The sequence below is a fragment of the Ambystoma mexicanum genome, chromosome 5q (genome assembly GCF_040938575.1).
Source record: "Ambystoma mexicanum isolate Mex_15411 chromosome 5q, UKY_AmexF1_1, whole genome shotgun sequence".
In the NCBI taxonomy this organism is placed as follows: domain Eukaryota; kingdom Metazoa; phylum Chordata; class Amphibia; order Caudata; family Ambystomatidae; genus Ambystoma; species Ambystoma mexicanum.
Genome location: NC_090933.1, coordinates 123,685,148 through 123,757,236, shown reverse-complemented (window position 1 = coordinate 123,757,236; position 72,089 = coordinate 123,685,148). Strand labels below are relative to the sequence as shown.

Genomic DNA, 72,089 nt, shown 5'->3' with positions numbered 1-72,089 from the left:
ACGAACAATGGGAAAGGCGGCTGCTAAAAGGGCCCTCTATTCTCCAGAACCTTTTTTCCTTTTTTCAATTATATCCCTTAACACTGTATTGTTCACTCTTACTGATGCTTGGTTTCTCGGTACTTCTGGTGGTTATAACTCCTTCACTGGAATGCAGCATCCTTCCGAAAAACCCTCCACCAGTAGTAGTGCTTCCTTTTGCCTCAGGTAACTATTTGCCCATATCCAAAGCACCTCCACCCTGATGGTTGTAGGCAACTGGTGCTCCCCTGTTTGGCCCCTACTTGCTCTTTTTGTATTCCCTATCCCTCGGCCTTTTGTTGCACCTCTGTTCTGGATGGATGCCCAGGCAACCCGCAGCCGGAGCATGTGTGTTTGTTCTCGTGCAGGATTTTGTGTTAAATGCCCAACATGCACCTATGCCCCCTTCTGGGGGAGGGGTATAAAAGAATGCCCCTGTCTGTGCCCATGCCCCTTGCGACCTGGGACCATGTGACCTCCCACTTTGTTGCTGAGCCATGGTGCAGCTGGCCCATAAATCTTTCGCCCTGGTTCCCCCAATCCAGCTGTATACTCCCTGCTTTGGAAGCCCTGAACCTCTCATCATAATTCAGCCATGCGCTAAATGTGCACTCACGATACATGGACATTATTAAGTGTAGATATGACCATAGTTTCTGTTGCAGCTCTGGATATTGTCCTGCCATTATGGATGCAAAAATTGCAATCCCCATTGTCCAATTCACGATTGACCTCTCCACCTGTACCCTTTTCTCTTTACTTTCCCCTTTTGCTTCCTTCACTTCCTCCGAAGCAGTGTGACTTAGTAACACAAATATATCAACAAACTTGTCTTACCTTATTTCCATTGGTACGTGCCATGTGAGCATACCTGTGGGGTTAATGATGGGGGCTGCTGATGCCCGCACACCTCCCGATGTCCCTGCTGCCGTATATATTCCCTCGCCCCAACCTAGCGAGCTAAGTTTGGCACCGCTCCAATGCTACGTCCTGCCCCTTAATTATTTCCGCCAATCCAACTTCCAGGCCTGTGTTTGCTGATCCTACGTGCGGGCCCTGCCCCATGTGTAACCAGGCAAAAGTAGCCCCTGCCGCGCCTAGCTGACCCGTTGCCTGGCTCCCTCCTAGTCCGGATCTTCCTGAACCCGAAGCCCATTGTCCTGCTAGTGTGCCCATATTCCCAGCCTCTCTAGCCCACTGCACCCTGTTGCCCTCCTGTTTGGCGCCCACCTGGCCTGTGATTTGCGCCCGACTACATGTGCCCACCTCTGCTCTTGTTACGGGCTCCATTATGTTGTTGGGACTTGTCATAGGACCCTGGTATCAGGGCCCTCCCCTGATAGCTGCAGGCTGTCTGGGTGCCCTCCCCTCGGTAATGCAAGGCCCTCTTTCCGCCTGGGCGATTCTCCCTCCTTGCAGTTCCCCCCTGCCGTCCTGCTGAGTTACTGCTATCTTATTCCGTAGCCCACTCCTTTCTTCCCGTCCTCCTGGTTGGTGAATTGCCACATCCCTCACCCGCACTGGCCCTGTGCCCCCTGCCTGTTCCTAAACCACCGCAGCTTTTGCTGCATTTTTATGTTTCTTCGCAGGTGGGAAGGCCGCTCTCAGGCCCACCTTAGTCCTACAGGGTCTTGTCTCTGCTCTTACTTCTTCCCCTTCCTCCGGTGGTTGCTCCCGTGGTCCTCCCATATTAACCCCTATCAATTGGGCCATCACCGAGTCTATCCCCTTGTCCTGCAAAAGCGTGAATAGTGCCTCTACCTTGACTGGATCCATGCTTACTGTCTGTCCTTGTGTGCTGTTTTGCCAGTAATCTGCTGCCTGATTTTATCCCTATTGGCTCCCTCTCTTGCTATGCTCCCCTGTGTTCCCCTCCTGTTTCCATGAGGCGTTGTTTATAGCCATACTACCAAAATCCCTCAAGGTGTTTTTTATCCAAGCCCTACAAAATTCCCTCCTGACCGTTTTCTCCCTTGCTTAGGTGCCTGCTTCCCCCACTGTGTTCCCACTTTTGCCATATGCGTCTCACCGCACCCACTGCTACTGTAAGCGACACCCCTCATGTTGCAGCCTTTGCCGCTTGTACATTAATTCTTACAATGTATTACAAACTACACAAAGCACTTCCACATATTTAATTAAACTCCCAATTTTCGCCAACAGCTCCCGCCACCCCACAATGCTCAGTTTCCAACAGTACCTCCATCCCCTCTCCCCCTGCGGCATCGCACACGACCCCTGCACCCCTCCTACCCCGCACTCTCCCCAGAAACCTTGTAATGCTGCGCCGCCCCACCCCAACCGTCTCCCCACCCCACCCGAGCCCAAGATTGCTACACACCTGGAGAGAGAGAATGACTACTGCCTCACTCTCCCCTCCGCCCACTTCCTCAATGCCGCTCGCCTTAGCCTGCCCCTCCTCCCCGACCACCATCCACAGTATTTCCAGCCCTTCTCCTGCTTATAAATGGTTGTGGGTAATGTTAATACAAAACTAGCTTTTACTCTGTTTGATATTACAGGCCCTGCTGTTTTATTGTTTCCCAGCTGGTGTCTGTTGCACAGTGAGTTAATGCTTGTGGATGTTATGCGAACGGTTGGCGGTTCGAGCCATCCTGCGTTGCAAATTTGTGAAAGTATAATGTTTATTTATATGATTGTTGTTTATAAAATGTAGTTGTTGTGGGGCCACGCGGCCGGCCTTATTGGTGCTGTGGGGCCCAGCACCATGCTGTTATGTCGGGGTCACCCAGACTACTGGTTGCTGCAGGGCAGGGCCCTGGGAGGCTGTGCGTCACAGCCTGGGTGCCGGAGCACTGTGGATGCCTGGAGCATCCCGGATGGTGGGCGCCTGGGCTGGACCCAGGGCACCAGGCTGGTCTGAGGGGCCCAGACCAGCCAGGACCAGCAGGGCTGTGGTCAACCGGCGTGGGGCCCGCAGGCCAGGGCCGCAGGACCGTGGTCACACGGTGTAGGCTTGCAGGTCCACAATCAGAGACGGACACAGGAGTTCCATAGTTGGAGTCTGCTGCCGTTCTACTGCACGTGCCTGCAGGAGCTCCTTTTATTAGCTTGAGCCATGACACAGTCATGCCCCATCTTAAAAGGGCAATACACGTGGGAGGGACACATCCTCTGAAAGGGGTAATACACAATGGGGGGGTCACACATTACAGTTGTCACCCTTCATTTCCCCCAAACCACGACAGAGTTTTTAAATTAATAAAACTCTTTTGAAGGGGGGGACAGAGAGCCCAACCCAGGGACATTCCCAGCAAAACCAGGATGTCTGGTCACCCTATCCTCTCCAAACTCCCCAGACTGCTCATCGTGTAGCGCATTGAATGCTTTGGCCCCTGAGTCGCCCCCATTCTGGCAGCCGGAGCTGTGCATAGGATGTCATCACAGTATGCTTACCCTTGAACCGGGCTGAAAATAAATATATGCATATATAGCTCAGGGGCAACGTGGGGAAGCAAGACAACGCAAGACAACGCATAGCAACACAGGTTTCGAACACCGGGCTCGTGCTTAGAAACTGGTCTCAGGTATAACGCGTGTTATAAAAGAAAAATTATGATATAATCCATGAAATAAATATGCTGGGGCATGGTCTATACATTCATGTATTTGTTCAAGTATTAAACACTAGACGGCACCTCTGCATTCCCCAGGCACCATCACTCCCCAATTCTGTTTCAGAAAGACCTCTAGTTTTAAATAAAGTCTCCAAAACGTAACTGCTGCTTGTATCCGGGCAGAGCTGATCAGTTTCCTAAAGTGAAGACAAAAGCAACGTCTGCAGGCGGCTTCTTGAGTAATTGGCTGTATTTTTGTTAAAATCTAAAATGTTATGTTGTACAATGTTCACAATCCTATGTCTTGCTTTAAATCTAGGCCATCGTATGTAGTCAATGTTAGACCATAACAGGCTGCCCACCTTGCCACATGGGCACTGCTGTTTGCATCTAGTGCCACAAGGATGAGGGAGGCGAGAGGTGCAGTTAGTTTTCTTTTACGTGTATCGACAAACGGGGGAAAGAGAGGTCTATGCTTGGGAGGGGGACTGTACTGCACTATACGGTAAACTGTGATGGGCAATTTGGAAAATGTTGATGACAAATGCAGTATTCATTCACACTATATAGAGAATGCGATAAGCCAATGCTGTTCCATACTCTGAGGTATCAGGCTACTCATTCATATTGTTTAAGGATTTATCAGATTAATAATAGGGTGTGGTGGACTCTAATATTGCCTCTGGCTCTCACAATCCTCAGGCCTCACTGGGCTGAACCAGCACTGTTGATTCCATTTCAGGAAGAAAGTGAGAAACTGAGCACAAGCACTTGATTTATTTCACATGATTATCTTGTGAAGCAGCACTCTCAAAGTTGTGAGAAAAGATGAAATGAGGGATTTCAGCCAGTGAAAATTAGAGCAGCAGGGGAAGGTAGAGGAAGAAAATGGTCGTTCTAATTAAAACAGGGAAAACATCCCTTGGTACAGCTTGCATCTAACCATTTTTCCTCTTCATTTCCTCTGCAGCAAACTCTGACCCCATCAGAGGATTCACTGCCGGCTACAGCCACTGCCAGAGTACCGTCTCCAGCTTCTTCCGCCCGGGCGAGATGTCGGATTCAAAGCTAAAATCCCAACTCCTCCTGAACCTCGAGTTCCAAGGCAATTCTGCTAAAAAAAGTACACATCCTCTGCAGAGCTCGGAGCTGTCGGCAGCTCCACCCCTGCCTTGGAACGCTCAAGCTGCCTGCTCTTCTCGCCAGAGAGTAGCCCCACTTGGTCCAATGAACATGGACCGTGACCGGTTTCTGTCAGAAGAAAGCATTCATTCCTCTCGCTTGCAGGCTGACCACACACTCTTTTTCCTGAGGGCTCCATCTTGTCACAGTTTTTCGGACATCACTCCAGGTCTCCCTTCTGCCAATCACAAGAAGACACATGAGCTTCTACCAGGACTTGCATCTCACCGCACCTTCCCTGCTTCTGAGGGTTGCGTGAGACAGTGTACTTGTGATAGCAGAGTGCCACCTCTCTCGGATCCCGCACCACAACAAAGCCTCCCAGCATGCACAGTCGCTGACTCTGAGAGTACCCTAAGGTGTCAAATGGAGTCACACATTACCCAGGACAGTCAGAATGGTCCCCGCTTTCTGCCCGGAACTGAGATGAGCGCCCCCCTATCACAGCATCTCCCTTCTGCCCCCAGTCGGGTGTGGAGGCCGTGGTAGGAGATGGGCATGAACATATGTCTTCTGAACTATTTTTGCTTCAAAATATGAGAAGGACTTCCATATTGGAAAACCACATTTTGCAAATGTGTTTCTTTGAAGAGAAAAAATACTTCTTACTTGTGGATGTTTGTTGGAGAGTTTGAAACCTGGCATCTGGACAGTCCTCGGGCACAGAGACTCCTTGCATTGAGATGGAGCAATTAAGAGTGTCAGCTGTCTTTCTTACAGGTGATCCCACTGTACTGTCTATAAGCATCGCTTTATGAACTTATTTATTTAGGATACAAATAAAATGAGGATGTAAAGATCTGAATTTGTGTGAGGTTGTGGCAGATGACAGGTCAAGCCTTTCCCCCATCTCCATGCAAAGACAATGGAAAAGATCAATCTTTGCCCTCTTTCTATCACTCGATGAGGGCTGGTAGTTAGTATCGTAAACGTGCAGTTTCCTAGGAAACGGCATATGGTATAATATATTGCTTCAATTTGAAGGATGTAAATGATTATATCAATGAAATCTAAATCTACGCTAGTCTATTTAGTTATTTATGGAAGTGTAAACTGTCACATGTGCATAATCCCACTTTGATGACTATACATGAAAATGATTTGTGTGCATGCTTGTATCCACATGGTTCTGGTGACGTGAAGAGAATGCATGCATTGCATGCTATTACATGTATAGGCTGCAGCATCAGACATCTATGGGCATGGAATACACAACTGAGTATTTATTACATAAGGCACCTCCATTGACATACGAAGGACACTTTATAAATATTCCTCGGATCTCTGCATAACCCAATGATCTCGAACTCTAAATCCCTTACAATTGTAAAAATATAACAGAAATAAATGTTGGCTTTGATGAACTGTAAAATGAGTCGGTCTTTTATGATATTATGAATGGAGATAAAACCGTGTTTCAAATCTATCTAGGAATACTGACTTTCTGATTAGTCGTTGAGTCCCATCCCATGTGTACATCTGAACTTTCTCTCATATCACCAGCCAGGTCTCAACAACGCCTTCATTGAACATTTGTTCTTGTTCATTTCTGCAAAGGGAGTTATTTTTCCATGAATATGAGGTGGTTTTCTTGAATATTCTTTCACAGGGTTCCACTTGAATTCGAGGATGCCAAGGCCACATGTCAGGGTGGACTAGTTTTATTCTGGGATTGTTACGAGATTGGACAATTTAAAAGTAAAGGCAGGATGTTTCCAAACACAAAGAATAGGTTGGTTCTCTCCTCAGTGTGGATTAACTTCCTTGGCCTTCAAAATCCCCTTCCCAAATGTCTCTTACATAGATGTGGATACCTTGGGCTTCATGGTGTACAAAAACTAATTGACAGCTTCTACAGGTCCAGAATGGTTGCCTCACCCCAGGGACCTTGATTCAACAAAATGCTAGGGGTAGCGGAAGTAGCAACACACACCTGATGACATCACATGACGTGATGTCCTATGTCCTTTGTACTCGGAGGACATCAGTTCCTCGTTAACCATGGTCACAAATTGGCAACTTAACAAGTGCTCTTGGATGCAGCCGCAACAAGGCCTAATCAAAAATGGCAGAGACACTAAAACAACATGGAACCATCACGTAAAGAGTATTCTTGCAGCCTCTATTTCCCTTTATGTTTAGGACCTTGCATTTGCATAATAGCTGGCCTTCCAAGATGGATTGGAGCCAGAGATTTGCTAGGTTCCTCACTGCGTCGCTCTGGGTCAGGGTACTGTTTTTCCAACTACCTACTCCAATCTCGCTCTCCTGCCCAAGCCTTGCTACCATAAAGATTCTCACCTGGTTACAACTCCTCCAAGGCATGCCCCTCTTGCTCTTGGGTCTGCCACGTTCTCTTGAATATAATTCCACTCCACATCGTTCTGCACTACCTTCTCCCCCAGCCCTTTCCTGATAATTGTTCTTGCCTCCTCAGTTCTGTATAGTGCCCCCTAGCAGTTACCCAATGTTGCTCCTCACTCCTTTCTATCACCTCCTCTTTCACCATCCTGTAGTTTCCCCAATCCTTGACCTCTTTAGACACGTTGTATACCCACTCTGTGTCACTTTCACTTTCCTAGATCTCCTGTTCATTCCTTATCCACCTCTCATCATTATTTTCTTGCACCAGGTGTCTATTCTCCCCTTTTCAATTTCTTCACCCGTTCAGACACCCCTTTGGGCACCTCCCTTAGAATAAGTCAGGCTTTTCAATTCCCTGCTATTTCTCTCTCTCCTTCACTACTTAAGGTGCTTCCTTTAGAGTAATTCAGGTTCTCCACTTCCACTTCTTCACCCGTTATCCTACATCCTGCATCTCTTTGGGCAGTTCTATGATGTATATTTTGTGAACTTTATTTGTAACAAGTTCACGTTCACAGCAAGTTACATTGAGTACACATTGATCAGAATGTGAAGTAGTGCATTGTTAGTTAACATGCAATCATTCACAACAGTCACATGATATCTACCAATCCTCTGCACTCTTATGCCCTAGGGCTAGCAGGGCGTCAGACAGTTCCCAATGCCGCTACCCCGTCACAGAGTGGACCCCTGATCTGCCGCCTTCACCCCTGCTCCCATTACCTCTGTAGTTGTGTCCCTTGAGAGCAACAGGGCTCGCACCGGATCCCATATATCCCCAGGTCTGGAACAGACCAGTTGTAGTCTGCGATATTCCTGTTCATCCTGGCAGCACCGCGCTAGATCTGTTAGCCAATTTGTTACTGTTGGAGCCACAGGGCATGACCAGAGGATTAGAATACACCGTTTCGCTAGTAACATGCACATGGACAATAGTTTCTTTCCCCCTGTTTGAATCCCTTATAGTGTTCTGACTTGAGTGTCGTGTAGACCGTTGAAACCTCCGTCCTCAAGTGACGCACAGGGGAACTAAAAGAAACCCGCTGTGTGACCTTTGGGGCCACAGGTGGGAGATGTTACTTCCCTGATCCACGGAACCTCTGGAACACCAATGCTGCTGTCAAAAAGAGTGAGGTTAAGTACAAGGCAATTACAGTATATAATCACAATAACCAAAGAATCTGAATAGCCTTACCTATCCGGTGTTTGTAAAACCCAGGAAACCTAGGAGGGAGGTTCGAGACCCAGATGAGGCGGTCCCTAGAACATGAGGACCGCAGACAAGTGTGGATGCAGGATAAACCACCTGTAAAACTGAAGGCGTGACTTGAATCCCCAAAAAGGAAATGGCGTAGAAGTCCAACAAGGTACCAAGGGATGATCCGAAGGCAAGTCAGGTTCGTGTCCGAAATTCAGCAACAGGTAAACAGTTCCAAGCAAAGGTACAAAGGGGTAATCCGAAGGAGTCCAAGAGAGAGTTCCAAGATCAAGGTAAACCAGAAAAGCAAACCAAAACGTAGCGCCAAACAGGGTCTGAAGACAGCTGAGAAGCAATGAGTGTTCCGTGTCTCAAGCCTTATATACTGTGCGTTTCGGGGTCATGTGACGTACACCAAGGTCACGTGAGGAACGCCACTCTGGATCACGTGAGCAGGTGACCGATCGGCGTGGAGATGTAACGCCGCCCCTTCTGCTGTATGTTCTCCATGGCAACTGCCAGTGCAGGAAGGGTTGCAATCGAGCCCGTAAATCATACCTGGTACGGAGCTTTCGGTCCTTTGGGTAAACCGAATCACATGAGCCTCGAACCCTGGAGGGAGGTGTTGGGGAAATGTGAGCAGTATTCTGGTGTGCAGTGGATCGGTGTGCAGAGGATCGCCTAACAGGTAGCCACCAAAACAAACAGCAAAGAATATCTAGCAGGATTTTCAATTATCATGCTCCCTGTCACCTCTGCCACCAGTCGCCAAAAAGTCACCAGGAGTGGACAACTCCACAAGACGTGTATAAAATTGGCACTTTCGCATTTGCACCTAGGCAACGGCCATCACAGGATCGATCAAATCTCTGCTGGAGACACGCTTCCAGGTGAAGGATTTAAATTGTATGAGTTTAAACCGAGAGTTGATTGTTACCTTTCTAGTAAATAAGCACATACACCTCCATCTTGCGTCTCCTAAAGTCTCACCAATATCTACCTCCCAACTTGACCTGCTAGCTGGTACCCCATAGGGGCAGAGCCTATTGCCAGATGATAAATTGTGGAGACCACTCCCTTAGCAGAGTTAACAAGGAACTTCAAAAGAGGGACAATCTGAGGTTCCTCCGGTAATGTCGCTGACCACGCACAAAATGCTTCATCTTCAAACCAATTGAAATGCCCCAAGTAACAAACTGTCCATCAGAGTAAAAAAGCCGCCTTCTTCCGACCCCACAGCGAGACTACTCCTCCCCGATCAAACCATTGCATGTTTGGGCAAACCCTGAGTGTCCCAGATCACGGGTTCAGGGGTATAGGGGAACTCTGGCAGCGTTCGGCACGATCTCTGCCATCTGTGGACCGTGTATGCTGCCGGATAAGACAGACACTTGTCTTTAATTTGTCGAGAAAGCAAGTAACCCTGCAACGGGCATGGGGAAGCAGATCACCATTCAATCCTAACCTGCAGGAACCGCTGGGAGCCCGGCATCCAATATCACGCATATGACACCTGTGCCGCCAGGTAGTACAGTTCAAAATCTGGTAAAATACCACCCTGTTCCCACGTGCAGTAAGCGTTTCCCACTTGATTCTGGGTGTTTTTGGGCTGCACACCAGCCTAACCATTGACAATTTCAATGTCGCGAAAAACTGAGCACCTGGACATAGAGAAACAGATGCAACAATTTAGGGAGGACGATCACTTTTATAATCACAACCTTCCCCAAAAACGAGAATGGGAGCGACACCCACCTGTCAATTTTACCCCGTAATGTCTCTAGGTAAGCCCCATGGTTTTCTCTAAGAAGCTGGTAGCGATTCCTGTTCACATGAATACCTAAATACTTTGTAGAAACTTGCTCCCAGCAAATCCTCTCCATACCTGGGGGTTGCAAGTAGCCAGGATTGATTTAGACCAGTAAACCTGTAAGCATGATACCTTTCCAAATGTTTCTATTTCTATTTCCTGTGAGAGAGGCAACAGATTACTACCTGGTTCCTTGACATATAAAATAATATCATCTGTATATAGCAAGATTAGTTCCCGGGCCTCCCCACCACCAATGCAAGCCCCCGATGTTCACGGAGCAGTCTCAATGGCACATCCAAGGGCTCCATCGCAAATAAGAGTGGAGATAGCAGACACGCCTGTTGCGATTCCCGCCCACGGTCGAATGCTGCTGAGTGCTTACCAAAAAGGCCGATCTTCGCATTCACCCCCGGAGTATAATACCTTAACGCATGCCAGGAAATATGGTGGCACTCAGATCTTCTCTAATACAGCAAACAAATATCCCAGGCAACCGAGTCAAACGACTTCTCCATATCTAACAGTCCTCCAAATGCCTGAACACAGTGATCACTTTGTGCCAGCAACCAAACATCCGCCTCAAGTTAAGAGCTGTTGATCGACCTGGAATACAACCCACCTGATCAACATGCACACTAGAAGAAAGAAAGGGAATTCATCTTTCGGCTAATATTTTGGAGAATATTTTCGTATCCATTTTGATGAGGGAAATCTGCCTGTAAGAGGCACAATCTAATAGGTCTTTTTCTGGCTTCAGCATCAAAGATATTATTCCTTCTCGCATCCCACTTCAAGGCTCTCACACCATACCTGAAGCAAGCAGTCCATCACATTCGGGCCAAACTCCTTCAAAAACTCAGAGGTGATCCCATCTGACCCTGATGCTTTAGCTGTCGGGAGGTCCTTAATAGCCTGCATAATAGCCTCAACAGTTATTTGTACACCCAGCACTCCTCACGCTTGATCACTTAGCCCTTTCAGCTCAGCCCCCTCGACAAAGTGCCTCATAATATACGGGTCTGCTTTATCTCTAGTCGCATATAGGTTCTAGTAGAAATTGCAACATTCTGCCAATATTAACTTAGAGTGCCGTTTCCACGTCTTACTGCGGGTATCTCTATCTGGCCCCTGGCACCCTTCACTAATCTGGCCAGATACCTACCTGGCTTCCCTTCTTACCCATACCTACATGCCAACTGCGGGGCTGCAAGAAAGTGCACTTCCCTAGTCACATCCTCTCTAAAGCGATCCAATGCAGTACGGGCAGCCGCTAAAGATCTCACATTCTTATTCCCAGCCTCCAGGATTCTAAGCTCACCCAGTTTCCTATGAGTCACCTTGAGTAGCCCACTTTCAATCGAGATGCACCTTGAATGCCTCCCAGAGGGTCTCTTAGCTGAAGCCACCAATCCCACATTACATGTGAAAAAAGACAGCATAATCTCCTGTACTTCACTTCGATACACCACATGTAGTATTGTTTGGCTCTTAAAGGGCCTTTGCGGGCGAGCAACCGCCAAGTTAGCCAGCTGAAATTGTCACACAACCGGGGAATGATTTGAAAGTGTCCTCGGGACAATGTCACAATGTACCGAATAACAAACCAAATGCTGTCCCACCAGTATGTAATCAATAAGGGAACTCATCATGCACTGAGGAGTAAAATGAAAACCCACTCTGATTGGGGTGTAACGTTCTCCACAGATCTACCAATCCGAGGTCTGCCATCCCCCCTAGAATTGCACTGTTCGTCAAGGAAAGTGGTCGTGCACAAACAGTAGATCTATCTCGCCCCGCTTGTAGTATCGAATTAAAGTCCCCAGCCACTACCAATTGTGTATGTGAATACGCCATGCAATTAACCCAAAGGGCATCATAAAACCCAGGATCATCCACATTCAGTCCATATACGTTGACCAGTGTAATGGGGCTCTGGGCAGTGTCCCTGACACTATAACAAATGTCACCTCTGCATCCCTCTCCTGTTGTACTAACCTGAGTCCCAATGGCTTGTGAATAATAATTGATACTCTGCATGAGTAGGAGGAGTAAGATCTCCCCAGGACTTTGCTAGCGTGTCATTCAGCTTCCCCATCAGGTGCGTTTCCTGAAGGAAAAGTATCCTAGCACCATGGTGCTCCCCTTAAGCCACAATTTTACGCATTTTGGCATGGTTGTTCAGACCCCTCACATTCCAGCTAAGGAGAGTGCAGCGCCCAGGCAACGGGGTCTTAGCCATTATCCCGCTGTTCCCCTTTGGAAGCGCTCTTAAGTTTAGCAGGACCTTAAAGTAATCTTGTGCACTCTGCACAGTTTCTGCAAAACACATGAACCAATTTTAATTGAACTCTATGAACCACAACAGTCCCTCGACCACCGAAATACCCTCCACCCACTCCTCCCCCTCAGCCCATATTTTAGAACACACCCACCACCACAGCGTGGCACCAACTAGCAGTGATGCCTCTCGCCCCTAATTATACAACCTCAATAAACCCCACAATCCAGGGCACCTACCCGAGGGCACCGGCTCAGCGACTTCTTTTGACCAACCACCCTGAACCCCTCCCAAGGAGGAGGAGGCCCACGTTTATCAGGATAAACAGCCACTGACCCATCACTTTACATAACAACATGTTCACTGCAGCCAGCCTAGGAGCTGCACCAAATACCCTGCATCTGACAGCTTACCCTCCACCGACCCACATTTGTTAAGCAAGTATAAACACAAAACATCACTGAATACTCATTAGAAGACACTCTCATGTAGTGATTCGCCCATGTATACTCACACCCCCTTAGACCTCAGGCAAGGATTCAATGTAACCATTGCTTCGGCCGGGTCTGAAAAAAAGAGAGTTCTGTTTTCATGGAAGACTCGTAGCTTAGATGGGTACAGCATCGCATATTGTAGCCCTCTTTCCCTCAGTACATGCTTCACAGCCAAGAATGAGAATTGGGCCCATTCCACAAACTGGGCACGGACTTGGAAAAATGACACCCTGGCTTCTTTAGAGTGGAGATCTCCTAATTCACGAGCCCTGCTCAAGATGGTGTCCCGATCATGATAGTTCAGCAGTCTTGCAATAACCGGGCACAGATTCTGAGATTCAGTACACTATCTCCACCAGGAATTGAGGGAATAACAGGGCATCTCTTTAATGAAGGTCTCCATGAACAGCTCCATATTTTGTACCACTAGAGACTCCGGAATCCCAACTACTCTAATGTTGTCGCAACGGGATCTTGCCTCCAAAACCTGTCTCTTGTCTCTGATTTCTTTCACTTCCTTCTGTAGTCCACAAATTGCCACGGTCACTTTGCTGCTCGTGTCCTCTAGCACCCCCACTCTTGAGTTCCGCCTTGCGTAAGTGACAGCTCTCTTTCTCTATCTTTTCCTGCATGATATGATATTTTATTTGTATCACGCTCATACACAAGTGTTTCAGAGCGCGATGAGGCAAGGGAGGGAACGAGGGAAGACAAAACAACGATCTTACTAGGCCCATTGACATTGAGAACGCACAAGTGCAGGGGCGAGGGAAGAGGAAAGTGCAAGGGAGAGGGGGGAAGTGGAAAGTGCTGATCAAGGGATAAAAAACAAGTGGAAGTGCAGCCAGCAAGGTGGCAAGTGCAGGGATTAAGGCACATGCAAAGGGTATCTGATAAGTGCAGGTTGGGGGACTGTAGGGTTACAGATAGAGACCCAAGTTCAAGGGTCACCAGGAGGCAGTGCGGGTGTGTGGCTGGTTGGGCAGGGACCTGGACCCGAAATCAAAGGGTAACCAGGTTCACGGTGCCGAAGCAGATAGATCAGCAGGTGAGAGGAAGAGCAAAGGCAGAAGCAAAGAGGAAGGTCTTGAGGTGCTTCCAGAACCGGAGATGGTGCTCCTCATGTTTCAGAGTGGCCCCCCGCATTATAAATGCCCCCGGTGCCCAGCCGGATGTGGCTGGGCACAGGGACGCTCTTTCCTCCCAAGGAGGAGGCAAGGTGGGAACTGGCCCCGAAGTGGGTGGCTAGAAGGGCAGCCCGCTATGCAGGCTGTCCATCTAGCACCCCCTGCGGGGGCTGGATATCCCCTGAGTTTGAAATTGTCCATAGGCTCAGGACTGCCCTAGGGAGGCTGGATGGCACGTTATTTCATGACCATCATGGCGTTGTCTTAGTTGGGGACGTGTGAATGTGGGGGACAGAGGTCGGACACAATTTCTATAACTATTGTTGTGGTGAATATTGAAGGTTTTTTTGGTGAAAGTTGCTTTCATTTTTAGATTTCAGAATTTGTTTGATGTGTATGTTGCTATATTTTTGTTTCATTTGTGCTCCTCTTTCTATGACATTCAAGTATACATGTAGGTGTGAATCAGTGGTGGGCAACCTGCAGTCTCCCAGGTGCCCTTGCCTACCACTCTGCAGACCTTTACCACTGGCTACACTGACCAGAGTTGATGGGGAAAAATGTGGCCAGTGGCCTTTCAACCTATAAGCTCTTTTTACTGTGAGAATATGATGCCCAGAGAGTGGACCTTTGCCACACCAGTGTGTATCCAGACATGTCAACATTGCCCTCTCAGTCCTTGGGGATGTCTCTCCATGCCCCCCTGGGCTCTTTCACACCAGCACCCCTGCTCACCCCACACCCCCTGACTGCAGTACAAGCCCAGGGCCGTTCTTCCTTAATCTTTCACGCATAGAAGGCTTTGATGTGTAATTTGCGGGTCGCCTGCCAGAAGCGTGTCGGCCTTTTGTCCCGCTGAGGACGGGGCCAGGAAGTGTGGCGTGATCTGCCTTTCAAAGAGGCCGCGGTAGGCGCGAGGGGAGGCTTCTGGAGAAAGCTCATGAGGGGTCGCGTGCTACTGATGGCACCTCATCCGGTGCCTTTGCTCGACGCGCTTATGCAAATGTACGTGCCTTATGTTGGGCCCTGGCTCTATGAAATTACAAATGGCGCTCAGCAAGGCATCTCCCAGGTGGGAGATGATGAGGAGCGTGGGAGAAAGGGAGCGGGGCTTTGAACTGGCAGGAAGTATCGAGTTGGGGGCAGGGGGGGGGGCAGACCAGCTCGCCCTGGTTCTCAAATACACAAGTATCAAACCCAAGCAGGGCCAATCTAGTCTAACTCCTACGTCCTGTTTTAGCAACGTGCTCAGGCTACAGCCTACACCTCTGTATTGGCTTGCACTTTCGTCCCGCCATTAGCCACCCCCCAATGAAGGCCATATCGTTTGGCATTTTGCACGTTCTTTTATGGGCGGCAGCTGGGCCGCAGGTACAGGGGAGCTGGGGCGCCATGGTGTTGGGCCCACCAGCAGTGCCGAAAATCACGCCACGTGGCCTGCGCCATTCCTGCGCCCATCCCCCAAGTACCCTTCACTTCAGATTGAAAACAAAACGGTGATTTGGGGGCACGGGACGTGCGCGGATGTGACAGAGGAACGTGTGTATGGGGGGGAAGGCGCGGGGCGGGGGGGGGGGGTGTAGCTGCCTGTGTGCGAATAACCAATGCAATGTCGCAAATACACCCTGACCCTGACAGAGGCGGGCGAGACGTGTCAAGCGTTACATTTATTAAGAGTGATGTTATGTCCGTTCTTAAAATGCAGACCCTCTCACCTTCCCCCACACAGACTCGGGGGTTTTATTATTCTCTGTCACCAAGGCCTAGGCCCGTATGACCAAATGGTCTCCGAGGCTGATGGGCCGAGAGGTGAAGAAAGCGCCACCTCCGTAGGGCACGTGCTCTTCACGACTCCCACAGCTGCCTCGTACCCGGCGGCGACAGTTCTCGCACGTTTAGCTCTAGCCCCCCCCCCCCCCTACCCCCATGTCCATCCTGACCCAGGGTCGGACTGGGCCATGCAATTGTCTCGGGCATCAATGGAAAAGTGGCCCACCATTGCAAATGACAATTAATTCCGTTGGTGACACTGTTTGAATAGTACCCAAGGGAGACTTTTTTTTTGATAAAGTGGGATGCACATTGTGCATTTTAAAGAATATGTATTCAGCAACACTGGTGAAAACAACTGGCCGGGAAGTAACTCATCAAACTGGCCCACAAAGTAGCCCAATCTTACCCAAAAAAAACTGGTCCACACTAGCGTTTTGCCTTTTTGGTTCGGGCCTTGTCCTATAGGCCAGTCCGAGCCTGTCTTGACTTCTCAGCATTCCCGGCCCTATATATGCACGATGGGGAAGGGGGCATTTCTGGTGTAGATGGGCCGAGGAAAGGATTGGGCAGCGTTCTGCTAAGCCTTGCTAGGCCCCAAACCTTTCCTCTCAGAGGAGAGCTCATCCCGTTTCCACAGAGCTGAAAACATCCCTTCTACTGACAAAGACCGGGCACCTATTATCCTCAACACTCAAACCAACGCCCCTTCCCGCCACAGAGACCCTCCCCGCCTCAGCGCATGCTTCCGAAGTAAACAATCACAACAACATATTATCGGCCATTTCACTATGGAGGAGGAGTATAAAATGTCCGCAGCGGCTGGCATGTTTATATGTACCAAATGGGCAGACACCTAAGGTGTGAGTGTGACCAAGACTGGCGGGGGCGGGGCGCAGCACCCCTCAGCTCCAGGAGCTAAAAGAGGGAGGCGCTTGAGCGACAGACATTAGCATCCGGCCTGTGGCTTGAGTGGGAGGAGAGAGCACAGGTCACGCGAGGGAGGGAGAGAGAGAGAGAGAGAGAGAGAGAGACTGGCCATATGCGACCTGGAAACCGTGTGGCCCACAGCAGAAGCCAGGCGACGAGAGGGCGACCATTCGGGAAGCATTTCCCCCGCTTTTTTGGGATTCCCTTGAACATTCGACAACATTACCAGGCATTATCAGCATCACGCATGTTTTATGTTTGCCAGTTTCTGGCTGCAGGGTACTTTTCATCTTTTGAAGCATTCTTATCAGCGAAGGCGTTTTGTGGAAGTAGCCCGTTAAGGGCAGGAAGAGGCGCAGAGAAGTCTTCCGGTTCCACTTCTATCCGGGGCCATGAAGGGTCCTTTGCTGCCCGAAAGCGCGCACCTGGACCCGTCCTCTGGGTCTGCCAAGGCCACGCCTGGCCTTTATAGAAAGGTATGTGGAGAAATTCAAGCAGAGGGCACCCGCCACTCTCAAAATGTTAAAGTAACCATCTTGTCCATGATAAATGCATACGGTCAATGCCAGCATGTATAAGTATCCTCCGCCTGCCGGCTATATTTCTGTGCGTATTTATCTTAGCCAGAGTTACACAGAACGAAGTCTCGTTTTTAGGGTGTTTGTTTGGTTTTCTGTTTTTGTTTTGTTCTGTCTTTGCTCTTTTCGCGGTGTAATTTGTATTATCTGTATTTGTTGTCCGAGTCTAGGTGGTTTATTGTGTGTTTGCCGGGTGCGTGCGTGGGGCAGACTTGCTGTCCCTTATTTGCAAGTTTGCTTCTGCGCCTTGTTTTTTGTTTGGGGCTGGGGGTGAACTTGCACCAAATGCATACCGTGCACTGCTGCCCACATGGTTTAATGCCCAGTATTGCTGAAGGCTTCTGCTCTGTGGGCAGTGGCGTGTCCAAACTCTTATGATTGGGGTGGGATGGCCCAAGTGGGGCAGGGGTGGCATGAAGTACGCGCACATACACACATAATGATCATAGTTTAGGATAATGGTGTGGCCAATCAGATTCCAGGGGTAGCGCGTGCCACTTCCTGGACACGCCCCTGTCTATGTGGTGTTAGAACAGACGATTCCTCAACATTACTCTTGACTACCCATTGCCGTAGATGCAACCAACATAAAGCGCTAATTACAAAGTAAAAAAAAAACGCTGTATTCCAGGCACACGACACGGACGTGTTTTATAGCCACGCGCTTTACCTCCTTTGCAAAGGAAAGCTTGGAAAAGCGATCAAACGGACGCTTCTGGAGGGGAAAACTATTTGCGCTCAAGGGACCGATGCAGGATTGAAGGTTACAATTTATTTCACAAAATATTTACGTTCGCGAAATGGTCAACTGTTTGCAAAGACGACCCATACGCTAGACCAGGGGCCTGAACCCTGCGGCTCTCCAGGTGTTTTGGACTCCAAGTCCCATGATGCCACACCACTGACTATGGCGGGTAGCACTGTTGGGAGTTGGAGTCCAAAACATCTGGAGAACCAATCGTTGCAGTCACACCCCTGGGCATAACCGGAGGCGAGCCCAAGTAGTTGAAAACTGTTCACTGGATCTTGCTACTTGGAAGAATGGTAGACGTGTCCTCTTGAACTAATAAAACGACCCAGTGATTATAAGCCGTGCGTGCTCCCCTCCTACTACAGGTAGGCTCCCCACAGAATGTTCATTTTCCAGTGCTAACCAAAATCCCCGCTGCGAGGCGCACACAGCCTTTTATTGCAAACTATAACATCTCACGCAAGCCCACGTCGCGAGGGCCGTCTTGTAATTATCCCTATAGTAACAGCGCAAAAAGTGCGCTGCAGCAGGTGGACCTCTGTCGTACACCAGCATCTGGGAGGAGGCAGGTGGCCCGACCGAATGACAAGCGTCCAATAAAAGGGGTTTCACAGTTTCAAACGTGGGTAAAATACCCTGTCCGAATAGACCAGAGAATGTTATCTTGCTAGGTCTTCCATTTTGGAGGCTGCTGTTAGTAAGGTTTCTGGGGCACGCGGGATGGGGTGCAAAAGGGCGGTTTATAGAACGTCGACGTGACTATTCCCTCGCTCTTGACCCGTGATACTGATGTAGGGACGGCGTTAGGATGACGAGATTTAAAAATAAAAACCGGGACAAGGCATTGACATAAATAACCATCAGTAGTGGGATAATGAGGGGCGGGGGAATGGCTTGGGGTCCAGTCCCTCCCCAGGAAATCAACTTTAAAGATGTGGTTGTGACTACAAGCATGCTGAAAACAAAGCAACTTTTACTCTGATTGCTATTTTCGGTCTTGCCAGTGAAGCCCTTACATACACAGTAGTAGTTCAATGGGGTGGGTTCTCCCACCCTTGTGTTACCGCGTGACGGGCCGATTTATTTACTCATGTGAACATAGTATGGACAAGGGTTTAACAGCAGTCGTACAGGCAAACTCTGAACGAAGTCAGGCTTGTCAAACCTACCACATTCTCAACACAATCTTTTTTTCCCCCCAATAGTCAATCAAGACCTTGATAGAGAAGAAGAGGAGGACCCGGATCAATGCCAGTCTGGACCAACTGAAGGAACTCCTTCAGAGCAACGAGGGTTCAAAGGTGAGTGGTCATGGCACTGTAAAAGCAAACAAAGGGCAATGTCGAAGAGCAGGAGATTACACTCTTGTACATGATTTTTTTTAAAGCATTGCAGTGTATTGTGCCCCAATTTTACGGTAACAAATATCAGGTCAGTTGTGACTCGCGGGCCATCCCTGATCCTGCTATGAATAGTACAATCGATTGAATGAACAAGGATGATGATGCCAGTGCAGTCTAATACTATAGGCTGGAAGTACTTTTTTGTTCAATGGCACCCTTTAAGAGTAGAAGCTGGCATTCTTCTAAGATACATTTCACCATATCTTGGTCGAAGGAAAGTAAAACAGGGAGTGAGCACCAAATGAAGAAGGCATCTTTAATGTCATAGGGAATGACCAAATATTCCATCACATATCCACAGGAGACAAGGCCTTAGGAGACAGACAGGACCATCAATGGAAGAGATCCGCCCAGATTCATGTACATTTGCCTAGATTCAGGCTTATGTCCACAGGATCTGTGGATCAAAGTTAAAGTTCAACCTCGCATATCTAGGTTCAGACTTTTTGGCCCAGATTAATCTGCGCCGTTCTGAGTACTGCTGTGGGCTGGCTGTTCTCCCTGCTGGCAATTTATGAATCACTAGTGCTACTTCAGCTAAAATAGTACAAATTGGGTCATTGAACCTGCACTGGCAATTGTCCCAGCAAAATAACCAAATATGGTTTGTTACAGCCCTGGTGAAAAGACACCATTTGCACCCGTGTTAACACTTGAAATACACCCGTGTTAGCACCAGGTCAATTAAAACTAGGCCAACAGTGGTTATTGTACCAAGCCTAAGAGTCCCAAAAATCCTTTGAATGTGTCAATGCTAAGATCCACTTAAATCTATTTTTCAGTTGGCTTTCCTGCTATAAAAATAGCAAACCTAACAACCGTCTGCGCCCTGAGGTTTGGACATGAAATGTCACAATATAGCCTGATATGACATGGTATGCCACGAGCACCAAGAGAACACGCAGGTGGCAACAGTGTGTGGTGTAAGAATCTTTAACATAACATGTCATGTTGTGATATGCCATAGATTGGCGTGTTGGTTTAAATCATATGCCATGTCATAATAGGTCATGTCCTCAGTGACATGATGTGAAGTGTCATATCCTAAACTGTCATATGGCAACATGACATTACACCATGACATGGCATTTTAGGACATAACTTAATGACATGTCGTATCAGCAGAGCATGACAAAGTGTAATAGAACAACCCCTTTAAGATCCCAGTTTAATTATTATTATTATTATTATTATTATTATTATTATTATTATAAGCACCGTTTATGGTTAGATGATTGCATTGTGTATATAGTGTGCACACTTCGAATGAAGGTTTAATCTACGCAATGTTAGTCTACCCCCAGTTTGACATTCCTAGTTTTTTCAATTCAAGAATCCTTCCAGTTTGATTAACCCAAGAAATTGCCATTTTGTCCAGTCCAGTTTCTACCTCTTCGACAACTCAGCCATACCCCCACTTTGACATCTCCAATATTGCCTGTTTGCACAATATCCTTTTATTCCCCACTTAGCAATATCAGCCTGCTCCAGGTTTGATTAATCGTGAATACTTCCAGTTAAATCACATTTTGAAAGTACCTCGGTGCTCCTTTGATGAACCATGTATAATCCCAGTTTGACAAACCAACGGATGACATGCCTGTGCAATCCCATTATACTTCCAGGTTGCAAAATCCCAGTAAACTCCCAGTTTGACAACACAGTTTGGCCACATTTTGCAGTGTGTCGGTTTCTGTGCTGGCTGTGGAATCCCAATGTACTCTCAGATTGCCAATCCCAGCACACCCCCAGTGCAATGTTCCCAAGAAGCCGACTCTAGAGTATTCAGAACATGACATCAAGCACTCGATCATGACCTTGTGTTGAAATCTTGCCTCTGTTTCCTTTTCTAGACTGAAAAAGCCTCCCGACTGGAGAAGGCCGACATATTAGAGCTGGCAGTCAAACACCTGCAGCGGCTGAAAAGAGCAGGTAAAGGGAGCGGAATGGCGTGCTCTGACTGTACTTTTATGCCATACAGGTGATATGATTGTGATCGTGGTGTTCTGATGAGGAGATGGGTCTCACAAAGATCATTGTCGCTATATAGGTGACACTGGGAGGGTAAAGCAGGTACAATTGTTGTTCTGATTAAACAGGGAAAGCAACTGGGTTCAGTCCCATGTACACTGCTCAGAGGAGTTGAATACACTCAGGCTGGTTGTACAAATTCTTCAAGAGCTGTGGTGAGGTCAGGTTTTTCTTCACAGTGTAGCACCTGTATTTTGGTCATGCCTATCTTTTTTTTGAGCATTTCTGGACTCAAAGTTCCTCAGAGCCTTCACAAACACATACCTCTCAGGAAAATTGTCACAGGACGATAGCTTAGCGGCAACATGCTCGCCTTGGAAACATGAGGACACGAAGCAACACAGGTTCAATCCCGGGGTCTGCGCTTAGAAAACTCCGGTAAACAGGGCAAGTTGTAACAAAGCAGACAGAAACCTTGGGAAGCACGCTTCTGAAAAGGTAGACCCACATTCCCTGGTCACCTGTGGGCCCAGCTGCTTTTTCAGTTCAGTAAAAACACTCTCAGCTCAGTGTTCCAGACAGGCAGAAAAAGGCCCGAAGTTTCACCCCCAAAAAAGTAAAAGATGACTTCTAGAGTCAAAGATTTGCTGGTGGCTGGTACACTTGAGAATCTTTGGTCTCCACCACTGTGCAACCCCACCAACCCTATCATGAACTAACTTCCCTTGGTGATCTCCATGGGCTTCACAGCGACAAGAGACTTTATAAATGTAGCCGCTTTCCACTGGATAGTAATGGGTCTTAATGAGCGCCAGCAGGATATGACATGTAGCCTTCCGCTTCTGGATTACACTGCCTAATGCTCACTGACGGGTGTTCCCTATTGACAACGTCCCTTGGCTGTGGCTGGGCACGTAAACTCTGCTCCCTAATCTAAGGATTCCAGCATGGCTACTGCACCTGCAGCCAAAGATCCCCCTGAAGACTCTTAGGCCCCTTTTCAAGATTGTGCTGTTTTGCCATACACTGTTAAACCACCCTACCAATCCAATATACCAGCGCCTGAAGTCAAGTGCAAATGGAAACTGGCATTTCTTTTCCACAGTTCAGGCATGACATTTCTTGGTAAAAAAAAAAGAGTGACCATTTTGAGCCTTCCAGCACTGCCTCCTGTGATTCGCAGCCCTTGTTCAGCACCAAACAACACACGCCACACCTGTAAACGGGCAAAAGAAAACACAGAATATTTTATGCTGTACCAAAGTAGGCAGAAAATACTCGAAGCTTCATTTATTGAAATGCCCAACAACTCTTAAGAAATAGAAAAAAGAACGAAAAAAATGAATAAATCTTGCCAAAAAAATTGCACTAAAAAGGCGGGATCCCAGATCAGAAATTGTCGTGCATTTCTTCATATATGTTCACATTCTATGATCATCTGGGAAGGTCACTGGGATTCAAATACCAGGAAAGCGCTAGATTAACATCCATGCAAGACTAATGCATGTTGAAAAACAATAGGCCAGGTCACCTTTAGTTATACTAAGGTAGATTTAGTTATACCAAAGTAGGTGCCTCGGGATGGTGATCATTTAGCAAGCGGATTGATATTTCTGTCCCCAATATTGTTTGTTTGTTTTTTTATTTATTTGTAGGGTGCACCAAACCCTTAGGTAGCTGGGCGCTCAACATCACAAGAATACTTATAGCTTAGTTACAGGTATAGTCAGTAGCAGAGAATACAGATGTCAATACAAGTAGGTAGAGGTAAAAAGCATACATTGAAACATACAGCAGCATTCATTAGACTAGAGGTCGTTAAGGTGTAACCAGGAACGGGTTTTGCGTCAAAAGCTGAGGTAAGACTGATCCCTTCTGAGCTCAACTGGGGGGGGGGGGCACTCCATTGCTGGGCTGCTTTTACTGGGAAACTGTTACCTCCTGTTTTGTTTAGTCTAAATCTTGGTATTTGGAGGCAGTAGGAGTTGGGAGTCCTAGAAGGCCACTCAGAAGTGTTTCTGCTTATTCTTTCCTTCAGATAAGGAGGGGCAGCATCGTTAAGACATTTGAAAGTTAATGACACAGTTTTAAAGAGGATCCTATCACTAATTTTCAGCCAATGATAGTTTCTCCTAGCATTGGATATGTGCTCTCTAGTAGGGAGGTGCAGGGCCGTTCTGAGTGCATTTTTTTGCAACGTCTGTAGTTTGTTGATAATGTATTTGTTGGCTCCTAGATACAGTGCGTTACAATAGTCCAATTTTGATGAGATGAGGGCATTAGCTAAGATGATGCAGCTTGCTAGTGAGAGGAATGGTCTACATGCTCTAATTAATTTGCCAGTGTAAGCTATGGAAGAGGCCAGGGAGTTTACCTGTTTTTTTAGGTTTAGTGCAGCATCCAGATAGAATCCAAGTGTCTTCACTTCTTTAGCAACTTTAATAGTGTTGCCAACAATTTCAAAGGCACTATAGTTAGTGTCCAGTTTTTTTAGGTTATTAGGCGAGCCGAGGATCAGGATCTCCATTTTGTCATCATTCAGGCAAAGGCCATGGGTTCTCATCTATGCCTGAATGAGGATGTATATTTCATTTACTAATGCTGTATCAGAGGTAAAATTGCCCGAAAGGGGAATGAGGATCTGGGTGTCGTCTGCGTAATTAGTGTAGGTGACACCCAGTCTTTCGAATTTGTCAAATAAAGTCTTTGTAAAGATATTATACATGGTTGGTGAGACACATGAGCCCTGAGGTACGCCACATGTTGTTTGGATTGGGTCTGCTGAAGCAGAGGTGGAGAAAACTTGCATACTTCTGTTATCTAGAAAGGAACAGACCCAGGCTATAGCTTCACTTGAGAAGTAGGCAGCTGAAGCTAGGTGTTTGCATAATACTGCATGGTCCACCAAGTCGAATGCTGCCGACAGATCAAGGAGGAGTAGCATAGCTATGTTTCCTTTGTCATTGAGCTTGTCGATTTGAGCTTTAATGTCTATTAATGGTGTCTCCGTGCCGTACTGGGGTCTAAAACCCGATTGGCGGGAGCCTAGAAGTGATTGGATTTGAGATACTTCTGAATTTGAAGATAGGCCACTCTATCTATTATTTTGAGAAGGAATGGGACCGTTGTGATAGGCCTGTATTTTGTGGGGATGGAGGGGTCTAATGTTTATTTTTTAAGAAGGGGTAAAACCCAGGATTATTTTAAGCTATTTGGTACAGTGTTGGAAGAGAAGGAGGCATTGATGCGTTTGTATATAAAAGGGGCTAGATCTCTGGCCGCATCCTTAATTATTTGGGCTGGACAGTTGTCACCTTTACAGTTTGATGGTTTTAGGGAGGAAATGACTTTTTCAGTTTCCAGAATGGATACTTTGGAGAATTTGACTGGAGCTAAATCAAACTTGTCATTTGGAGTGGTGGTAGTTACTGTTTCAGCGAGAGGGAGCAAGGCTTTTTTGGCTGTAATTTTAGTTTGTAGTGTTTTTATTTTATTAGGTAGTGCATTTTGAATGATGGTACACCATTGTTTGTCTTTGGTTACGTTATCTGGTGGAGGTATGGGTGATTCTAGTTCCAGAAGGAACGTGAATAGTTCCGAAGTATTGGAATCTGCTTTGGATATTCTTTCATTGTAGACTTCTTTTTGGTTTGAATAATTTCTTTCTTGTAGATTTTGGCACAGAGTTTTAGTTTCAGTTTATTTTCCTCCATTGGGGAATGTTGCCATGTAGTTTCTAAGTTCCTTTTTTCCAATCTAAGTTCTTTAAGGTGAGGGGAGAACCAGGTATTAAGATGAGTTTGCTGTTTACTTTTGAGTACCTTAAGCAGGGCAATAGTATCTAGGGCCTTAGCCATAATGTCATTGTAGGTGTCCACCAGAGTATCTGGGTCAGAGTTGCTTGGCAGGGCATTAATCACAGGAAGGATGATAGGTAGGAGGTTGTCAGGTGAGATGTTATTCTTAGATCTAGTGGGGAGAGAGGGTGCCATAATTTTGTCTTTATCTATTTGTTTGTTGAGTGTTAAGTTGAAGTAGATTAAGTAGTGGTCAGTCCAAAGTTGGGGTGTGATTTTAGTGATGGTGGTTGGCCAATTTAGGGTGGCTACCCAATCTAGGGTCCTGCCTTTATCATGGGTAGGGGAGAGAACTTTTTGAGTGAGGCCATGTTCTTCAAGCATGGTGGCTATCACTTGGGCTTGTTTGTCATCCGGATCATTAAATCCTAAATTGAGGTCCCCTAAGATTATTATCTGGGATGAGTCTTTAGTGTTGTTAGCTAAGAGGCTAGATATGTCCTCTTCAAATGAGCCTATGGGTCCTGACGGCCTATATATAAGGTAGATGGTTAGAGTACGGCATGGGGAAATAGGCAATTTTGCTGCAATAAATTTGCAGGATTTTAGCGAGGGTAACGTAGATAGCCTTAGGTCTAGGTTAGCTTTGGCAATGATGGCTAGGCCACCTCCTCTAGAATTGGGTCTGTCCATTCTTAAGAGTTGATAATCTTCTGGTATCGCTAATGTGAGCGCTGGGCCTGCTGCCTCGTGCAACCAGGTTTCTGTGACCGCTAAGAGGTCAAGGTAGTCTGGCTAGTTCTATGGCGTGAGCCACGACAGATCTGACATTAATCAATGCTCCAGCTATCGTCGTTGTATTAGGTGATCTCTGGGGTTTCAAAGTTATAGGTGTGTGTTCTTTCGTTTTGACACCTGAATTATTTTGCATGTGTGCATGCGCCGTATGTGGAATGGTATATTTAGGGTTGGTACGGCAGTTTGAATAAATGTTACTAGTCATTTTAGGTTTGTTGAAGGACGGGAGTCGTGCTCGGAGCCTGGTGTTTCTGTTCAATGTGAGAACGGGTGCATATTTAATTTGATCCATGGTTAGCAAGAGTATTTGTGTGATCAGCAATAGTGCAGATAGCAACCAGGTTCTGCTGATGTACACTGTACTACAGTTGTTATTGGCTTGAATGGATTGGATTGGGAGGGCTGTAACTAGTGGCAAGTTGGCTAGCGCTAGGTCAGGCAAGAGTCGGGGTAGGTGTAGTAGGTTTACAGCAGTTTATATGTGAAATACTTGGGTCAGTGGTTCACCTAGGCGAGGTTCAGCTGGGCCATGTAGGTAGAAGAGGTTCCATATAGTCGGAATTGGCGAGGTTCAGTATGGTCACAATAGACTAAAGTTAGGATGGTTACCGTAGGCTAAGTTAAGCATTTGCACTGTGTGCTAGATTTCAAGGTCACATCGAGTCTAGGTAGGCTAAAAACAGGATATTGTCAATAGGCTAAATTAAGCATAGGCACTGTGTGCTGGCTTTCAAAATCAGACCAAAACAGGATATTCTCAATAGACTAAAATAAGCATAGGCACTGTGTACTAGATTTCAAAATCGGGCTAAAAACAGGATATTTTCAATAGGCTAAATTAAGCATAGGCACTGTGTGCTGGCTTTCAAAATCAGGCTAAAACATGATATTCTCAATAGACTAAAATAAGCATAGGCACTGTGTGCTAGATTTTAAAATTAGGCTAAAAACAGGATATTCATAGTAGGCTAAATTAGGCAAAGGCACTGTAATCACATCAAGTTTAAGTAGGATGAAATCAATGTACTCGTAATGGACTAAAATCAAGATAGACACAGTGGTGTGCAATACAGGCACTATTCATTGCTCCTGTATATATTCTAATAGGTTTCTAAGAACAGAAGCACTAAGTGCAAAGGAAAAAGGTACAGTTTCCGTAGTGTGGAAAATAAAAGAAGTGGATTTTTACCAGAGGAAAAGCTTGGTGAAACAGGGATCTAAAACACGCAAACAGGCAGTTCTGCAAATAACAAAAAGTGTACTTGATGAAACTTCATTTGCACCGTCAGTAGGGGCGGTATTCTAATATTCCCATTGACACATCTCACCTTCTTTAATCGTTGGGCTTGATTCACAAACCTATTTCGCAAATGCAAGTTCAGTTGCAGTTGAAACAAGCATTGGCAGTGCCAACAGTTTGGGCTTTTGAGTAGGCATGGCAAAAGCCCTTGCCAGGCACAGCATAGTAGTATTAACTGGCCATTAATGGTAGCAGGTGCCAATGGTGCGAGTACCTCGGCATCTAATAGCAGTGCCTGGCTATGCCTAATACTTGTACACAAGTCAAAACTGTTGGCTTTGGCAATGCTTGTTTTTAACAGGACTTCAGGGGAGCACACGCAAAGTGCTTACAAATCGAGTGGATGAAAACAGACCTGGTTTAACTTTATTACACCAGTAGCAGGTTTACAAATTGCACTCTACTGCAAAGTTTGATTGTAAGTCTTGATTAAAGCGAGCTGAAAGATTTCCTATGAGGTGGTGTTTTAGGTTGGGAGGGACAGGAACTCGGTGGGAATGGTCATAGGGATTAGCATGGACGTGGGCAGTCAGTGGGTGGGCAAAAAACCAAACACCTACAGGCTGTGTGTCACTCCTCCTTTGCCATTTCTCCCTATCTGTACTCCACTGCAATAGTTTCAGCAAGGCGACACCTATTAGCCCAAACAAAAAAAAACTGCAATTTGCAGACGAGCAAAGTGCAAGTGATTCAGAGAAAAACAGAAAGGTGATGGCTGGAAGGTTTTGAATTAATCATAACCACGGGCAAATCTCTGGGCAATCCTCCAGACCATCTCGTTTTTCATCCTGCCAAGCCATTACAGAGGGGGAAAGCTCATATGCAAATCAGTCGTGGACCCACCCCAAAAGGGGCAGTCGACCCCAAACTGCTAAGTCACATCCCTTCTGCATGAGATCACAAACATCCCCAGACTTGTTTCGGTTTTATTGGGCATATCAGTGAGGAGGATCTTGGGTCTCACGGGACCCATGTCTGGGCATACTAGTCCCACTCGGGATGACAAAGCAAAAACGAAGAGGTGATGGCTGGACGGTTTAGAAGGAATTTTAACCTCTGGCATTGCTCGGGGCAACCCTCCAGACCATTGTTCTTCGCCTGCCAAGCCAAGGCAGAAGGGGAAAGACCATATGCAAATCAGGCTTGGTTCCATCCGAAAACCGTCTAGCCATCACCTCTTTTGTTTTGCATGAGTGCACCTTTGACACATTTTCTTTGAGGAATTGCATTCAAAATGTTTAGGCCGAGGGTTCGTGGAAAAGGGGAAAGGAATGGATGAAAACATTGAGAAATAAAAGGGTGGGTATAGTAGGCAATGGTTGGGTATTTGTGTGGAATCACTCCCAGCTCAATGAAAAGAAGCAATGCAATTCACTAGAAAGAAATTGTCAACAAAGACATTTTTTTCAAATTGCTGAAAATTAGAAATCCATCCTTCTGACACACCCCTGATTTTGGCTTCTTATTCTATTCTTGCAAGGAACAACTTTGCATCAGGGCGTTAATGTTTATTGTCTCATTTCCCCATTTCAACTGGATGACACATCTTATGTGGCAGGTTCAACAAATAATCGAACCTTCAATCATAACGCGGGCATTGACAATTATTAAATATGCAAAAAGCCTAAATTCATTCAAAGCATTTGTGGTGGACCAATTTGCATGTTATTATGATTGATTTAAAAAAGGAGTGGAACGTGGCAAGGGGGGTAGGGAATGGTTCTGCTTCCCTGAGTTGGGCTCAGAAGGGAGGCAGTACCAGTCTGGCCGGAGAAAATACACAGACCCATGGCCATGTTTAATCCGTTTAACATAACTAAGCAGCATCAAGACATTTTTATACGTGACACCAAAAACATCCACCATTTCATTATCACCACAGGTATATTTCATATTTACATCTCAAATGGTTTTTCCTTGTGACAGGCTGTCCCAGGTGGAACCGTTCGCTCCGCTCCCTTATGGCAGTGGACATCCGTGAGGTCCCCCCTATGCTGTCGCAGACCTCCGCTACATACCTTATGTTGGGGGGTGATCTCAGGAGGCACCAATCTCTTGTTCGAGACCTTCCACCTCCTGGCCCACCACCTCCCTTCTCTGTCCTCCTTCCCGCCTGACCCTGCTGCCGGGCTGAAGCCATCCCAGTGAGGGGCAGACCGTGCACTCATCACTGCACCTAACCAGCCTCAGGGTCCCCCCGGGAGGGGCAAATCACTGACCATATGGTCCACCCCCGCCTGACACACGACCTACGACCAACCGGTCGGGGGTACTCCCCCCAGCTCAAGATATGTCCATCATTGCTAAGATGTTTCCAAAGAGCAAGCCTGTTCCTTTGTCCGACAGATGTACTCCGTTGTGGTGCATATTGTCCATGCCCCTCACCAGTCCGTTGGCCACCACCCGGAGCCTTCCCCCTGCCAACCGGGCTAACTCGTTGTTTAGTATCCTTGCCAAAACGTTGATTGGTCTTGCTGACTCCGGCACGCCCCATCTTGTTCTTAAATGATTTGTGACCATGCAATTATTGCTTTTGGCCCACCCAGCCGAAGGGGGAGATCAATTCCAGCCACAGAACCTTCTGCCCCATTGGCACCAGGTCGTCAGCGCCCCCAACCCCAATGTGCAGATCACCAGATCTGGATCGGGTATGTTCTACTTTATCTTATGCTCGGCCATGATGTTGCGCACTTGCCCAATCCTCAAGCCCTCCTTTCCGATCCAATGCACTCCCTCGTCCGAGCACCCAAACGGCCCTTGCCCCATCCTTGCTCGTCTCTCTATGCGCTTTACAAAAGAGTGCCGATCACCAACACCACCTGACATCCTCTATGAAATAACGGAAGAAAAATAGCGTGTTAAACACTCTTAATTTCTATTGCTCATTTCTTGCCTTGCTTTTTGTACTCCCCTTCCTTCTTACTCTGTTCCTCCCTCACGCCTCCCCCACATTAACCGGTCAGGTGGGGCCTTATGCAGCCCTTGAATGCTCTACATGTCCATCGCCCCAAGCTCATGATTTCGCCCACTGGCAGTCCGTCTCCTGTTGCGGTCTCTGAAATGTCATTCTCAACTAGAATTTAGAAGCACTGGACCCGTCCTGGTGTTTGAACAATGGGCCACTCGAGATCCCCCGGATCGCAATGAAATCCCTAAGAGCTGCCACCGGACAGATCACTCTATTCCCATTACTAGCCAATCCACTACTGCCCCTTTCAGCCCCTGATCTGTTTTTTACCGCCTCACTGAAATCTGCACCCAGTCAACCCCTTTAAAAAGGATATCTGGAAAATCAAGCCCCCCCACGTGACGTCTGTTTTAGTGGACCCAATCAATTCCCCTAGCCTGAAGGCCCCAAAAAAGGCTGTCACAAAAATGTCCCTAAAGAGAGTCCTCTTGTAATTATCTCTGCATACCCTTTCCAGTGATGGAACCCTCTTCTCTAGCTTCCGTGGGTCCAGTGGGCACCTGGGTCCGTTGTCCTGCCTCCCCATCCTTGTCCATCCTGTCAATGCCTTAATTACTGCAAAATGGTGTGAAGGACTCGCTACCCCTTGCCATCCTGCCATGAACCTGATAGCCGCCGCTCTCCCTTTTACTGCCCCTGCGGACACCCGCGAGTCATACAACTGTCCCAGGATGGCAATCAAGGGGTCCCTGTGGAATAGCTCTGATCTCCCCATCCTCTCGCAAAACTCCAAATACTCCTCAAATGCATTTTCATATGCCCTCTTGGTCTTCTTGGCCAATGATCCCTCGATCAGTGGTGCTAAACCGGGGCACCGAAACTACATAGTATGTTGGGAAAAGGGGTCATCGTAGTATCTGACTATGGCAGCCATCTGTGAATTTCCTGCATCTTAAGACGAGACAATGCATCCGTAGCGTTATTGCACACCCCTGGAACGTATTTAGACCGAAAATGCACCCCTCACTTCAAGCACAGCAATACCAAATACTTCAACACTCTAAGGACCATGGGGCACGATGCCCTCTGGTTGTTAATCACCATTACTTCTGACATACTGTCCAAGCAAAACACCACATGCTTGCCCCTCAGTCCCTCCCCCCAAATTGTCAATGCAACAATAATAGGGAATTGTTCCAAAAATGTGATGTTCCGGGTTAATCCCCAGTTGTCCCATTCCTCTGGCAATCTCTGCCCACACCGCTTGTTTCCCCAAATGGCCCAAAACCCCACACTTCCTGCTGCATCAGTGTATGTCCAATCTCCTGGTTGGACCGTGCCTTTTTGGACCATACCTGAATCCCATTGAAGTCTGCCAGGAAACTGTCCCAAACCCTGAGATCCGCCTTTAGTGAAGCGGATAATCTAGTATGGTGTTGCTTCTCGGTGAGCCCAGACATTGCCCCCCGCTATGGCCAGTGCAAAATTGAGCTGCCTCACTAGGCGCTGCAGTTGTGCCAGGGTCACCTTTTTGCACTGCCGGCACATGTATATTGACTCCCGGAATTCTGCTTCTTTCCCAGCCGGAATGCTGCAAATCCCCCGCTCTGTCAACTTCAAATTTGAAAAATACGATCTTGGTCACCAGCCCCACTGTTTTTGTCCTGCGCTAGTGGCACACCTGATTCTTCTGCTATGGCCTGAAACCCTTCCAGTGCCTCTGGTCACTGCCCTGAATCCGGGGGCCCCAAAACCAAAAAGTCATCGAGTTAGTGCACCATTTTCCCTCCTCTTATTCCACGCTTTGTCACCCATTCCAAAAGGCGGTGAATACCTCAAAGTAACTGCAAGAAATGGTGCAACCCATGGGACTGCATTTGTCAAAATAGAGCCATCCCTCCATCTGGAGCCCCAGTAGTCTGTAATCCGCTGGGTGCACTGGCAATAAGCGAAATGCAGATTTGATATCCGCCTTTGCCAGCAATGCCCCTACTCCGAGCCCCTTCAGCCGACTCAATGCATCATCAAAGGCTGCGTACCTCACCGAGCATACCTCCCCATCGATTGCGTCATTTACTGAAGCCCCTTTTGGAAAGGACAAGTTATGGATCATCCTGAACTTCCCTTCCTCCTTTTTTGGGGCAATGCCTACTGGTGAGCACACTAACAATGGGAAAGGCGGCTGCTAAAAGGGCCCTCTATTCTCCAGAGCCCTTTTTCCTTCTCAATTATTTCCCTTAACACTGTATTGTTCACTCTTACTGATGCTTGGTTTCTCGGTACTTCTGGTGGTTATAACCCCATTCACTGGAATGCAGAATCCTTCCGAAAAACCCTCCACCAGTAGTAGTGCTTCCTTTTGCCTCAGGTAACTATTTGCCCATATCCAAAGCACCTCCACCCTGATGGGTGTAGGCAACTGGTGCTCCCCTGTTTGGCCCCTACTTGCTCTTTTTGTATTCCCTATCCTCGGCCTTTTGTTGCACCTCTGTTCTGGATGGATGCCCAGGCAACGCGCAGCCGGAGCATGTGTGTTTGTTCTCGTGCAGGATTTTGTGTTAAATGCCCAACATGCACCTATGCCCCCTTCTGGGGGAGGGGTATAAAAGGACTGCCCCTGTCTGTGCCCATGCCTCTTGCGACCTGGGACCATGTGACCTCCCACTTTGTTGCCGAGCCATGGTGCAGCTGGCCCATAAATCTATCGCCCTGGTTCCCCCAATCCAGCTGTATACTCCCTGCTTTGGAAGCCCTGAACCTCTCATCATAATTCAGCCATGCGCTAAATGTGCACTCACGATACATGGACATTATTAAGTGTAGATATTACCATAGTTTCTGTTGCAGCTCTGGATATTGTCCTGCCATTATGGATGCAAAAATTGCAATCCCCATTGTCCAATTCACGATTGACCTCTCCACCTGTACCCTTTTCTCTTTACTTTCCCCTTTTGCTTCCTTCACTTCCTCCGAAGCAGTGTAACTTAGTAACACAAATATATCAACAAACTTGTCTTACCTTATTTCCATTGGTACGTGCCATGTGAGCATACCTGTGGGGTTAATGATGGGGGCTGCTGATGCCCGCACACCTCCCGATGTCCCTGCTGCCGTATATATTCCCTCGCCCCAACCTAGCGAGCTAAGTTTGGTACCGCTCCAATGCTACGTCCTGCCCCTTAATTATTTCCGCCAATCCAACTTCCAGGCCTGTGTTTGCTGATCCTACGTGCGGGCCCTGCCCCATGTGTAACCAGGCAAAGGTAGCCCCTGCCCCGCCTAGCTGACCCGTTGCCTGGCTCCCTCCTAGTCCGGATCTTCCTAAACCCGAAGCCCATTGTCCTGCTAGTGTGCCCATATTCCCAACCTCTCTAGCCCACTGCACCCTGTTGCCCTCCTGTTCGGTGCCCACCTGGCCTGTGATTTGCGCCCGACTACATGTGCCCACCTCTGCTCTTGTTACGGGCTCCATTATGTTGTTGGGACTTGTCATAGGACCCTGGTATCAGGGCCCTCCCCTGATAGCTGCAGGCTGTCTGGGTGCCCTCCCCTCGGTAATGCAAGGCCCTCTTTCCGCCTGGGCGATTCTCCCTCCTTACAGTTCCCCCCTGCCGTCCTGCTGAGTTACTGCTATCTTATTCCATAGCCCACTCCTTTCTTCCCGTCCTCCTGGTTGGAGAATTGCCACATCCCTCACCCGCACTGGCCCTGTGCCCCCTGCCTGTTCCTAAACCACCGTAGCTTTTGCTGCATTTTTATGTTTCTTCGCAGGTGGGAAGGACGCTCTCAGGCCCACCTTAGTCCTACAGGGCCTTGTCTCTGCTCTTACTTCTTCCCCTTCCTCCGGTGGTTGCTCCCGTGGTCCTCCCATATTAACCCCTATCAATTGGGCCATCACCGAGTCTATCCCCTTGTCCTGCAAAAGCGTGAATAGTGCCGCTACCTTGACTGGATCCATGCTTACTGTCTGTCCTTGTGTGCTGTTTTGCCAGTAATCTGCTGCCTGATTTTATCCCTATTGGCTCCCTCTCTTGCTATGCTCCCCTGTGTTCCCCTCCTGTTTCCATGAGGCGTTGTTTATCGCCATACTAACAAAATCCCTCAAGGTGTTTTTTATCCAAGCCCTACAAAATTCCCTCCTGACCATTTTCTCCCTTGCTTCGGTGCCTGCTTCCCCCACTGTGTTCCCACTTTTGCCGTATGCGTCTCACCGCACCCACTGCTACTGTAAGCGACACCCCCCATGTTGCAGCCTTTGCCGCTTGTACATTAATTCTTACAATGTATTACAAACTACACAAAGCACTTCCACATATTCAATTAAACTCCCAATTTTCGCCAACAGCTCCCGCCACCCCACAATGCTCAGTTTCCAACAGTACCTCCATCCCCTCTCCCCCTGCGGCATCGCACACTGACCCCTGCACCCCTCCTACCCCGCACTCTCCCCAGAAACCTTGTAATGCTGCACCGCCCCACCCCAACCGTCTCCCCACCCCACCCGAGCCCAAGATTGCTACACACCTGGAGAGAGAGAATGACTACTGCCTCATTCTCCCCTCCGCCCACTTCCTCAATGCCGCTCGCCTTAGCCTGCCCCTCCTCCCTGACCACCATCCACAGTATTTCCAGCCCTTCTCCTGCTTATAAAGGGTTGTGGGTAATGTTAATACAAAACTAGCTTTTACTCTGTTTGATATTACAGGCCCTGCTGTTTTATTGTTTCCCAGATGGTGTCTATTGCACATTGAGTTAATGCTTGTGGATGTTATGCGAACGGTTGGCGGTTCGAGCCATCCTGCGTTGCAAATTTGTGAAAGTATAATGTTTATTTATATGATTGTTGTTTATAAAATGTAGTTGTTGTGGGGCCGGCTACGGTCACGCAGCCGGCCTTATTGGTGCTGTGGGGCCCAGCACCATGCTGTTATGTCAGGGTCACCCAGACTACTGGTTGCTGCAGGGCAGGGCCCTGGGAGGCTGTGCGTCACAGCCTGGGTGCCGGAGCACTGTGGATGCCTGGAGCATCCCGGATGGTGGGTGCCTGGGCTGGACCTAGGGCACCAGGCTGGTCTGGGGGGCCCAGACCAGCCAGGACCAGCAGGGCTGTGGTCAACCGGCGTGGGGCCTGCAGGCCAGGGCCGCAGGACCGTGGTCACACGGTGTAGGCTTGCAGGTCCACAATCAGAGACGGACACAGGAGTTCCATAGTTGGAGTCTGCTGCCGTTCTACTGCACGTGCCTGCAGGAGCTCCTTTTATTAGCTTGAGCCATGACACAGTCATGCCCCATTTTAAAAGGGCAATACACGTGGGAGGGACACATCCTCTGAAAGGGGTAATACACAATCGGGGGGTCACACCTTACAGTTGTCACCCTTCCTTTCCCCCAAACCACGACAGAGTTTTTAAATTAATAAAACTCTTTTGAAGGGGGGGACAGAGAGTCCAACCCAGGGACATTCCCAGCAAAACCAGGATGTCTGGTCACCCTATCCTCTCCAAACTCCCCAGACTGCTCATCGTGTAGCGCATTGAATGCTTTGGCCCCTGAGTCGCCCCCATTCTGGCAGCCGGAGCTGTGCATAGGATGTCATCACAGTATGCTTACCCTTGAACCGGGCTGAAAATAAATATATGCATATATAGCTCAGGGGCAACGTGGGGAAGCAAGACAACACAAGACAACGCATAGCAACACAGGTTTCGAACACCGGGCTCGTGCTGAGAAACTGGTCTCAGGTATAACGCGTGTTATAAAAGAAAAATTATGATATAATCCATGAAATAAATATGCTGGGGCATGGTCTATACATTCATGTATTTGTTCAAGTATTAAACACTAGACGGTACCTCTGCATTCCCCAGGCACCATCACAACCCCAATTCTGTTTCAGAAAGACCTCTAGTTTTAAATAAAGTCTCCAAAACGTAACTGCTGCTTGTATCCGGGCAGAGCTGATCAGTTTCCTAAAGTGAAGACAAAAGCAACGTCTGCAGGCGGCTTCTTGTGTAATTGGCTGTATTTTTGTTAAAATCTAAAATGTTATGTTGTACAATGTTCACAATCCTATGTCTTGCTTTAAATCTAGGCCATCGTATGTAGTCAATGTTAGACCATAACAGGCTGCCTACCTTGCCACATGGGCACTGCTGTTTGCATCTAGTGCCACAAGGATGAGGGAGGCGAGAGGTGCAGTTAGTTTTCTTTTACTTGTATCGACAAACGAGGGAAAGAGAGGTCTATGCTTGGGAGGGGGACTGTATTGCAGTATACGGTAAACTGTGATGGGCAATTTGAAAAATGTTGATGACAATTGCAGTATTCATTCACACTATATAGAGAATGCGATAAGCCAATGCTGTTCCATACTCTATGAGGTATCAGGCTACTCATTCATATTGTTTAAGGATTTATCAGATTAATAATAGGGTGTGGTGGACTCTAATATTGCCTCTGGCTCTCACAATCCTCAGGCCTCACTGGGCTGAACCAGCACTGTTGATTCCATTTCAGGAAGAAAGTGAGAAACTGAGCAAAAGCACTTGATTTATTTCACATGATTATCTTGTGAAGCAGCACTCTCAAAGTTGTGAGAAAAGATTCAATGAGGGATTTCAGCCAGTGAAAATTAGAGCAGCTCGGGAAGGTACACGAAGGAAATGATAGTTCTAATTAAAACAGGGAAAATATCCCTTGGTACAGCTTGCATCTAACCATTTTTTCCTCTTCGTTTCTTCTGCAGCAAACTCTGACCCCATCAGAGGATTCACTGCCGGCTACAGCCACTGCCAGAGTACCGTCTCCAGCTTCTTCCGCCCGGGCGAGATGTCGGATTCAAAGCTAAAATCCCAACTCCTCCTGAACCTCGAGTTCCAAGGCAATTCTGCTAAAAAATGTACACATCCTCTGCAGAGCTCGGAGCTGTCGGCAGCTTCACCCCTGCCTTGGAACGCTCAAGCTGCCTGCTCTTCTCGCCAGAGGGAAGCCCCACTTGGTCCAATGAACATGGACCGTGACCGGTTTCTGTCAGAAGAAAGCATTCATTCCTCTCGCTTGCAGGCTGACCACACACACTTTTTCCTGAGGGCTCCATCTTGTCACAGTTTTTCGGACATCACTCCAGGTCTCCCTTCTGCCAATCACAAGAAGACACATGAGCTTCTACCAGGACTTGCATCTCACCGCACCTTCCCTGCTTCTGAGGGTTGCGTGAGACAGTGTACTTGTGATAGCAGAGTGCCACCTCTCTCGGATCCTGCACCACAACAAAGCCTCCCAGCCTGCACAGTCGCTGACTCTGACAGTACCCTAAGGTGTCAAATGGAGTCACACATTACCCAGGACAGTCAGAATGGTCCCCGCTTTCTGCCCGGAGCTGAGATGAGCGCCCCCCTATCACAGCATCTCCCTTCTGCCCCCAGTCGGGTGTGGAGGCCCTGGTAGGAGATTGGCATGAACATATTTCTTCTGAACTATTTTTGCTTCAAAATATGAGAAGGACTTCCATATTGGAAAACCACATTTTGCAAATGTGTTTCTTTGAAGAGAAAAAAGACTTCTTACTTGTGGATGTTTGTTGGAGAGTTTGAAACCTGGCATCTGGACAGTCCTCGGGCACAGAGACTCCTTGCATTGAGATGGAGCAATTAAGAGTGTCAGCTGTCTTTCTTACAGGTGACCCCGCTGTACTGTCTATAAGCATCGCTTTATGAACTTATTTATTTAGGATACAAATAAAATGAGGATGTAAAGATCTGAATTTGGGCAGGGAATACACACATGATTGTATATTACATAAGCCACCTCTGTTGACATATGAAGGACACTTTATAAATAGTCAACTGATCTCTACATGATCCAGTGATCTCAAACTCTAAATCGCATACAATTGTAAAAATATAACAGAAATAAATGTTGGCTTTGTTGAACTGTATAATTAGTCTGCCTTTTATGATTTGATGAACGGAGGATACCAAAGGGGCAACACGCTGGTCTTGGAAGCAAGACCACGCAGAGGAACAGAGGTTCAAATCCTGGATCCGTGCTTAGAACCCGAACTCGGGTACGGTATTAGGCACGTTATTAAAAAAAACAGTTAAATTGGTGTTTATTTTGAAATGCCAGAGATTCATATATGTTTACAATGTGAATGTTTCTGCTTCTTTAGGACTGTGAAACTGTAGGAAAGAGTTAGGTATTGCTCATTTTAATTGATTGAGTCAGTTCTGGAATGTCATTCCAGAAGTGAATCAGGTGCTTCTGGGACATCATGCGGAGGCATTGAAGAGCCTTATACGTCTGCTGATGCTTATCGTGTACACCTACAAATCTTTGCACAACGAGGGGTGGGACATGCACTTTCACTTATGCGTCTCTATAGCAAAATGGAGAGCAGGCTACTTCTATTTTATTTCCATCTACTTAGTGGCAGAGGAGCGTAATTTACCCAGACGTGCTGCGCACAAGGCATATTACAGATCGAACGATCCAATTGATGAGTGCTTTACATAGGATCAATGCAAATTGATTGTTACGTAAACCGGCGTGTGAAAGGGAGGGAGCAGGAAATAGAAAATGGGGACCTCACAGAACGGAGCAATTCAACACATCTTCATTGGGTACAAAAAATAGTTATATACAGCGATACGGTGCACGATTTCAATCGGTGGCTCTGCACGTTTTCCTAACTTTGATGCCAAGTCAAGCATTAAGCAAGCTGGTCGGAGTACAGCAGGAGCACAATAATCACCTGTAAACTTGTACAGAGCACCACCAATCAAAGAGGTAGGTCCCATCCCCCTGTTTGTTTGTTTGTTTATTTATTGTGCGCGCCGGACCCGGAGGTATCAGTGCGCAAGAGAAAAGAGAACTTACAGCTTAGTTCCATAAATTACGGAGCAAAGGTAGAGACAGGTTTCCTCGGCGTTACAGGATGAGGGTAAAAAGCATAGAACATGTATAACGGCATATAAATGTAGACAACATGGCGTAATTTACAGATATTTACATATTAGCAAAACTATATCAAAAATACATTGCATGCAGGCAGGGCTAAGTTAGTACGGTAGGGGAGTGAGGGTTACATATCTTTCTCCATTAACCATTTGATTGTACTCTCTCTGAATTTGATAAATGTTTGGCCAGATCTGAGTGTGTGTGGCAGGGAGTTCCACAATTGTGCTGCCCTAACTGGGAAACTGGACCCTCCAATGGTGGACAGTTTGAATCTTGGCACTTGAAGACAGTTGGGGTTGGCTATTCTTGACGGTCTGATGGAGTTTTTTCTGATAAATCGTTCTGTTAGGTAGCAAGGGGCTTTGTTGTTTAAACATTTGTGGATGAGGGAGGCCGATTTGAGATTGATTTTTTTTCCTTGGGTGGAGAGCCATTTGTGTTCCCTTCTTATTTCAGAGATGTGTGCTCTTCTAGGGATGCTTAGGCCAGCCCTAAGAGCATTATTTTGAAGCACTTGTATTCTGTTAATTATTTGTTTGCCCCTATGTAGAGAGCATTACAGTAATCAAGTTTTGGTAGGATGAGGGCTCTAGAAAGGATTAAGCAACTGTCAACTGACAGGAATTGTTTTCCTGCTCTTATTAGTTTACAGGTGCAGGCCGTAGATGAAGCAAATGAGTTTACCTGTTTAGTGAGGGATAAGGTAGAGTCAAGGTAAAAGCCTAAGGTTTTTACTTCGCTGGCAACCTTAATAGTATTCCCATCAATAATGAATGCCGAGTAGTTAAGGTTGAGTTTTGAAATGCGAGCTGCGGTGCCCAGGATGATGAGCTCTGTTTTGTCATCGTTCAGACATAGGCCATGGTTAGCCATCCATGCCTGAACGATGCTATAGACTCTGTTCCCCAAAGCCAGATCTTCCCCATAATCCCCAGTAAGTGGTAGGAGAATCTGGGTATTGTCTGCGTAGTTGGTATAGTTGATACCCAGATTGTCAAGATCGTCAAAGAGTGGCTTGGTGAAGATATTATAAAGTGTTGGCGAGACGCATGATCCCTGGGGCACTCCACAAATAATGGGTATTGGGTCTGCTGCAGCCGATAGTGAGAAGACCATCATAGTCCTGTCACTAAGGAAAGACTGTATCCAAACTATAGCTTCCTTTGAGAAGTGGGCCGCTGAGTCCAAGTGACTACACAGGACTTTATGGTCCACCAAGTCAAAGGCAGCTGAGAGGTCTAGAAGGAGGAGAAGTGCTAGTTTCCCCTCATCTCTTAGTGAGTCTATTTGGGCCTTCAAATCAATAAGGGCTGTCTCTGTGCCATGTTGTGGTTGGAAACTGGATTGGCGGGCGCCTAGGAGTAGGTTCACCTCAAGGAAGTTCTGAATTTGGGTATATGCTACCTTATCTAAGATTTTTTGTAGAAATGTGCCGCAGCACACTGAGCAAGGTGGTAGTTGACTGTGGAGCCGCTTGAACACTTCCCGCATACCACACACAGCTTGCTTTGGCAGCTGTGGGAACCAGAGGAGACAAGGGACTGTACTCCGCTGGGTTTTTTTTCTGGATTGTATTGAGATCTCGTAAATGTATACTAACATGGTCCCTTAGCAAGGTAATTTCCTGCAAGCTCTTCCTCTTAGGCTGCCGATGGACAGAAAATGCATCACTCTGGGCACCCACAGACCTGAAAGATTTATGCTGCAACAAACTCTGTTTCAAATCAATTTAGCAATACTGACATCCTTATTAGTTGCTGAGTCCCATCCCACGTGTACACCTGAACGTTCTCTCATAGTAGCAGCCAGGTCTCAACAAAACTTTAATTGATAATTTGTTCTTGTTCATTTCTGCAAAGGGCGTTCCTTTTCCATGAATATGAGGTGGTTTCCTTGAATATGCTTTCACAGGGTTCCACTTGAATTCGAGGATGCCAAGGCCACATGTCAGGGTTTACTATTTTTATTCTGGGATTGTTACGAGATTGGCCAATTTAAAGTAAAGGCAGGATGTTTCCAAATAAACAAATAGGTTGGTTCCCTCCTCAGTGTGGATTAAGTTCCTTGGCCTCCAAAACCCCCTTCTCAAATTTCTCCTCCATAGATGTGGATACCTTGGGCTTCATGGTCTACAAAACAAATTGCCAGCCTCTACAGGTCCAGAGGGGTAGCCTCACCCCAGGGACCTTGATTCAACAAAATGTAATGGGTAGCGGAAGTAGCAGCAGACACACCTGATGACATCACAGGAAGTAATGTCCTTTGTAATCAGAGGACATCAGTTCCTCTTTAACCATGGGCACAAGTTGGCAACTTAACGAGCTCTCTTGGATGCAGCAGCAACAAGGCCTAATCAAAAATGGCGGAGACACTAAAATAACATGGAACCATCACGTTTTCAGTATTCTTGCAACCTATATTTCCCTTTATGTTTAGGACGTTGCATTTGCATATTAACTGGCCTTCCAAGATGGACTGGAGCCAGAGATTTGCTAGGTTCCTCACTGCGTCGCTCTGTGTCAGGGTTTTGCTTTTCCAGCTACCTACTCCAATCTTGCTCTCCTCCCCAAGCCTTGCTACCATCAAGATTCTCACTCTTCCAAGGCATGCCCCTCTTGCTCTTGGGTCTGCCACCTTCTCTGCAATATAATTCCACTCCACATCTCTCTGCACTACCTCCTCCCCCAGCCCTTTCCTGATATTTGTTCTTGCCTCCTAAGTTCTGCATAGTGCCCCCTAGCAGTTACCCAATGTTGCTCCTCACTTCTTTCTATCACCTCCTCTTTCACCATCCTGTAGTTTCCCCAATCCTTGACCTCTTTAGACACGTTCTTTACGCACTCTGTGTCACTTTCACTTTTCTATAGCTCCTGTTAATTCCTTATCCACCTCTCATCACTATTTTCTTGCACCAGATGTCGATTCTCCCCTTTTCAACTTCTTCACCCATTCAGACACCCCTTTGGGCACCTTCCTTAGAACAAGTCAGGCTTTTCAATTCCCAGCTATTTCTCTCTCTCCTTCTTCACTACTTTAGGCGCTTCCTTTAGAGTAATTCAGGTTCTCCACTTCTTCACCCGTTATCCTACATCCTGCATCTCTTTGGGCAGTTCTATGATCTATATTTAGTGAACTTTATTTGTAACCAAGTTCACGTTCACAGCAAGTTATACTGAGTACACATTGATCAGAAAGTGAAGTAGTGCATTGTCAGTCAACATGCAATCATTCACACCAGTCACATGATATCAACCAATCCTCCGCAATCTTATGCCCTAGGGCTAGCACGGAGTCAGACAGTTCCCATGCCGCTACCCCCTCACAGAGTGGACCCCTGATCTGCCGCCTTCACCCCTGCTCCCATTACGTCTCTTGTTGCGTCCCTTGAGAGCAACAGGGCTCGCACCGGGTCCCACATATCCTCATGTCTGGAACAGACCGGTTGTAGTCTGCGATATTCCTGTTCATCATCGCAGCACCACGCTAGGTCTTTTAGCCACTTTGTTACTGTTGGGGGCACAGGGCATGACCAGAGCATTAGAATACACTGTTTCGCTAGTAACATGCAGATGGACAGTAGTTTCTTTCCCCCTTTTGGGATCCCTGGTATCCACCCAAACAGCCAGCAAATAATTATCTAGCATGACTTTGCAATTGATCATGCTCCCTGTCACCTCCGCCACCTGTCGCCAAAATGTCACCAGGAGTGGACAACTCCACAAGGCGTGTATAAAATTGGCACTTTCGCATTTGCACCTAGGCAACAGCCATCACAGGATCAATCAAATCTATGCTGGAGAGATTTTGCCCGATGAAGGATTTAAATTGTATGAGTTTAAACCGAGAGTTGATCACTACCTTTCTAGTAAATAAGCACCTACACCTCCATCTTGCATCTCCTAAAGTCTCACCAATATCTACCTCCCATCTCGACCTGCTAGCTGGTACCCCCTAGGGGCAGAGCCTATTGCCAGATGATAAATTTATGGAGACCACTCCTTAGCATTAGCAGAGTTAACAAGGAACTTCAAAAGAGGGCCAGTGTGAGGTTCCTCCGGGAATGTCGCCGACCACACACGAAATTCTTAAACTTCAAAAACATTGAAATGCTTAACTTGCTCCGAAGTAACAAACTGCCCATCAGGGTAAAAAGCTGCCTTCTTCCGACCCCCCACAGCGAGACTACTCCTCCCCGATCAGTTCATCGCATGCTTGGGCCAAACTCTGAGCGTCCCAGATCGCGGGTTCAGGGGTATAGGGACACTCCGGCAGCCTTCGGCACAATCTCTGCCATGTGTGGACCGTGTATGCTGCTGTGTATGTTGTCTAGGAAGCAAGTAACTCTGCAACGAGTACGGGGAAGCAGATCACCTTTCAATCTTAATGCGTGGGAACCGCTGTGAGCCCGGCATCCAATGTGACACATATGACACCTGTGCTGCCAGGTAGTACAGTTTCATATCTGGTATAATAATACTACCCTATTCCCACGTCCCAGTAAGCCTTTCCCATTTGATTCTGGATGTTTTTGTACTGCAATCCAGCCGAACCATTAACAAACTCGATGTCGCGAAAAACTGAGCACAGGGACATAGAGAAACAGATACAACAATTTAGTTAGGACAATCACTTTTATAATCGCTACCTTCCCCAAAAGCGAAAACGGGAGAGACATCCACCGGTCAATTTTACCCGGAATGTCTCTAGGTAAGCCCCATGGTTTTCTCTAAGAAGCTGGAGCGGTTAATGTTCACATGAATACCTAAATACTTCGTAGAAACTTCCTTCCAGCAAAAACCTCTCTGTACGCAGGGTTGCAAAGTAGCCTCATTCAGCGGGAACAGGATTGATTTAGATCAGTTAACCCGTAAGCCTGATACCTTTCCAAATGCTTCTGTTTCCTGTGAGAGAGGCAACCTGGATCCTTGATATATAAAATAATATCATCTGCATATAGCGAGATCAGTTCCCGGGCCTCCCCGCCCTCAGTGCAAGCCCCCTGTGATCATGGAGCGCTCTCAATGGCACAGCCAATGGCTCCATCGCAAATAAGAGTGGAGATAGCGGACACCCCTGTTGCGTTTTCCACCCACGGTCGAACGCTGCTGAGTGTTTACCAAAAAGGCTGATCTTCGCAGTCACCCCGGAGTATAATACCTTAACGCATGCCAGGAGGTACAGTGGCATTTAGATCTTCTATAGTACAGCAAACAAATATCCCAGGCAACTGAATCAAACGCCTTCTCCATATCTAACACTGCTCCAAATGCCTGAACAGAGGGATCACTTTGTGCCAACACACTAAAGATCTGCCTCAAGTTAAGAGCTGTTGATCGGCCCGGAATAAAACCCACCTGATCAACATGCACAATAGAAGAAAGAAAGAGGAGTAATCTATCTGCTAATATTTTGGAGAATATTTTCATATCCATTTTGATGAGGGAAATCGGCCTGTAAGAGGCACAATCTAATGGGTCTTTTTCTGGCTTCAGTATCAAAGATATTATTCCTTCTCGCATCCCACTTCAAGGCTCTCACACCATACATGAAGCTTGTAGTCCACCACATTCGGGCCAAACTCCTTCAAAAACTCAGAGGTGATCCTATCTGACCCCGATGCTTTGGCTGTCGGAAGGTCCTTAATAGCCTGCATAATATCCTCAACAGTTATTTTTACACCCAGCACTCCTCACGCTTGACCACTTAGCCCTTTCAGCTCAGCCCCCACGACAAAGTGCCTCATAATATCCGGGTCCGCTTTATCTCTAGTCGCATATAGGTTCCTGTAGAAATTGCAAAATTCTGCCAATATTAACTCAGGATTCCGAAACCAGAGTGCTGTCTCCATGTCTTACTGCGGGTATATCTGTCTGGCCCCTGGCAGGCACCCTTCACTAATCTGGCCAGATACCTACCCAGCTTCCCTTCTTCCCCATACCTACATGCCAACTGTGGGGCTGCAAGAAAGCCTACTTCCCTAGTCACATCCTCTGTAAAGCGCTCAAAGGCAGTACGGGCAGCCACTAGAGATCTTGCATCCTTATTCACTGCCTCCAGAATTCTAAGCTCATCCTCTAGCTCACCCAGTTTCCTATGAGTCACCATGAGTAGCCCACTTTCAATCGAGATGCAGCGGCCCTTCAAGTTCACCTTGAACGCCTCCCAGAGGGTCTCAGCTGAAGCTACCGATCCAACATTACATGTGAAAAAAGACAACATAATCTCCTGTACTTCGCTTCGATACATCACATGTAGTATTGCTTGACTCCTAAAGCACCATTGCGGGCGAGCAACTGCCAAGTTAGCCAGCTGAAATTGCCACACAACCGGTGAATGATTGGAAAGTGTCCTCGGGACAATGTCACAATGCACCGAACAACAAACCAAATGCGGTCCCAACAGTATGTAATCAATACGGGAACTCATATTCACTGAGGAGTAAAATGAAAACCCTCTCTCATTGGGGTGTAACGTTCTCCACAGATCTACCAATCCGAGGTCTGCCATCCCCCTAGACTTGCACTGGTCGTCAAGGAAAGTGGTCGCGCATGAACATTAGATCTATCTCGCCTTGCTTGAAGTATTGCGTTAAAGTCCCCAGCTACTACCATTTGTGTATGTGAATACGCCATGCAATTAACCCAAAGGACATCATAAAACCCAGGATCATCCACATTTGGTCCATATCCGTTGACCAGTGTAATGGGGCTCTGGGCCAGTGTCTGGACACTATAACAAATCTCCCCTACGGATCCCTCTCCTGATGTACTAACCTGAGTCCCAATGGCTTGTGAATAATAATTGATACTCTGCATGAGTAGGAGGAGTAAAATGCATAAAACCTCATCTCCCCAGGACCTTGCTAGCGGGTAATTCAGCTTCTCCATCTGGTGCGTTTCCTGAAGGAAAAGTATCCTAGCACTAGTGCTCCCCATAAGCTAGAATTATACACATTTTGGCATGGTTGTTCAAACCTCTCACATTCCAGCTAAGGAGAGTGCAGCGCCCATGCAACGGGGTCTTAGCCATTATCGTGCTGTTCCCCTTTAGATGCCCTCTTAAGTTTAGCAGGACCTTAAACTAATCCTGTGCACTCCGGGAGTTTCTGCAAAACACATGAACCAATTTTAATCGAACTCTCCGAACCACAACAGCCCCTCGACCACCGAAATACCCTCCACCCACTCCTCCCCCTCAGCCCATATTTTAGAACACACCCACCACCACTGCGTGGCCCCAACTAGCAGTGATGTCCCTCGCCCCTCCTTATACAACCTCAATAAACCCCACACTCCAGGGTGCCTACCCGGGGGCACCAGACTCAGCGACTTCTTTTGACCAACCACCCTGAGCTCCACCCAAGGAGGGAGAGGCCCACATTTATCAGGATAAACAGCAAATGACCCATCTCTTTACATAACATTCTCACTGCAGCCAGTTTAGGAGCGACACCAAATACCCTACATCTGACGGCTTACCCTCCACCGACCCACATTTGTTAAGCAAGTATAAACACAAAACATCACTGAATACTCATTAGAAGACACTCTCATGTAGTGATTCGCCCACGTATACTCACACCCCCTTAGACCTCAGGCAAGGATTCAATGTAACCATTGCTTCAGCTGGGTCTGAAAAAAAGAGAGTTATTTTTTCATGGAAGACGCGTAGCTTAGATGGGTACAACATCGCATAGTGTAACCCTCTTTCCCTCAGTACATGCTTCACAGCCAAGAATGAGAATTGGGCCCATTGCACAAATGGGGCAAAGTCTTGGAAAAATGACACCCTGGCTTCTTTAGAGTGGATATCTCCTAATTCATGAGCCCTGCTCAAGATGGTGTCCGATCATGATAGTTCAGCAGTCTTGCAATAACCGGGCACAGATTCTGAGATTCAGTACACTATCTCCACCAGGAATTGAGGGAATAACAGGGCATCTCTTTAATGAAGGTCTCCATGAACAGCTCCATATTTTGTACCGCTAGAGACTCCGGAATCCCAACCACTCTAATGTTTTTGCGACAGAACCTTGCCTCCAAAACCAGTCTCTTGTCTCTGATTTCTTTCACTTCCTTCTGTACTCCATGAATTGCTCCGGTCACTTTGCTGCTCGTGTCCTCTAGCACCCCCACTCTCTATACTTTCCTGCATGATATTATATATTTTATTTGTATTGCGTTCATATACAAGTGTTTCAGAGCGTGACGAGGCAAGGGCGGGGAACAAGGGAGGACAAAACAACGATCTTACTAGGCCCAGTGACATTGAGAATGCACAAGTGCAGGGGCGAGGGAAGGGGAAAAGTGCAAGTGAGAGGGGTGAAGTGGAAAGTGCTGAGCAAGGGATAAAAAACAACAACTGGTAGTGCAGCCAACAAGGGGGCAAGTGCAGGGATTAAGGTGCAGACAATGGGTGTCTGATAGGTGCAGGTAAGGGCACTGGAGGGTTACAGATACAGACCCAAGTGCAAGGGTTACCAGGAGGCAGTGCGGGTGTGTGGCTGGGTGGGCCCGAAATCAGAGGGTAACCAGGTGCACGGTGCCGAAGCAGACAGATCAGCAGGGGGGAGGAAGTGCAAAGGCAGAAGCAAAGAGGAAGGTCTTGAGGTGTTTCCGGAACCGGAGATGGTTGTCCTCAAGTTTCAGAGTGGCAGGGAAGCTGTTCCAGAGGGAGGCAACAGCCGAGGAATTAGATCCACCCCCAACTTGTTGCTTCGAGAAGTGACATACCTCAAGGGAGTTGGAGGTGGAGGTGTGAAGAGCTTGAGTGGGAAGGTATTTACGGAGGGAGAGTTGCAGGTATTTTGGACCCAGGCCCCAGAAAGCCTTGTGGACAATGCAAAGGGTCTAGAATGTAATACTTGCAGCCACTGGGAGCCAAGGAAGTGATTTCAGGGCTGGAGAGATATGATCCCAGGGCCTGAGGCCAAGAACAAGTCTTGCAGTCGTGTTCTGGGTGAGTTGCAGAGGAGGAGGTGCAGTTGGTAGCTTGACCTCTTAGAGACAGCAGAGATGTGTGGGGAAAAGGAAAGCGTGGAGTCGAAGATGACCTAGAGGTTCTTATCTTCACAGGTGGGAGCAGGAAGAGGGCCAAGGGAGGCCGGTCAGAGAGTGACAAGAAAGGAGGGTGCAGGTGTGCCGATGAGGAAAATCTCAGTCTTACTGGCATTAAGGAAGAGATCATTGGCTGCACACCACTCCTGGATAGCAGACAGACAGTCTGAGATGAGAGAAGGAGAAGAGGAGGCAGAGGGAAGCCTGGAAACAAGCAGAGTGTCATCCGTATAACACTGAAAGTTAGAGCAGAGAGTGGCAATGCAGTGAGCAAAGGGTTGCAAGGTATTGCTTGAACGGTCAGGGAGAGAGGTTGACCCCTGGGGAACACCACAGGTAGAGAGTGAGGTAGAGGAAAGGAGGGACCCAAGTTGGACTTGGGAGAGTCAATCCGAGAGGAAGGAGGTCAGCCAGGCCAGTGCTTCATCAGTGATACCCATTTTATGACGGAGACAGTTGAGCAAGATGGCATGGTTGACCATGTCAAAGGCAGAAGAGAGATTGAGTAGGATGGGGACAGAAGGGATGTTAGAGTTAAGGTTGGAGAGCAGGTCTTCACAGATGTTCAGTAGAGCAGTTTCCATGCTTCTGGCAGCTTTATCGCTAAACTGATGGCCATGGAGACAACCAACAGAATCAGTGTAAAGATTAAGCTGGGAGATGTACAGCTTTTCCAGGAGTTTGCCCAGGAAAGGAGTGATGGAGATCGGGAGATAGTTACCTGGGCAAGAAGGGTCGTCTGTGGGTTTCTTGAGAAGAGGTGCCCAGGAGAGTGTTTCAATGGGGAGGGGAATGCTCCAGAGGCAAAGGAGAGGTTGCAGAAGTCGGCCAGAGCAGGAGCAAGGGTGTCAATGTGGTCCTTGATGGTTTTAGAAGAACAGGGAAGAACTTGTTTTGACAAGACTTTCATAGATCGGACTTACTTGGAAACCTCGTCAGGGGAGAACAGAGGAAAATTAGAGAAAGCGGGAGGGAGGCAGCTGTACGAGGGCCAGAGTTAGCAGATAGAGAAGGGGTAAGAGGAGGAGAGGATGAGAGGACGAGAGGGTGTTCATGATGTCCTGTTTTCTTTAGATGAAATGAGATGGAAGGTCTGTGCAAAGGGGCAGGCAGGCGACAGGAGAGGTAGAGACTGCAGCAGGGTTGGCCATCTCCTTGCAGATTTTAAAGAGTTTGACCGAGTTGTTACATGCTGCAGAGATGGGGGCTTGGATGTGGGCTCTCTTCTTAGTTCGGACAAGGAGCCAGTATTGCCTTTGGAGCAAGCAGCAGGCTAGTTTGTCAGAAGATGTACAGGAAGCTTGCCATTTCCTCTCAGCCACCCTTCACTTGCGTTTAAGGGTAGATAGGTCGGAGTCATACCAATAGTTGCACTTGAATTTGGGCTTCAAGCGGATCCTCATGACAGGGGAAATAACATCCAGAGTACCAGAGATAGAAGAGTAGAGCATCGAAAGGGCTGTGTCAGGATGTGAGTAAGCCAGAGGTGGAGGAGGGGGAGAGAAAGTGGCGGCAAAAGCCTCAACTGACACACGATTCATGGGTCGGATGACCGAGAAGGTAGGTGGCAGTGTTGGAGTTGGCTTGGCCTGAGGGGTAGAGAAGGAGAGATGGGAGGAAAGGTTGAGAGTGATCACTCCAGGAGAGAGGGGTGGACAGAGGAATAGAGAGGGGGATGGAGAGGGGGTTGGAGAGGGGGAGTTCATAGGAGATCACAACATCCAGTGTGTGCCCTGCAGAGTGAGTCGGGCTAGAGGGGAGAATAGAAAGGGAGAGAGAATCGCAGAGGTCACAAAAGAGTCCAGAGGAGGAACAGGAAGCATCCGGATGGATATTGAGGTCACCAAGAAGGAGGAGTTGAGTGGTTGAGGCCAGGATGGAGGAGGTGAGGTCCGCCCACTCAGAGAGGAAGGAGATGATCTGACCAGGAGGCCGATAGTTAGTAGCCACGGTAAGACAGTGGCCAGTAGAGAGAGAAAGCCTGCAGACAAGGCATTCGAAAGAGGAGTAGGTCTGCATAGGAATGACAGAGGCAGGAATCCGCTCTGGGAAGATCAGGGCTACACCCCCCTCCGCACCAGGTGGATCTGGGTGCAGAGAGGATCTTGTAGCCGTCAGGGAGGAGAGTGTCAAAGCTTTTGTCAGAACTGGCCGTGAACCATGTCTCTGTGGGCCTGAGGACATTGAAGTCAAGTTCTTCCAGGAGGCGGCAGATGTCAGAGGAGTGTTTGACGGCTGAGCAAGAGTTGAGAGTGGCAATATGGAGTAGGTTGCCATCCATGAAGGACTTCCGGGGAGGGGTACAGATCAGAGGTATGCCCTGCGGAGGTGTAGACGGAGCATGCAATCCATCTTGTACTCCATACCATCAAGTTTAGCAATCACTGATGCAAAACCACTTTTCATTTCCACCAGCACCAGGCTCAGCTCTAAGGGCTGACCTGTTGATTCTCCGGGCATAGTCATGACTAAACCGGGCAATGCCACCTCCTCCTTTCCGACTGGCCGGGGAGCAGCGATGGAGCCCTTAGACAATGCCATCCCCTCCTTCTGGGTGAATTGCGGGTGGCCCTGCTTTTTATTTTCTTATGGCCATCCGATAATGACACCCTGATCTCCACAGTCTCCTGGTTCCTACGTAGCGTGGTCGGGCTAAATCGTCGTTCATCCAGTGCAGGGAATCACGCACGTGCCAGAGGGCAGCCGTACATCTGCATATGTTGGTTACTTTTTTGCTGCTTGTGTTTCTTGTTGACTATTACTAGCACACCAGGCCCCCAGACCAGTCTGTCACTGGTATCACTTTTTCACTTTTCTAGTCATCTGATCACTTGTTTGAGATAAGAATACCAGCCCCGGCTCAGTCCTCCTCTCGTCTCCGCAATGCCAGCAACACAGCAGACTTGCTTCCGCTCACTGGTGCCAAGTAGCGCCCAAGCACTGTTACTAGGTCTGCCTTTTGGGTTGCACCGTGGCTATTAGCTACTCCACGACTCACACAGGGTATCTCAGGTTGCTGGAGGGCACACCCAGCTTACTGGTACACAGTAGCCTATTTTGATGTGAAACAGCACCAATGGGGGTGGTCAAATATTTCCTGCAACTATTTTAAAAGTGCACTTCTCCATCAACTCCCACAAATACAGTTGTGGGAAGACTCAGTGCCAAAGTATTTTCTGTCCCATGCTGGTTCCACTGTCCTCCCAGCCCAGGCACTCATCAGTTAGGCCATAGGGGCTCACTTCTCTGTGTATCTGCCTGCCCAGATGGATGTTGTCTATCCCTCATAGCACCGCAACTTTTTCAACAGCAGATTCTCTAACATCAGGGTGGGAAGAGAGGGGTGCATACACAGCGATCTGCTCTGGTGCCTCCTTTCCAGCCACTCCACTCCGGTACCTCACCTCTGGAACACGCGGTAACCAGTTACCTCACCACACGGCAGAACCACTCTTCACAAGCACTGCACTCGTACCAGGTGTGACCACGGAGTGCCGAGTGGGACAACCTCAGCCTAGAAACAGCAGCCACTGAAGCTCTCTATCCCCGCTGCCGGGGCTAAGGCTACGCCTGCCGCACTGCTTACCCACACACTGCGAGGGGCTGCTCCGCAACGGCTCCCAACTCGGCCTCGCTGCCCCAGCAGGAAGCACAGATATCGGGCCCGCTCTTTACTCTGCTCCTCTGATCTGATGTTGCGTTCTTGCTGCTGGGCAGGGGCATCCCATTCTTCGGGCTCTCTCTCAGGAAAGGTTCGCTCGACTAGACCATAGACTTTGTGCCCAGGATCACTGTCGCTCTCCTCTGGTCTGCAGCTAATAAGGGCTCTCACAGCAGGGTGATAACAGACCTAGGCCTCCTCCTCTAGATCTTTGCTGACAGAGCTCAGAAAGCAGCAACCATCTTGGCCGCAAGCTCTCGAGCGCCGCCCGGGCACTTCTATTATAACAATAGCAGTTAATCAATTCACTTATGACTCTTGCACCTTCTTCAGCCCTTTGGGGACCCCCTCAGTAACCATTAAGGTTCTCCATTTCTCCTATATCTTAGCATCTTCTGCCCCCCCCTTTTCACCAGCCTCCTGGATCCTTCATGTCACCTCCGTACCCCAGACTTCTTTTTCTCTCCTCGAACCTCCTGTCTCCTTCAACCCCAGGCTTCTGGGTCTCTGCTCCAGTCTCCTGTCTCCAGCTCCTTCTCTTCCTCTCTCCATTCTACACCAAAAAAAGCTCTCCTCCTACTTCCACCACCTAATAACTGAGCTCCTGAGGTTTTATAGGGCTTTGCACCTTCCTCTCATTTGAGACACCCTCTGGTGGAATGACAATCAGGATCCTTAAATGGGATAGGCCATGACTGCCAGGCTTCAACTCTAGGGATAGCACATAGCCCAGATGTGGGACTTGGGATTGGTTCTTCCACCCCCCTGGGGGGTCCTCCCTCTGGCTGCCAAATCCAAGCCATTCCTTCCCAACTTTCTCTTGGTAAAGGGAATTACGGTGTGCTGGTTCTGTTTGGGGTTTTGGGAATCAGGTTCTCTGGACCTGGATGGGTCTGGACTGCTGCTTTGAGGAGCACTTTTGTCATATTGTAGTTTCCAATTCACTTTTTGCCTTTATGCCTATATCATATATCAAATCATATTAATAGGCACCCACTTCTGAGAAACCAGGTCATCATAGAGGGCTTAAATGGGGCATCTTTAAAGCTACACATGTTTTCAAAATAATAGGCCCACCAGCATGTACCTTTGAACTGCTTTGTTGAAACATAAGATGGTGAGTCTCACGTGCTGCTCCTTTTCTGAATGGTGCAGAATGGTGCTACATAGCACAAATGAGAGGTTGTGAGGGAGATGCATTTGTGATGTATTGAGGTTTTGAATACCATGAATATCTGTATATATATATATATATATATGTTACACGACCGCGGACACACTTCCCTGTTCTCTGCGCGGACAGGACACCGATTGGCTAATTGATTTGCGTCATGTCCACGCCGCTGATTGGTTGGCATGAAGCGTGAGGTTCGTCAGATTTTTGGAAACGCCCGCCATCTTGCTACATCGGCCGGTGTCCGCGGACATCGCGGTAAAAACCTATTAAAAAACACAACATTGCACTTGTCAAACTTATCAAATAATCTCTGGGGAGGTGAGGGGTGATGAGGATGGGATGGAATATGGCTGCAAGAAGCAAAAAAACAGGTGTTTTTTGCCACGAAAGTCCGCAAACAGTTCGGATGTTCGCGAACAGTCCTGTGAAAGTTCGCGGACAACTCAGCATTACAGGGTTGGTGAAATGCAATTATTGGATGGCTTACAACTTTGGCGCCACTTAATGGAACTGCATGAAATTCTGCATGTATATTCCTGACCCGATTCTGAGTGAGTATGCAAAGGTTGGTGGGATTCTGTCATGAGGGGGCAAAATTAGAGGGAGGTCCCAAAATAATATAAAGGCTTATAAATGAGGTCCCATTTGACGAATCCTCACTTAATTTGGGAAACTGATAATACATTTAGATAGGAATTTGTGACGAGGGGGCAAAATTAGAGGGGGAGTCCCAAAATAATGTAAAGGCTCATAAATGAGGTACCATTTGACGAATCTACACTTCATTTGGCAAACTGATAATAGATTGAGATATACATGTCTTTGCGAAGTTTGGTGGGATTCTGTCAAGAGGGAGCAAAATTAGAGTGGGGGTCCCAAAATATTGTAAAGGCCTATAAATGTGGTGCCATTTGACAAATCTACACAAAGGTTTGCAAAAAGATTATAGATCTAGATTTGGATGTTTTCGTAAAAGTCTGAATGGATTTTGTCAAGTGGGAGCTAGGTTATATGACGATTGTATGTGCATACATTTGACACTTTTGACAAAATAAAACATGGGTGGATTTCTAGCAAACTTGCGTAAGGAGTATTGGCAAGGACCTACAAGCATGGATTTGAAAATGTGCCAGTGTTTTATTATTTGACAAGTGTCATAATGTAGCTACAAAAAATAGCGGTATACCTTTAGTGACTGAGGGGTAGCCTGTGGCCATGGGCAGTGGCCAGATTGTCTGGGTCATGGAATAAGGTCATGATCCAGACAATCTGGCTACTGGCCATGACCACAAGGGACAAAACATAGGATTAAAGTGGCCATGTCCACCTGGGTCTGGCTTTGTGGTAAAGTTATTCGAAATTAGGATAGATTTGAAAGGGAAGAAACATGTGCTTGTGGTAATATGGCCATAGGGTTCTCTTTTTGCCTTCTGCAGGCTGCTATGGAAAGCGAAGAGGGGCCCTGTATGGAACCCTCACCTTCCCTTTCCATGGTGGCCATCCCAGAAAAGGATTTTCCTTCCTACACCTGGACGCCGCAGGTGTCCCGGTGTTGGAAGAAAAATCCCATTTTTTAGCACCCCGGGTTCCCGCTTTGGGAACGTAGGGTGCTAATGGCCTTCATCCCCCATTTCAGGAGCTGGAATGGGGGGATAATGGTCCAGAGAGCTCGTTATCCACCCTCGCTTCACTTGGGCTGATAACTTGGGCTCCTGGGCCGGTATCCACCGTTCCATTCCCTGGAACAGAGGATGAACGCCACAATATTCTCATTAGCATAGCACAAAATGCAAATGGAAATATTGGAAAATCTTATTTAGTCTATGTACTTTACTGAGAAATATAAAGTAGATGGAGTCTATACATTTATTTTTAGTTCTATTTTTTAACTGTGAAGGGTGGTTCCTAAAGGAATATGTTGTTTGTTGTTTTTGGATGTATTTTTTTTTTTTTGGCAGGAGAGCTGAGAACGAAAGGTGGGGAGGGAAATGAGGGAAGAGCAACCAAACACTAATATGGAGGGCTAGGTGGACAAGGGAAAATGTTGCGTATGTTTTATTTCTAAGTTAGGGGGCACTGTTTCTCATGCTCTTTGATTACAGCATTGGTGGTGGCTCTTGGGGAGGAGGGATGGCATTAGCTGATGCCATTTTAAGATAAATAGCAGTTTTGCTAAAAGTATGTACTGTGTACTAGCTTGTTAATGGATAATGGGTAGGAATAGGTGTTGGAGCTGTGCAAGGGAAATTTTGAAGTTGGAAGTTCCTAGATCAGTAGAAAATGCAGTTCCGAACTGTCCGCCAAGCAGAGATCATATCGTGAAGTGCGGACAGGTTTTCAGACACATCATCATGCCGCACACCAGCGTATGGTCATGTGACACTGTCCGGAAGGTTCGCTATGAAGTCAGATGTTCGTAGACGTCTATGGATGCAAAACTAGTTGAAATAGTTGCAAGAAGTGTATAGAAGTGTTAAAAATTATTCCAGATGGTGTGAAATGGCAGAGTTTTAAGGTGAAACTTTGGAAATTGGACACACATATTGCTATATTGGGTAAGTATGATATTAGTAAGTTGTAGGAAAATAGCATGCACTGGTAAAAACCTATGAAATTCAGTGAATAAAACTTTGTTAAAGGGACATTATGGTTAAGTTGGACTAATACAAACCTATGAAATTCAAAGAAAAAACTTTGTTAAACGGACGTTGTGGTTCCAAGTAAAACCGAAAAACCCCTGAAATTCGCCAGTTATGGTAAGCTAAGCAACCATAACTCGCGCCACCACCATGCACTGCTAAGACTAACACCCAGGACATCATAGATGACATCACAAATGTCATTGATGACATCATTGATGACATCACATGTCTGGCTCACGCTTCTTTTTTCCTTTACTGATATATCTAGGCCAATAACAGTCAGCAACTAAAAATTCAAAAAGTACTATATTTGTAGACTTATACTTCAAATATGTTCTTAGAGTAATTCACTTAGGGTCCACTAACAGCATATGAAACATATACAAAGGGGAAAACACAGATTTAGAAGAAAGCAATGCTTTCTATGTATGAAGATGATCAGTAAGGTTATCAACGCTGTCTTATAGTTCTGTTGTTTTTTTATTACTGTACTTTCCCTGGATTGCTCATATTTGTACACATTGCACATACACTACTTTCCTTAGGGCCTAGTCACAATGTGTGATAGTTATACATAGGCAAGTAGTAGCTTTGAAGCAGAGCAATCATTTCTGTGCATGAAGATAATCAGTTAGGTTACTTCACTTTCCCTGTATATGCTCATATGTGTATGTGTAGTTGTCTGTTTGTGTTTTGTGTGCAGTAATGCAATAATGTAGTAAGTGGGTTTTATTAGGTACTTATTAAATGTTTCACAGTATGCAAAACCCTAATAAGAAAGCATTTATAATTTTAGTATTTAACAGGGCAGGATTATTAATATTGCATCTCCATCATGTCTCCTGCAAACTATGCCTATGTTATTACATGTGTACCTTAGTATATTGTAAAAAGATTCATAATACAATGCTATTTGGATTAATGTATTGCTTAATGCACTACTTACCTCATGATATTTATTCTAATGATCCTTGACACTACTTTTAACATTACAATAAGAATCCCATGTACAGATTTTTCATGAAAGGTAAATGCACATGTGATGTCATTTGTGATGTCATCAATGACATTTGTGATGTCATCTTTGATGTCCTGGGTGTTAGTCTTAGCAGTGCACCGTGGTGGTGCGAGTTATGGTTGCTTAGCTTACCATAACTGGCGAATTTCAGGGGTTTTTCAGTTTTACTTGGAACCCTAACGTCCCTTTAACAAAGTTTTTTCACTGAATTTCATAGGTTTTTAGTAGCGCAACTTAACCATAACGTCCCCTTAACAAAGTATTTCATTGAATTTCATAGGTTTTTATTAGTGCAACTTAACCATAACGTCCCTTTAACAAAGTTTTTTCTTTGAATTCCATAAGTTTTTATTAGTGCTTTTTAACCATAACGTCCCCTTAACAAAGTTTTTAATTGAATTTCATAGGTTTTTATTAGTGCAACTTAATCATAACGTACCATTAACAACGTTTTTTCATTGAATTTCATAGGTTTTTATTAGTGCAACTTAACCATAACGTCCCTTTAACAAAGTTTTTTTCAGTGAATTTCATCGGTTTTTACCAATACATGCTATTTTCCTACAACTTAGTAAAATCATACTTACCCAATATAGCAACATTTGTGTCCCATTTACAAAGTGTCACCTTAAAACTCTGCCATTTCCCACCTTCCGGAATCATTTTTAACACTTCTATACACTTTTTGCAACTAATTCAACTAGTTTTGCATCCGAAAATGTCTACGAACATCTGACTTCATAGCGGACCTTCCGGCCAGTCCCACATGACCATACACTGGCGCGCGGCATGATGACGTGTCCGAGAACCCATCCGCACTTCACAATAAGATCTCTGCTTCGCGGACAATTCAGAACTGCATTTTCTACTGATGTAGGAACTTTCAACTTCAAAATTTCCCTTGCACAGCTCCAACACCCATTCCTACTCATTATCCATTAACAATCTAGTACACAGTACATACTTTTAGCAAAACTGATATTTATCTTAAAATGGCATCAGCTAATGCCATCCTTCCACCCCAAGAGCCACCACCACTGCTGTAATCAAGGAGCATGAGAAACACTGCCCCCTACCTTAGAATTAACACACGCACAACATGTTCCCCTGTCCACCAACCCCTCCATATTAGTTTTTGGTTCCTCTTCCCTCATTTCCCTCTCCACCTTTCGTTCTCAGCTCTCCTGCCAAAAAAAATACATCCAAAAACAACAAGAGACATATTCCTTTAGGAACCACCTTTCACAGTTAGAAAATAGAACTAAAAAAACATGTACAGACGCCATCTACTTTATATTTCTCAGTAAAGTACATAAACTCAATAAGATTTTCCAACGTTTCCATTTGCAATTTGTGTTATGGTAATGGGAATATTGTGGCGTTCACCCTCCGTTCCAGGGACTGGATTGATGGATACGGGCCCAGCAGCCCAAGTTATCAGCCCAAGCGAAGTGAGGGTGGATAACGAGGTCTCTGGACCATTATCCCCCCATTCCAGCCCCTGAAATGGGGGATGAAGGCCATTAGCACCCCAGGTTCCCAAAGCGGGAACACGGGTGCTAAAAAAGAGGATTTTTCTTCCTACACCGGGATGCCTGTGGCGTCTCGGTGTAGGAAGGAAAATCCTTTTCCAAGATGCCCACCATAGAAAGGGAAGGCAGGGGATCCATACAGGCCCCTCTTCGCTTTCCATTGCAGCCTGCAGAAGGCAAAAAGAGAACCCTATGACCATATTACCACAAGCACATTTTTCTTCCCTTTCAGATCTATCATAATTTTGAATAACTTTACCACAAAGCAAGCCCTAGGTGGACATGGCCACTTGAATCCTATGTGCTGTCCCTTGTGGTCATGACCAGTAGCCAGATTGTCTGGCTCATCACATTATTCCATGACCCGGACAATCTGGCCACTGCCCATGGCCACAGGCTACCCCTCAGTCACTAAAGATATACCGCTATTTTTTGTAGCTACATTATGACACTTGGCAGATAATAAAATACTGGCACATTTGCAAAACCAGGCTTGTAGGTCCTTGCCAATGCTCCTTACGCAAGTTCGCTGGAAATCCACCCATGTTTTATTTTTTCAAAAGTGTCAAATGTATGCACATACAATCGTCATATAACCTAGCTCCCACTTGACAAAATCCATTCAGACTTTACGAAAACATCTATATCTAGACCTGCAATCGTTTTGCAAACCTTTGTGTAGATTTGTAAAATGACACCACATTTATAAGCCTTTACAATATTTTGGGACCCCCAACTAATTTTGCTCCCTCTTGACAGAATCCAACCAAACTTTTCAAAAACATGTATATCTAGATCTATTATCAGTTTGCCAAATGCAGTGTAGATTCGTCAAATGGCACCTCATTTATAAACCTTTACATTATTTTGGGACCCCCCTCTAATTTTGCCCCCTCGTCACAAAATCCCACCAAACTTTGAGAAAACAATCATGTCTAAATATATGATCAATTTCCCAAATAAAGTGTAGATTTGTCAAATGGCACCTCATTTATAAGCCTTTACATTATTTTGGGACCCCCCCTCTAATTTTGCCCCCTCATGGCAGAATCCCACCAATCTTTGCATACTCACTCAGAATCAGGTCAGGAATATACATGCAGAATTTCATGCAGTTCCATTAAGTGGTGCCAAAGTTATAAGCCATCCAAGAATTGCATTTCACCAACCCTGTAATGCTGAGTTGTCCGCGAACTTTCACAGGACTGTTCGCGAACATCCGCAAACTGTTCGCAGACTTTCGTGGCAAAAAACACCTGTTTTTTTGCTTCTTGCAGCCATATCCCATCCTCATCACCCCTCACCTCCCCAGAGATTATTTCATAAATTTGACAACTGCAATATTGTGTTTTTTAACATGTTTTTACCACGATGACCGCGGACAGCGGCGAAGTCCGCGAATCCAAGATGGCGGGCGTTCCCAAAAATCTGACGCACTTCACGCTCTTCATCATCCAATCAGCGAACATGTCACGTGTCTGTGGACATGACGTAACCCGATTAGCCAATCAGGACACTGTCCGCGGACCGGACAGGGAAGTGTGTCTGCGGACCGAACATAGATATCACAAATTTTTTGTGACCTACATTTTGGAATTTTCACCAAATTTGCAAAAGCACGCTTTCGGGACCAAGCCGCTGCTCCTGGTCCAAATTTGGTGAAAATCCATCCAGCGGTTTGGGCTGTAGGCGTGAGCAAAGTTCTTTCCCCATTCAGTCTATGGAAAAAAAGAAGTTTTGGGACCCCCCCTATAACTTTGCCCCCCCTGGACCACACCTCACCAAACCTTGCACAACAATTCAGGGTGGGCCATATACTTCTTTTGCAAAGTCTGGTGTGGATTCGTCCAGGGGGAGTGAAGTTATAAGCCGCCCAAAAAGTGCTCTTCCTGTGGAAACAGCAACTTAACCATAACTACACAGCCACTACAGTGGCTGTGTAATATGTATATATTCATTTGCAGTGTAATATTTATGTGCAAATTTGGCACTGGTTGGTGTTTATTGAAATAAATGTAACACTATACATGTTTGTGGAGGTCTTAAAGCGATGGCTTTTGCGACCGAAGAAAATAGGATGGTTAGTGTGATGCATCAGCAGTAATGTCTGGAAGCCTCTTCTTGTCACACCCACAAACATTTCAGAGCCACCTATGCTCCTGTTTGCAGTTTGGACTGCACAGACATTATGTAAAAAATGGATGGGTAAGGCCCTGTGTTGAGTTAGTGCAACTTCCCATCCTTACTTATAAAGGGGCAGAGCCACAGGGAACTTGGGGTGTAGTAATGTCAGATGAAGAAAGGGAGTCAGGTCGCGAGATGGAATGGGAGGGTGCATGCGCCCCGTTGGGAAGTCAAAATCTGGATAAGGAGGAATGATAGTCAGATCTAGAACACCCTAAGGAAAGAACACCAGATCCTATACCATATCCCGAACGTTCTCAAAGATGATCGCGTAGTGTGAGAGGAGAATCCCCACACTATGTGAGTAGGTTAAGGTTGTTACTAGCACAACGACGAACAGGGGTGATTACCCCTGCATTGAATAACCAAATAATGGGATCTAGTTATGGATTGAGGTTCACACAATTCCCCTTGTAAGAGAAGGGAGCAAGAACGCAATATATACCATGGCCTCAGATGGATAAGGATAACCTAAAATGCAAGTTACCTAGTTTGACTTCAGGGGCTGGAAAAGAAACAACGTGGGCATCACAGGTGAATAATCTACACCCAGTGGATCAAAATGAGTATGGGGTTTGGCCATGAGCTAGAGATGGGGGATTTAGAGGGATTTTGGAACACCCATGGTGGATTTCAAAATGCCCAGGGTGGAAGTCAGAACACTCAGGGATGATATAATGGTGGGTATGCCAGAGGGCCACTCCCATTGTATTGTTTATTAGAATTGTGGGATAGTAAGGCATATTGCATGTGTATGTAGAAGCCTTGGAAACATACAACAAAATTGACAAAATTCAAGAGGGGGGGGGGGGCAAGTCATCCACTGCCATACAGCACACAAACACAAGAGGGTTGTGCCAAGGATCACACATCCTATCAGACACAGGTGGCACAAACACAGCAGGGGCCAGTTCAAATGCACCCACGGCAAGGGCAATCTCAACAAGCACCCATGCAGACACAACAGAATGCAAACACTAGCACCTAGGATAAGGGGTGTCACTGTGGTAGGAGGGAACCCTTTTACGGGGACAGCGATGAATTTGTACCCTCAATAGGACAGCTCACAGGGTGACTTCATTTGTTCAGTACTATCAGTAAAACCAGACCCCCAAGAGGAACCAGGGGTCGATGTGATGATAGGAGGAACATCTCTTTCTTTTTTTGTAGAGACTGGGGTGAATCACTCTTGTATAATAGAGGGAAAATACCCAATGTCAGGTATTGCCATGAATGCTCAAAGGTTCTCTGGAGCCATGAAATTAGTTCCTTTTACTGATAAATTACCCGTTTCTATAGGGGAATGTTATATGTCTGTTCCCTTGATATATTCGTGACAAACGGCAGTTAACATTCTGGGTGGAGATCTGATGATGAAACTTAACATGATGATTCCATTCACGGATCAAGGAATAGTGTGCTCCACTCCAGTCATTCAGTACTTAGATGACATATTCATCTGTAGTAAAACAGAGGATGAATATAGGCAGGAATCTGTTCAGTTAATTACTGTATTGGCACCCAAGGAATACAAAGTAGATAAAGAGAAATTACAGTATTGCCAGGAAAATGTGTTGTACATAGACCAGTTAATTTCACGTGAAGGAAAGAAAGTGACACTTGAGAGAGCTGAGGTTATCATGAAAACACCAAAGCCAAATACAGTGAGGCAAATTCAGCAGTTTTTTGGCCTATGCAATTATTGTAGGGCCTGGGTGTTCGACTACAGTACATACGCAAAACCACTTTGCAAGCCCTTGAGAAAGCACAAGTTGCTCAGGCAAAGAAAGAATGGACTGAAGAAATGGAGGAAGGATTTGAGGAATTAAAAATAACAATTTGTACAGCTCCAGCTTTGGGAATTCCCAATTATAGTGAAGAGTTTTATTTGTTTTCACACACCAATGGATCAGTAATGACAGCAGTACTCATACAAAGAACAGCGCTAGGATATAAACCTTTGGGTATTACAGTGGAATTTAAATCCAGTTATGAGAGGACATTTTTCATGCAAATAATCTTTGGCTGCTGCTGCCTTTGCGGTTGAGAAGTCTGCAAGTATTACTATGGGCTGTGCAATGACGCTGGAAGTGGAGCACGCCTTTTTTTCCATTTTAGAAAAACTCAAAAGTACATTGACAACACAAAGAGCTTCTGATATGAAGTAATGATTTCTAATCCAGTGATTAAAATTGTAAGATTTAAAATAGTGAACCCAACCACGTTTGTAACTGAACCTATAGTAGAAGGGGATTCATGTAAACGATTGCACTTTGTTGAATTTTATGACAATATACTCTGTGTGAAAAAAAATGCTTTAGCAGGAGGGGAGATTATTTTTAATGATGGTTCATCAACAATCGGTCAAACTAGTGGATAGAGTCATTCAGGATCCGCAGTTGGAAGAAACAGATTAAATGTTGAATTTGAGGTAGTAGCAAGTGAAGACTACCATCCCATTTTTCAGCACAGGCAGCATAATTGGTAGTGCTTATTCTTCAAGAAAAACAAAGTTCAGGAAGTGACGTGTACAGTGACTCTGCCTATCTGACATCAACTGTACATGCAGGGCTGTCACATTGGAAAAGGCATGTTTATCTCCGTGCAGACGGCATTCCAGTGCAACATGTGTCTTTATTGGACAGGTTCATTAAGGCACTACAAGTCCCAGTGGCCATATCGGTCATAAAATGCACAGCGCACACTAAACAAACAGACTTTGTCGGGGAAATGAAGCCGCAGATTTAGAAGCCAAAAGGGTTGTGTATTCTTCAGAAATGTCAAGTTTCTAAACTGAAAATGTTAAAGAAGTATTAAATAGAAGCATGTAAGCACAAGAAGGGTTTAATAAGCTATCAATTATGCAACTAATAGAAATAGAGGGTGGAGCCCCACGAGAAGAGCAGGAAAGCACTGGAAAGCCAGTGATGAAAGCGGCATTACTAAAAGTGGCAGTTGAGCATCTGCATTACCCCGTGCATATAACCTGCGTAAGTCTTGCTTCCACTATTGCAGAAGACTCGTTTTTTCCCAATCTATCACATGTTGCACAGTTCATTGTGAATTGCATTGTGTGTCAGAGGTTCACAGCTGGGCATACACTAAGAACAATCAGAGGAGTAATACCCCGTCCAAATGGCCCATTTCAGCATTTACACATTGATTGTGTCGATATGCTAAAGACATGTAATGGATATGGGTATCTATTGGTGGTGGTGTGTCTCTTTTCTCGATAGATCGAAGCTGGTCCTTGTACACATCCTGATGCCACCTGTACAGCAAAGTTCTTAGTGCATGAGGTATTTCCGAGATGAGGTTTGTGTGAAGTATTAAGGTCCAATAATGGGCCAGTTTGTCAATTAGCTATTTGAACAAATAGAGCTTTTACTGAACATAAAGCAGACGTTTTCTTCTGCTTATCAGCCACAAGCAAATGAGATATGTGAGAGGCTCAACAGCCTCTTCAGGAGAGAATAGCAAAGATCAGATTAACTTAGAAAATGGGATGGCTGTATTGCCCACCCCTAGCCTGCCCTTAGTCCTGTATGCCCTTCGAAATCAGCCAGGTTGAGACTATCACCTTATGCCCCATCAATTAGTAACAGGGCACCACATGAGGATGCCCCTCATGCCCCAATCTAGACTTAGAAGTGATGCCCAGAGTGTAGCGCAGACTCTAGGTGATGAGATGTACGATTATTTGACATGGATTACTATCAGTGTTTCTTTTCCAGTCAAGCATCGGAGGGAGTGGTTGAGGAACACGGAAGAGGACGGAGCAGTAACTGATCCACGTGAATTATTGCCACCACCAAAGTTGTATGTTGGAGATCAAGCGCTTATTAAAAATGTTACACGTAGATGGCATGAGACAACGTTTAATGGACTGTACCAAATATAGGAAGTTTCCCCTACTGCAGCTAGGGTGTCTGGAAGAAGAGCATAATTACATTTGGGTGACGTAGAACCTCCGTCTAGCACCTGCTGACTGGGAAGCAAGACAAGAAGAATTGCCACATGTACAGACTGGATCGATGACCAAAAAAAGGACGCTAAAGCAGTGTGATTAAAAAACATTTCTTATGGACTGGAATTAATTGGACACTCCTTAAAAATATTAGCAGGAAGTACATAGACTTGCAGAGAATTCCAGAGCTAAAACATACTTTTTAGAGATTCTTTGAAAAAGTAAAATCACATAGGCACTATGCCCAAGCACTAATTCCTTATCAAAAACTGGAAGAGATATCAATACCCAGATTCATTTTGAGAAAATATATTGCAAAAATAACATGACAGTGACACACATAGGTTTGTGCTTGCAGTTATTGTGTTTATTCTTCGTTCATAACCTACCCTCGTTAGGAGAGATGTTAATATTCTCACCTTTCTCCAAGATCCAAAGAACAGCCCAGTTATAAGAAGGCTTTTGATTGCAATAATCGAACAGATTGTGCAACTACAAATGTGATTTGAGTATATGTATTAAAAATGATTAATGGAGAAGAAAATGCAGTGGCAAGAAGGCTAGGACTTCAACAAGAAATGGCGTGGCACACACAATGTTTTTCTAAACTCTTATGCATGATATACATATGCATGTGCTTTCTTTTCTTCTTCTTGTATCTTACATCCTGAAGTCTTTATCATTCTGATGGTTCAATTGAAAACACGACACCTGTGATTTTTCCCAGTATAAGTACAAATGATGATCATTTCTTTGACCTGTTTGGGCATGTCAAACTACATAAGAGGGAGGCAGAAGAAGATAACCAGGGGATAAATACCTTTCTTGATAATTGGGCTCACTTGGGGAGTAACATGTGCTACCAACATAAGAAAAAGATGGGGAAGAGAGCCTCTGATGAGAGCTGTTAAGTATGCTCTCTCATTGCCTATGTCATGAGTACAGTAAGAACATTCATTTCAAAAGAGATGCCGGCACATGAGGCAAAGTGCCTCAGCCATCTAGCAGCATGTACAGTTCCAAGGGAGCTGGGCAACCCTGCGATGGCGATCAAGACAGACATTCCCGTACCAGGATGATTATATCAAGACAAAGCAAATGGAAAAGGAGCCTGGATGGACAAATAAGATACTTGTGTATACTTCTGTGGGACAAGACAAAGTAATTATTGAAGAAATGAAGAGGATGAACTTCCCTGATAAAACTGAAAAGACTGGAATGCCTGGATGCTGGGAGCGCTCACAGCTGTTTATGGACGAGTGATTACGACCAAAGGATGGTAAGATGAGATGCTGTCCTGTGCAGCTCATATACTAAGGAAGGAAACAGTGCACACGGTGCAGAAAGTGAATAATGAGTGCCTAAAGTCATGGGCCAAGAACTCTAAACTGCTGACATGGGTGGATGATGAATCAGGACCAGTGGCTGTAGTCCCATTGACTAATGCAACAGTACGCTTTCAAAGCAAAGGTAAAGTCTGAGTTGGAGAGAATAAAGGGTGCAAGAACATAATTGATATCCCAGGAATGAGGAGAGGGACTGCTGTCCTAATGGATCGATATTGGGCCTGTGGATCCAGAGCATACATTAAGTTGCCCAGGAACTGGGGAGAAGTGTGTTCTATGGTACCATGGTCCATCCTTGGTGATTTCCCAGAGCGACCTGAATATCGAGGTATTTCCAAAAGTGGATGAAAACCCGAGAAGAAGAAGGTCACTTGCACTCCAGTGGATGAAGAGAGAGAATTATTTCTCAGCTAATTAAACAGAAGCTGTGAGAAACCTGAAGGTGTCTCACTTACTATTCCCTGGGTATCTGTCATGCAGGTGACCAGGACACGGCCATTGCTATTGGATCCAGTTCCTGGGGGTGGACTAGTGTGGGAGGATCACCTGGATGGGGGGTCCTCAGGAAATACAAGAGAGACACCTACAAGTGAGATGCGGGATCCCCTACTTATAACACCTTTTTCCAGCGTACCATGTGGGATACTCAGACACTCTTTCCCCTTCAAACCCCTTTTCTGACAGGAACAATTTTTACATCAAGAAAGAAAAACAGACTAACACTAGAGCAGTTTACCTCACATATCCCAACACAAGGGCCAGACAGAGTCAGGCATTTTTCCAGAACCACTCACACCTGACGGCTCTTTTCCTTCCCTACAGGGATAAAAGGTGAAGCACGAAAGCACACTACGAGTAAGGCAGACCGCAGAATGAGAGAGCTATCCAAGCATGGCAGTTCAAGTTGGAGGAGAAAAGCAGCGAGAATCAAAAAGGTAGCAAGGAGAGAATTGACATTGTCCTTTCCGACCCAGACCCGCAAACCCTCTGTGGAAGGAATCGTAAAACCATGAACAATAGCCAGCGTGTGTTGCAGCAGTTGTCAGCGGTACATGGAGTACGCCTATGCTGATAAGCCGGACAGATAGAGAGACATTTGCTACCGTGGTACCATCCTTGACTCCAGATACAAGAAAAGCTAAGCGGTTCATCACAGCCGATGAGTTGAAGGCAGAACCAATAAGAAGCCGAACTGTGTTGAACTAAAGTCGCAAAAGGGCAAATTAAGGCAAGTTCAAAGAACTGTTAACATTAAGGGAAAACCAGCTGCAGAGGTATCCGGCAGCAGGTGGGTGCTCTATCAAGAGACTCTGGTTGATGCCACTTTTGTTGAAACTACTAATACCAGAAGGCTCAAGGAGAGCCGGAAGAAAAGGTCAAAGTGGTCATACAGGGGTCTAGCAAAACCCCCGTACAGTCGAAAGTCTTTGACCTGCATGTGATTGGAAAGCTAAGGGAGATGAATCCTGCATAGTGAGAAAAGAGAAAGAACTCTATTATGTTGCAAGCATTGGCCAGAGTGAACCCGATAGAGGGATGCGGATAGAACGGAGCAGAGCTTGAAGTCCCAAATGAACAGTGCGTTGACAAGAGTGAACCTGACAGAGGGATGTCTACAGTGAACTGTTTAAAAAGACATTGAGGGCCTGGTTCACACATGTGTTTTGTAATGGCACAATCCAATAGGAAAACACTCTGTGAATCAGGCGCTAAGACTAGTGAATGTGAAAGGTGAAATTGTTTTGGACACCAAGCCAGAGTGAACTCGACAAAGGGAGGTTAACATTCAAGAAGTGTCTGAGCCCGGAAGAGGGGGATCCAAAGGTGAACAGCCGTCACCTAAAGATTTGTGAATGCAAAAGGAGAAGGCATGTGAATGATATCGATAGTGAATCCGACAGAGGGAGGCTGCCATTCGGGAGGGTCTGAGTCTGGAAGAGGGAGATGCAGGGGTGAAAAGACATCACCCCACCAACACGTGAATCCAACTGAGAAATATTTTGAATACAAGCCACAGTAAACATGACGGAGGGAGGCTGATATTTGAGAGACGTCTAAGCCCATAAGAGGGGGACCCAGGGGTGAAGAATCATCACCCAAGTACAATCAGAAAGGAACTTTTGTTTATTATTTTGAACATACCATGTCCTTGAAGGCAAGAGACTTTTTGTAGGAAAGAGACTTAACCATCGGAGGTCCCGATACCTGGGAAGGGAACTGTAGTCTTGTGCTGGGAAAGCTCAAGTGTGTGCTGTGCTCCGAGCCCCGCCTTGTCCTGTGCTTAAAACACGGGGAAGTTTGACAAGACACCACTTGGACTGCCTTATTATTATTTGATGGTTGTAGCTTGTTCCCATCTTAGATTTAGGTTTAGATTAGGCGTTTTATATTTATACAGTTTAATAAACACCCTTGAACTGTGAACACTTGTGTCTGTCTTTACTGTTGCCACCATGAGTTCCTTACAAAGCCTACAATGAGATTCTGGGTGAGCACACGTTGTTTAGCAAGACTGCTATGATAATGACATTTATATTTATGCCTGGAATCCAAGCAGCAGTGAATGACCAGATGGGAACTGTTACAGAAAATCAATGCCACTATAAAAGGATTTAACGCCATAAAGGAAGAATTGAAGGTCATAAGGTTAATAACCACCCAGAACAGGTATGTCCTCGACATGATTACAGCAATGGAAGGAGGTGTTAGCGCCAAGGTTGGGCCATCTTGCTGTACTTTCAAACGATCTTATGATGGTGAGAACGGGACTCTGACAGTTGCTATAACTATGTTGACAGAACTGCACACAAAATGGAGAAGACAGAGGCTATTGGAGATGACGATTGGTTCTCATTTCTGTTTGTATGGATTTCCGGCTGGATGGCAAATGTGTTCAAGTTCCTTGGAGCAATGATAATGTTCAGAAGCTGTGTTATAAGGATAATAATTGGAGAATGCAAGAACACCGAAAAGAAAGCAGTGGGAATGAAAATCATGATTGATCTGAAGGATGATACAGAAGACAACGCGCAGACTGAAAGCACTATTAGAGACCACATAAAAGCAAGTATTGTGGCACCTGAAGGAGCAAAATTCCTGTCCCCAGGAGATCATAAGAATTATGTAAGATGTTGGGTATTCTGTACCCTAATGGGAGAATGTAATTACTTGACCTGGAGTGTGGGCGAACACATCAGAAATGCGGGCAACCTGAGGGGTTGACGAAGATATGGATACCAAAGAAACCTTCTTTAAGAGAAGATTCAAAGAAGCAGCAACACCTGAGGAGGTGGCCGAGGACTTGACCAGAGTGGGGAATATAGAGGAGCAGACGTATACATCCGCAGGAAATCCTACCCCCTATGTCCCCTTATTGGAGACATGAGAACTTGCCTTGTCTAACACCATCTATTGTACCAATACTGCAGCGAGTATTTGGAAGACGGTATCCATTGAGACAACCATATTGAATGCACCCTCGAGCTGATGACAGCCTGCAGGAGCAAGTCCCTGAAGGAATATGAGACAGGGCTAAGAAAATGGACTGATGACGTCATAAGAAAGTGTGCACAAGTCCTGAACTACTGAATGAAGACAATGTATGAATCCTAGAGGAGAAATGATGAAGTAAAGAATCAAATGTACCTTAAAAGTATAAAAGAAGAAGATTACACGTTAGAAAGTACTACAGAAATCAGATGTATAATGAATGTACATACGCTGAAACGCAAGATAGATCAAATCATTGTAGAGTATAGCTCCAAGTAGTGAATAGAATGCAGGCGGACCCGCCATTGTAGAGCAACTGGACATTGGTATCATGAAATAATGAAGCCAAAGAATCATGAAGAGAAAATAAATGAAAGGCTGTGACACAGTAGAATAGCAGGTTGTTGGAGCTGCGTTCAGAAGCTGTATGGCCTGAAGTGAAGAACTGAGAAGTCGAGGTCAGCTATCTACCCTGAAGAGGAACATGTGTGAGGAGGATGAATCCTCTCACCTTAAGGTGCCCAAAAGAACACAGAGGAGTCTTCATTAATTAAAATATTTAAAAGCTTGCAGAATGAACAGAATCGTGGTCTCTTGTCACGTGAGTCGAGGCTGAAAATAGGGCTTGAATTTGGAGTTCCAGACACGATAATGAATGCCTTCATACCTGTTACATTCCTAGGACAAGAATTTTCTGCAAGGACAAGTACAATGAGAATTTCATGGCAGAAGGAATGGGGGATGGGAGATGTTGGGCTAATTGGGTGGTATGGCAGCTTCATGTCCTATCTATTTGCACCTGGGTCTTGGCTTGTGGGCTGTTAATTGAACCGAATGTTCCAGACATAGCACAATTATGCCAAACCAATTGTATTCATCCGTCTAATAAAGGACCTTATAGCTTGGGAAACCAATGAAACACTATGTTACTGATTTTTCTTAAATGACATATGAAGAGGTAGGCATAAGTTGTCCACCTGATATCTCACAGCCAATAACAAACCTAGCTCCTATATGATTCTATATCTAGATGTGTCCCTTAACCAATCTCAGCCCTTGATAGGGGCTGCACTATTGCCACGTAGCATGATGTCATTCTGACGCATAAAGAAGTATATCATTGTATTTTTGGTGGAAATCACTGAGAACGAGCGTTGATGTTTGTTGTAACGCCCTGTTTTAGATAATTGGTAATAAAACAGCAACTTACCATCTTCTTGAGGTTAACCGGTTATTCGGACTCCAAATTATTCTGGTGTAATCCCATCCAGGAACAGATGCACGTTTCCAAGGACCACTAGCTCAGTCGTGTCCTTGTCCACAGCACTGGTCACTGCTGATAGGCGCTCGGAGTAGTTAGGGGACAGATCTTCCTTCTGTCTTGGACGGCCCCTTCTTCAACTCTGGTGGAGTGCTTTGTACAGTGCAACTGTCAAGGATAATGAGTCTGAGAAGACAATTTGGCTCAGATCAGGAGACTTTTAGCAACACAACAGTAAGAGATTACAAATGCTTGTTGAGCAGAAAGCACACGCTTACACATAATGCAGGAGCTGCTTTCAAGGGACAAGCATAGACACATGCTGCATATAATATGGGTTCCTTTTAATAAAAACTAACATGTGGCCATCGAAGAACACACGCATAATCTGCTGCTGGGCTGTAGTAAGAGGCGAGGAACAGCAAATGGTAAGCTTCCTCTTTCCAGCAGAAGAAACCCAACCACAAGTTGCAGCTTCCTGTCTTAAATGGCTACATTCAACGGATGCTTTTTCGCACCATTCAGATAAGATAAGAAGCCAAGGATAGGCAGCATGACACCAAAATACACACGCAAAGTTAAAGTGTGTGAAAGCAAGTGTCGCTGTTTACCTCTTCTGAAGCTCAGTAAATATGATGGAGTTTGAAGTTGAGTAGGAGCAAATCACAAGCTTTGCTTGTTCCCTGAGCAGAAGCCCAGTCACTCTAAGGGAGACAACCAGCAGTCACAGACAGCACCTGTCTGTTAAGTGTGCACATGGGGATGTAGTATGTGCAAGCAAAGTAAGGAACGCTCTTAAGCACTAGGTTGTAGGCTCCCATATGGCAGGATATGACTCTCAAGTCTGTTCCCTTAGCTAAATGAGCAGAGTCATCACCCAGCAACCAGTTGAACTCGAGTCGTGGGGGGCTGGGGAGATTGAGCAATGCAGGTCCCAGAGCAGAGGAATATGCAGGCCCACTGACAGGTAGCCGTGGTCAACTTGTAGGCAGCACACCATGACCTAAAGCGTGAGTTTAAATGTGATGCCTTGCTGTGTGAATCTTGAGACTACAGGAATTTGGTTTGTTACACATCGGTATGTTACACCATAAAATACCATAGCATAGTATAAATTAGGATACTATCCCATGTCGCTCAAAGCTGCTGAACTAAAATGATTAATTGTTCTTTTCTCCATCAATGTAAACCATTCTCCTTTCATATGTTTGGCAATGTGCTATGTTATAGTTGCCTTTGTTATAGCTTGCGCAATGCAAATTAGAGATTGTAGGACAAAGCTGTGATATTAAAAATATATTAACCTGCTATCCTCAGTGTCAGTAATGCTTCAGAATGGTGTCTCTCCAAGTCCAAAATAACTTCAAACACATTTCCTAGCTGTGTTATGTTAATTTATGTTAATGGGCGCGAACACTCCGGACGGTTGTCCAGTCGCTAGGTCAACTCCTGGGTTACCCATCATCATAAAATAGGACTTTTGATTCCATGTCCACTCCTCAGACTCTCAAGTGAGGTGGAGGAGGGAGGGCAGAAA

The 72,089-nt window shown here is 46.3% G+C and overlaps 2 protein-coding genes across 2 annotated transcripts in view; both read left to right on the top strand.

The window, feature by feature from the left end:
* Positions 1–6,623, top strand: part of LOC138498228 (enhancer of split mgamma protein-like) — a 20,229-nt gene extending 13,606 nt beyond the window's left edge. Inside the window, exons 4-5 of the mRNA XM_069622092.1 lie at positions 4,570–4,704; positions 6,586–6,623. Of these exons, the coding sequence (XP_069478193.1) occupies positions 4,570–4,704; positions 6,586–6,623 (173 nt within the window). The remainder of the gene's footprint in view (positions 1–4,569; positions 4,705–6,585) is intronic.
* Positions 6,624–16,773: 10,150 nt separating this feature from the next.
* On the top strand, positions 16,774–38,196 carry LOC138498555 (uncharacterized). The gene is made up of 4 exons (XM_069622328.1): positions 16,774–17,231; positions 19,290–19,385; positions 21,341–21,419; positions 37,007–38,196. The coding sequence occupies exons 1-4, from the start codon at positions 17,148–17,150 to the stop codon at positions 37,705–37,707; spliced, it is 960 nt and encodes a 319-aa protein (XP_069478429.1). The 5' UTR covers positions 16,774–17,147; the 3' UTR covers positions 37,708–38,196.
* Positions 38,197–72,089: the final 33,893 nt, after the last annotated feature.

What these genes read in the sequence shown, in the direction of transcription:
- LOC138498555 (XM_069622328.1), top strand. Translation starts at nt 17,148, where the DNA reads ATGAAGGGTCCTTTGCTGCCCGAAAGCGCGCACCTGGACCCGTCCTCT. An exon ending in AGAGCAACGAGGGTTCAAAG is followed by an intron (nt 19,386 to 21,340) that starts GTGAGTGGTCAT and finishes TTCCTTTTCTAG; the next exon opens with ACTGAAAAAGCCTCCCGACT. An exon ending in GCAGCGGCTGAAAAGAGCAG is followed by an intron (nt 21,420 to 37,006) that starts GTAAAGGGAGCG and finishes TTTCTTCTGCAG; the next exon opens with CAAACTCTGACCCCATCAGA.